This window comes from Peromyscus californicus, unplaced genomic scaffold, assembly GCF_007827085.1.
Source record: "Peromyscus californicus insignis strain IS unplaced genomic scaffold, ASM782708v3 Scaffold_3__1_contigs__length_106647218, whole genome shotgun sequence".
NCBI classification, from domain to species: domain Eukaryota; kingdom Metazoa; phylum Chordata; class Mammalia; order Rodentia; family Cricetidae; genus Peromyscus; species Peromyscus californicus.
In genome coordinates this window covers 5,530,284-5,601,080 of record NW_026294551.1, presented here as the reverse complement: position 1 = coordinate 5,601,080, position 70,797 = coordinate 5,530,284, and the positions used below count along the sequence as shown (strand labels likewise).

The following is a 70,797-nucleotide window of genomic DNA, read 5'->3' as shown; positions in this document are numbered from 1 at the left end:
CAAAATAAAGAAGTAAAATTGCCAAGGGTGATGGCGCACACCTTTAATCCCAACACTTGGGAGGCAGAGGCAGGTAGATCCCTGTGAGTTGCAGGCTAGCCTGGTCTATACAGTGAGTTCCAGGATATATAAGGCTATGTAGAAAAGTCCTGTCTCTAAATAAATAAATAAAAGCCAGATAGCTAGTTCAGCAGTTAAGCGCGTGTGCTGCTCTCACAGAGAGCCTGCACTCAGTCCTTCCAGCGCTCACATGGGAGCCTACAGCCACCTGTAACAGTTCCAGGTATCCGACACCTTCTTCTGGCTTCCACAGGCACCAGGCACGCACATGGTACATCTAGATACATGCAGGCAAAACAGTCATACACATAGAAAATTTTAAATAGCCAGGCGGTGGTGGCACATGCCTTTAATCCCAGCACCCGGGAGGCAGAGGCATGTGGATCTCTGTGAGTTTGAGGCCAGCCTGGGCTACAGAGTGAGTTCCAAGACAGCCAGGGATACACAGAGAAACTATCTATATATATGTAAAAAATAAAATAAATGTAATAAATTAAAATGTAGATTTCACAAGTATTAGTTCCTTCCCTCTCACACGCCTGCTGTTTTATTTGAGACAGGTAGTCAAGCAACCCAGGCTGGCTTCTAGCTCACTATGTAGCAGAGAATTCCCTCAATTCCTCACTCTCCCGCCTCCATCTCTCAAGTGCTGGGATTATAGGCCACACCACTAGGTCCAGCAGGGAAATGGACTTGAACAAAAGCATTTGAATTATGTACAGAAGAGCACTCAATTTGAAAGCATCGATAATTCACTCAAAGTCACCGGTCATGCACTGGTGTCCCGCCAAGGGAAGAAATCAAAACACGGGTTGATGTCATTTAACCAAGACTTGAGTTCTCTATTTCACTGTCCCTGTGTCCATCTGTGCCTGCTTGAAGGCTGTCTTGTGAATCTGTCCCTGGTTCTGAGTCTGTCAGTGAGTGACTGCATGTGTCTGTCCCTGACAAAGGGCTCTGCTCTGTCTATTGAACGGCACAGAAAGCGTCACACAGGAAAGGAATGGGACACTCTATAGGAATCTTCGTCAGAGTTTTACAAGAGATTAAGTCATTGGCTCCAACAGACCCAGCTTCCAGTATCACAGATATCATTGTTTATCAAACGATATCCAAATGTTCTGTCCAACATTTTATAAGATTGCTTCCAACGTCTATTTTTATTGCTTTCAGGAAATGATATGCATGCATTGTTCTCTGGGTCAGGGACACCAAGGAGTACAGAATTTAGGGGTGTAGCTATGCAGTAGCTCCGGTTGTAAAAGTTGGTTATATGGGAAATTCAAGGCAAGGAAGCTTGTTACGCTGTTAATACTTGTTATGTTGTTATATAAAAGGCAGGTTAAACAGGCTGATTACACAGTAGAATAGACAGTCTTAAGTCTTATGTGATCTCAAGGTGTACGATTAACTCTGGCTCCGGGAAAAGTTCCAGTCTCTTAGATCTAAGAGGCGTTTCCATAGTATTGCCACAGAGGACATAAGAACAAAGATGTCACTCAATCGCGGTTTGTTAAATGTCTCTTCTGGGCAGGGTACCTGATGCACATACATATATAGACTGCAGATTTGAGCAAGGTCAGAGGTCGGGACGGGACAGTCGGAGATCATTGCTGTTAGAGGCAGAAGGCAAGGTGGATCCTCCTGCTCTGAAGAAATGCAGCCTGTGAAGTGGGCGACCACCTCTGCTAACCTATCCTCCCAGCCTGCCTTCCTCGGCGAGGGCCGACTTTTGGTTACATTGTATCTCCTGTCTTCCTTGGAGAAAACATACACACACACACACACACACACACACACACACACACACACACACACACACACTGGTCTTATATAGAAAATGCATTTGTGTATGTGTGTGTGTGTGGTTTTTAAGTTTGGTTTTGTTGTTGTTTTTTTTCTATTTTTGAGACAGGGTTTCTTTGTGTAGTGTAGCCTTGGCCATCCTGGAATTCTCTCTGTAGACCAGTCTGGCTTCTACCTCATAGATCCGCCTGCCTCTGCCTCCTGAGTGCTGGAATTAAAGGCGTGCAACATCACCACCAGGCTATTTTTATTTTTAAATGATGTTATGTCTATGTGTGGGTATGTGCATGAGAATTCAGGCACCCACAGAGCTCGATGTGAGTGGTAGAAATCAAACCCAGATCCTTTGCAAGATCAGTACTCATGCTTAACTGATGAGTCTCTCTAGCATGCATATTTATACAGATACAGACATGTGTATTTATACATATATAAATATATATGTATGTATGTATATATATATGTACATTAAAAAATTAAGACAGTTTTCATGCATCCCAGACTGGCCTCAAAATCACTGTGTAGCCAAGGATGACTTTGAACTTCTGATCGACCTGTCTCCACCTCTCAAATGCTGGAGTCACTGGCTTGCACTACACTGCCCAGTTTGAGCAGTGCTAGGGGTCAAACTCATGGCTTCAGGCATGCTAGGCAAGCACCCTACCAACTGAGCTACATCCCCAACCAAAGTGGGTGGGTGTTCCATACTGAACAGCTCACAGCACACAGCATGGACGGCTGTGTGGAGAGATAAAGAACCCCTCTTTGGAATCTGTCTAGAGGCAAGAGTGGTTCTGAGAGATGTTCTGTCTGTAGATACTCTGGTTACTTGGTGACGTGTTTAAATTTTATAGGAAGCCACGGCAAAGAGGGACAAAGTTACGTAATCTAGTTTCACTTATTTCTCTATAATTAAATATACCTATAATGAGTAGGTGTATCTGTGTGAGTATATATATAGGTGTTCCCTTATTCTCCCGCACAGAGTTCAGTGAAGGTTTGAGAAGTCTTTAGATGCTGGTTGCTCTGTATGCTCAGACTCTAAGGGGCCTGACCTTGTACATGGGCCGGGTGGGCTTGAGGAGAGCATTTTTCTATAAAGCCTCTAATTCAGAGAGACAGAGCAAAGTGCTTGTAGACAATCCCCAGGCAAAAAGCAATTTAATTACATAATTCTGATCTATATGAGAGATAAAGATACAAGACATTGCACTCCAAAATACATGAATTAGGAGCAGGGGAGATGGCCCGGTCGGTAACATGCTTGCTGCTTAAGCATGAAGACCTGGGTTCAATCCCCAGCACCTCCACAGAGCTTGTTGTCTTGAGGGGCAGAGACTAGAGGGTTCCTGGTCGTACCAGTGCTCTCATTGCTTAACCAACTGAGCCATCATGTGACAAAAATAATCACAAAGGGCTCGGCATAGCCACACAGGCACTCAGGAGGCAGAGGCAGGCAGATCTGAGTCTGAGGGTAGCCTGGTCTACACAGCAAGTTCCAGGACAGTCAGGGCTACATAGTGAGACTTTGTCTCAAACAAACAGAATCCCCACAGATACAAACACATCTTCATAGCGCAAACAAAAATCAGTATCTTCTAAATGAACTCTTGAAGTGAACAGAAGTATGGAGGCATTTGCAGGAGACTTAGAAGATGTTTTGCGCCGGGCGGTGGTGGCGCACGCCTTTAATCCCAGCACTCGGGAGGCAGAGCCAGGCGGATCTCTGTGAGTTCGAGGCTAGCCTGGACTACCAAGTGAGTCCCAGGAAAGGCGCAAAGCTACACAGAGAAACCCTGTCTCGAAAAACCAAAAAAAAAAAAAGAAGAAGAAGATGTTTTGCATTTTTGGGAGGAGTGTTAAATCAACCTTCCCCCAAGTCACAATCTAATGACCACAAAGGAAAGATGGACAAATCTTATCCAGGTAAAATGGGTTCCTAAACCAACATGGTGGATCACACCTGCAGTCTCAGCACTTGGGAGGTAGAGGCAGGAGGATCGGAAGTTCAAAGTCATCCCCAGCTACATAACCTGCAGGCGTCAAACTCAGGTTACAGGATGGAAATGCCTGGGTTTGAGCCCAGCTCTGTGACTGGCAGAGCGGTGTAATGCTGACTCACCTTAACTGTCTGTCTTCCTCATAATGAGGAGTGAGAAACCGGAGCGTTTAGAGCAGGGCCTGGTACAGATCTACACTGCAGAAGGGCCAGCTTCGATAATGTGAGCGCTGGGCACACCCGAGTATTAGGGAGTAACAGAGTCAGGGAGACCCTCACTTCCTGATTCACTTCTCTGTACTTTTCTTCCTTCCTTCCTTCCTTCCTTCCTTCCTTCCTTCCTTCCTTCCTCTCTCTCCCCGTCTCTGTGAGAGAATGAATGTATGGTTTTAAAATGTTGAGCTGTAAAAACCAAAAAAGCTTTTTCATCGAGTCTGGGAAGAGGGTCTCACTGTGGAAGATGTACTAAATGTTCTAGAAGTTCCTGTGGAGGATTCATTTGGGGATGATTTGACATTTCCCCCTACCCCCACCAATGGGAGATCTTAAATTCTACTGACTCACTTTTCAGGGTGAGAATGCCTCTGAGACACAGGAAATACACAGGCTAAGTCTTTGCTTCGGGTCAAGGAGAGTGGCATGTAAGAGCAAGCCCTTCTTCAGCTGCCCTATTACTCACCAGCCCTTGGGGGCAACTTGCCTTGTGTCTTGTCTGCCCTCTGGAGACTCAGTCCATGAGTCCTCAACTCCTGCACAAGCCTCCTGGAATTCCGGGCACCTGGGTCACCACCACCTCCTCCATCTGCATCTCTTCTGAGTTCTGACACTGGCCTTCCTTCCAGGGGTACTTGATAAGACTCCTGACCTTAACACCCCATGTGGACCCCCAGGTGGCTCAGAGTTCCCCAGGCCTCCCCACTGGGTAGTCTTTCTGGGAATCACAGGATTGGCTCCTTCTTACCTGGAAGGCTTTGTGCGAGGCTCCTTCATGAAGGAGGGCAGGATGAAGGACAGAGCCAACACAGCCAAAAGCAGGACGCCTGAACTCCAGGGAGGCAGTCTCCAAAAACAGGTCTTCATGGTGGTTGACTGGTTGCTAGAAGCATGTGTGATGAGAACAAGTCCCTTGAGGCTATGTACAGGTCACACAGCCTCCTCGTTCAGGTTGTCGGACAGGGACTGCTGGCCTTCGGCCTTATATCTAGCCACTTGGGGGAGCAGGGGAGGGAAAGGAGGGGTGGAGTACTGCTTTAAGTTGGCATGGATCGAAGGAAGAGAAACTCCTTCTGTTCAAACAAGTTCTTTTTTTCTTTTTAGTCTCTGAAGCCAAATTCTGGAGAATTATATGAGACCACATATCTATCATAAACAGCCTTCCATTTATCTGGTCACATCCTCTGCCAGCCTCATCCATAAATGAGAGAAGCAGTGGTCTCCACCACACTCAGGTGCTCATCCACACTCGGGTGCTCACGGTAGGGACCCCACACACAATCACCATTGCGGGCCAACTTTCTGAGCTTCTCTGAAATTGTGACTGGAGATGCACGAGCAAATAGCATGTCTGAGACTTGCTCGCATCCAGGGACCGTGGAAGGCTTCACAGAAAAGGTGCTCGCAGTGGGTCTGGGGAGAAGGCTTGATGGTTCACAGCACAGGCTGCTCTTGCAGAGGATCCAGGTTCAGTTCCCAGAACCCACACGGCAGTTCACAACCATCTGTAACTCCAGCTCCAGGGGATCTGCTGCCTCCTTCTGACCTCCATGGGCTCCTGCACACTTCTGCACAGACATACTCTCAGGTGCAGATTTCCAGAAAACATAGAAGTATTGTGGATTCTTACTTCTAGGATGCTGGACTGTACAAGCACTCAGGATGCCAAAGTTACATGGAAGGTGGGGTTCTGAAGGTCTCAGGGCCTGGGTTCATTGCTCACATTGTCTCACTGCTCCGGTTTCTGCCCAAAAGCCCTTGGCCCTCATCCACATCACGCACCAGCGAGTGCCTCACCCACCCTCTGAGGGACAAGAGAGGAGCTAACTAGCAGGCTCCTAAGAAGCCGGGGCTTGTAAGACAGCTAGTGGGTTTAAATCCCACAGTGCACGCTGCAGCTCCTGGTACCAGAACAGGGGGAGCCCTCCCTTTCAGGGAAGTCTCCTTCTGTCTGGTCTCACTGCCTTTTTCTCTGTCTTTCTGTCTGTCTGTCTGTTGTCTGTGTGAGTCTATAAGCACTTTCTGAATAGGCTCGTGTCAAGTCCTTGCTCTTGGAGCTGAGGTGAGGGCCCAGTTGGTCAAGTGTTGTTTTGCAAGGGTGAAAATCTAATTAATTCAATCCTCAAAAGCCACATGAAAGGGAAAAAAAAAAGTGTGTGGTGGGAGCCAGGTGCTGGGTGCTCAACCCTGGTGGCCTGACTTTGATCTGAAGAATTCACGGAAAGGTGGAACAAGACCCAACTCGGTAAAGCTGTCCTCTGACATGAGTGCCCCACCTCCAATAATAATCATAGAGTAAAATCAAAATAAAGCAGGGTGTGATGGTATGTGCTTACAATTCCAGGAATGGGGAGTCAGAGACAGGCAGATCTCTGGGTTCACAGGCCAGTGTGGGCTTCTCGGTGGCGTGACACCAAAATAATGGGAGACCAGAACAGGAAAAATAGACCTTGCAAGTTAAGGGTTCTGTTTGCAGTGAAGAATACGTTCCTGTTTGTCCTGTGTTAAGCTCTTGCAAGGTAAGGTTTCTATTTGTAATTAAGAAGTTCCCGTTTGTCCTCTGTTAAATCCTAAACAAACAAACAAAAAGCTAGTTCTTGTTTGTCCTGTGTTAAGCTCTTGCAAGGCAAGGTTTCTATTTGTAATTAAGAATAAGTTTGCCGGGCAGTGGTGGCACATGCCTTTCTAGATCTCTGTGTGTTCGAGGCCAGCCTGGTTTACAGAGTGAGTTCTAGGACAGGCTCCAAAGCTACCCAGAGGAAACCCTGTCTCAGAACGCCCCCCCCCCCCCCCCCCCACACACACACAAAAGAATAAGTTCCTGTTTCTTAGATCTAATGTAAACTTGTTGCAACCCCATCCACATGATGTACATCCTTACCCTTGTTCCTCCCCTCTTTCTAACAATGTGTAACAGCCATCTCTCCCGCCCCTGTCAACAGCTTCTCTCTCCTCTAGGAGGAACTTCAAGAAGACACCAGGGGCTGCTCTCTCAAATCCTGACTTAGCCGACTGGCCAGTCCCAGGTGCACCCCAAAATACGGCTTGTTTTAATTTGACAACCGTGATTTGTTCTTGTGGATTTGGTCTTTCCTCCTTGCAATTCTCAGGTTTAGCAGTGGGTACCCAGACAGGGAGAGACCCTGTCTCAAGAAAAGGTGATGGTTCACGGGGAACGACAACCACGGTTGTCTTTGGCCTCCACCTACATATGCTCACATTTGCTGCACACACACAGGAGCATGCAGACACACACGGGAACAAGAAGCCCTTCAAATGCTGGCACCGGGAATCTCATCCTCCTGGCCCGACTGTTTGTCACGGTAGGCAAACGCAGTGCACAGTGGGTAGGCACTCTCTTAACTCCAGCATTGGTCTGACTAAGCAGTCTCTCTCCTCTCCTCTTGTCAGGTCCAAAAGAAGATCAGACCAGAGACTATCTGTGGTTCCTATTAGCATACCAAAGTATGCTGGCCTCCAGGTTCTCTTAGCATCACAAATGCTGCCACAGAGTCCATGCTGGCATCCTGGCTCTTCTCAGCCCATAGCCCCCTACCCTAACCTCCAGTTTTATGGGCTTCCCTTCCCTCAGCTTCTCATGTAACCATGCAATTTTGGAAATGAGCACTCTTTTGTCTTCCTCTCTTGGCCGGCTCTCTGTCTCTCTGTCTCTCTGTCTCTCTGTCTCTCTCTCTGTCTCTCTCTCTCTCTCTCTCTCTCTCTCTCTCTCTCTCTCTCTCTCTCTCTCGGGTTTCTTTTGCCCTCACTCCCTGTCTTCCCTTCTCACTCTCCCCTCTCTCCTCTCACAGCTAAGTCCAGGCCACGTTCCAGTTCCATCTACCTCTTTCTCTCCCGGCTCTGGACTCCTACAGATGCATCTGGCTGTTCTCCTCCTCATATCCACAACACAAACCTTCCCCTCAGCCATACCTAGGAACGGTCATGTTTATCTGTCACCCGACTCTCTGAGAAGGGCCCTGCTGGCAGTGTCCTCTGCCTGGTATGGAGACCCAGCTGAGTGCCTGGTGTCACGGACCTACTATGTACAGTTCAGGCTGTGCCTCACACTGTTTCGAAGTGGGTTAAACTGGAGATCTGGAAGCCAGCGGCCTAGGGTTCAGTTATCCCTAGGCCTTTTCCTGGTTCTTAAATTCTAGCCCAAGGCTGCTCTAGCATGTGCCTGGGCAGAATGGGAGAGGCAGAGGAACACTTACTTTAGGGAAATCCGATTTAAAAATATCATCATAGTCCTGTGTTTGGTCTTAGCTACTTTTCTTTCCTTTTAAAACTAAGATGTTTCTCTTTTTAGCCTTTTTTATACATGGGATGAGTGAGAGCTTACTCATAGAGTAAGAGGCACAACAGGGTAATATGCAGTAAGGGATGAAAGTGTGTCAGTCTTGGGGCTGAATTGATGACGCAGCAGTTAAGAGCACTTGTTTTTCTTACAGAGAGAAAAACCAGTTCCACAATTTGGAGCCAAATTTGAAGCAAGCTTTAATTAAATACTGACCAGAATTAACTCTGGTCAGGTCCACTCCCTGGAATCCTAGTCAGTGGTGATAAGTTACGTGTTATAGGGACTCTTTAAGGACAAACTATACACACCACCATATTTCCCATGGGGCTTTGTTATTTTCCAAGAACTACAACTCCCAGCATTCCAGGAAGTTACCTGGACCTTGGGCAGGTGGGGCTTACAGGTTGATTTGGTTCTTACAGAGGACCCGTGTTTAGATTCCAGCAGCCGTATAGTGGCTCACAGAGTCTATAACTCCACTTGCAAGGGATTCAGGGATTGTATCCCTCTTCTGGCCACTGAGAGTATCAGGCACACATGTAGTGTACATACATGCAGGCAAAACACTCATACACATAAAATATTTAAAAAAGTGTGCCACCCTGGGTGTGGTGTCGCATACTTTTAATCCCAGCACTCAGGTGGTAGAAGCAGGCTGATTGTTAGCATTTAGACATTACCTGCCCAGCCCCTTGGGGACCTAGCTAGTAAGCAGGTAGTATCTTGTCCCCCTCAGCGTCTTGACAACGTCATCCCATACACACATAGCCCATTTGCGTAGCTCATTTGCGCATGCGCCAACCCCCCTTTAAGAGTTGGGTTCTAATACTCAACTTCATATGGAAAAACAAAAGACAGGACAGCTAAAAGAATCCTGTATAATAAAGCAACCTCTGGAGGCATCACCATCCCTGATCTCAAGCTCTACTATAGAGCTACAGTAATAAAAACAGCTTGGTACTGGCATAAAAACTGACATACAGACCAATGGAATTGAATTGAAGACCCTGACATTAATCCACACACATAAGAACACCTGATTTTTGACAAAGAAGCCAAAACTATACAATGGAAAAAAAGAAAGTATCTTCAACAAATGGTGCTGGCATAACTGGATATCAATATGTAAAAGATTACAAATAGATCCATATCTGTCACCATGCACAAAACTCAAATCCAAGTGGATCAAAGACTTCAACATAAATCCAGTTTCACTGAACTTGATAGAAGAGGAAGTAGGAAGTAGTCTTGAATGCACAGGCACCGGAGATCACTTCCTAAATATAACATCAGTAGTACAGATACTGAGAGCAACAATTAATAAAAAGGACCTCTTGAAATTGACAAGCTTTTGTAGGGCAAAAGACACAGTCAATAAGACAAAAAGACAGCCTACAGAATGGGAAAAGATCTTCACCAACCCCACATCTGACAGAGAACTGATCTCCAAAGTATATAAAGAATTCAAGAAACTAGATATCAAAATAATGAACAATCCAATTAAAAAATGGGCTAAAAATAGAGCTAGACAGAGAATTCTCAAAAGAAGAATCTCAAATGGCTGAAAGACATTTAAGGAAATGCTCAACGCCCTTAATCATCAGAGAAATGCAAATCAAAACGACTCTGAGATACCACCTTACACCTGTCAGAATGGCTGTGATCAAAAACACTGATGACAGTCTATGTTGGAGAGGATGCGGAGCAAAGGGAACACTCCTCCACTGTTGGTGGGAGTGCAAACTTGTACAACCACTGTGGAAATCAGTATGGCAGTTTCTCAGAAAATTGGGAATTAATCTACCTCAAGTCCCAGCCATACCACTCTTGGGCATATACCCAAGGAATGCTCAATTATACCACAAAGATACATGCTCAACTATGTTCATAGCAGCACTATTCATAATAGCCAGAACCTGAAAACAACCAAGATGCCCGTCAACTGAAGAATGGATTAAGAAAATGTGGTACACAATGGAGTACTACTCAACAGAGAAAAACAATGACAGCATGAAATTTGCAGGCAAATGGATGGAACTAGAAAATATCATCCTGAGTGAGGTAACCCAGACTCAGAAGGACAAACATGGTATATACTCACTCATAAATGGATACTAGATATAAAGCAAAGAACAATCAGACTGCAACCCACAGATCCAGGGAGGCTACCTAGCAGGGGGACCCTAGGATGACTGTGGCTTATAATAAGTTTCGGTTTTGCCCAATCACTGGGCAAGCTTTAGTGAAACATTTCACTATTAGGATAAGAATTTGTACTGCATCAAGCTGATGAAAGAAAATGCTGGCCGTACTTTCAGGAGGGGAGGCTAAAATCTTTTTAGATTATGGATTAGCCTATAGAAAAATGTCTGATGTAAATCAAACAGTGAAGGGGGAGATAAATAGGAATCTCACTTACAAAACTTAAGTAAAACATAGCTCTCTGAACAGACAAAGATAGGTTTCTTCTGTATCCCAGAATCTAATCAATATATGTATAATTCAGCTACCATTTGGCTTAAAAGGGCTTAATGGGAAATGTTATCATTTATACTATTTTCTACAGAGAAAATATTTTACTGTTTAAAATAAAATAAAAAGAGGTGGGTTCTGCCCACTTCTCTCTCTCCTTCCCTCCCTCTCTCTTCCCACAATTGCATCTGCACCTCCTCTCTTCCCCTTTATCCCATCGCTTCTCTCTTCCTCTCTTACCTCCAGAAGTGCACACAGTGTCCCTGTGTGGGCGCCATATGCATGGTGTGCCTGACTTTCTGCCATGCCCCTCGGCTCCAACTCGCCAAGGCCGCTGCCTCCTGTCCTTAAATACAACACTGATCTCTGAGTTCGAGGCCAGCCTGGTCTACAGCACAAGTTCGAGGACGGCCTGGGCTACACAGAGAGAAACCCTGTTTCAGAATAAACAAAACAAAACAAAAACGTGTGTCACATTTACAGTTGTGAGACATGAAACCGTGGTCATGGTTTATTCTGCTCCTGACAGAACCAGGCACAGAAACCAGTCAGTTCAAGAGAATGAGCAGAAACTCAAATTAATTCAGAGTTGAGAAGGGAAATGATTATAAAAGTTGAGGCAAAACTGGTTTTTCTGAGGGAGAAAGGCAATCAGAGAGAGGAATGTAGGGTAAAAGGGCCAAGGAAAAACACCCTGACCCTGACTTGACCCCAGGACCAGGGCTTGAAATCCCACCAATCCCTGAGCTTGCCCCAGAGTCAGGCTGCAAAATCCCACCAATCCCTGAGCTTGGAAATCCCATCAATTCCTGAGCTTGCCCAGAGTCAGACTACAGAATGCCACCAATCCCTGAGCTTGGAAATCCCACCAATCCCTGAGCTAGGCCCCAGAGTCAGACTACAGAATCCCACCAATCCCTGAGCTTGGAAATCGCACCAATCCCTGAGCTTGCCCCAGAGTCACCAATCCCAAGCCATCCTGGAAAGCCCCAACCTCAAAGAAATCCTATATAAGCTCTGTACTTTGTTCAGTTTGCTGCTGCTTTTCGCCCTAGAAGCAGCCACCCTCCTAGATTCTTCCTTCCCAATAAATCTCTTAAGTGAGGTTGGTTCTGTGGTGTGACAGTTCCCTGGAGCAGATCCCAGCTGTAACAACTTTTGCTGAAGCCAGAGTAGAGCAGAGCTGTAACACTTTGCTGGACCTGAGCAGAGCTGTGACAACTTCACTGGGGAAATCCTCCCCTGCTGGAGCAAAGTTGTTACACTTGCCTTGGGGAAACCTTTTCCTGGAACAGAGCTGTATGCTGATATGCTTACAGTGACATTGTGGTATTCCTTGGCTCACAACAGCCAGAATACCTTTCCATCCAAGCTGCAACACTTACAGGGTAGAATTATTTTTAACTCTATTACTTACTATTTTGATTGTAAGATTCCCCAAAGACAGTTGCAAGGTAAAACCAGCCAGTCTATCTTTCCACACAGCTTTCTAGAGTGAGCAAGCCTGGGACTCATTCTGAAATTGTGATTTGTGTGTGTGTGTGGGGGGGGGTACCTTGAGTGTGGGCAGAGACCAGAGGCCCTCCAATGTCAGATGTCTTTCTTAATTGCTCAGGGTCTTCCACTGAACTTGGAGCTCACAGATCAGGTTACACTGGCTGTCCAGAGAACCCTAGGGATCCCCTCCCCCCCTATGGATTACAAGTGTCTGTAGTTGGAGTTTTCCTGCCTGGCCCACAGTCAGGACAAATCTCTGTCACCCGCCAGTCCCACAGCAGCTCAGACCCGACCAAGTAAACACAGAGACTTATACTGGTTACAAACTGTATGGCCGTGGCAGGCTTCTTGCTAACTGTTCTTACAGCTTAAATTAATCCATTTCCATTAATCTATACCTTGCCACATGGCTCGTGGCTTACCGGTATCTTCACATTCTGTTTCTCATCATGGCGGCTGGCAGCGTCTCTCTGACTCAGCCTTCCACTTCCCAGTTTTATTCTCCTCCTTGTCCCGCCTATACTTCCTGCCTAGCCAATGGCCAATCAGTGTTTTATTTATTAACTAATTAGCAGCACATTTGCCATACAGAACATTCCACAGCACTTCCCCCTTTTTTTTTCCCAAAAGGAAGGTTTTAACCTTAACAAAGTAAAATTACATACAATTTGGGAATTTGGGCGTAGCTTCTCTTACTACTTCCTGCTGGAGGGGGGCGCTGTATCTTATGGGGAAACAAAGAAAATTTTAGGATTATGGAATAGTCCATGAGGGTGTATCGTCTGAGCCAGTTGCCTTCAAACCATTCTGGATGTTGGATCATCTGGGCCATGGTGTCATCGGAGACCTTTCAGGGGGTCTTAGCTGGTCAAACCTGATGTGTCTTAATCTGGAATAAATCCATAGCCTCTGGCTTTCTGTGGAAACAAAAGCAGAGTCTCCTTTCCAAAGTAACATATCCTTATATCCAAATTTTGAAGTCAAGGTACCTTTAAAATATATATTTTGGCATAACTCAACAGCTTTTACAATCAAATGCTTTTCTGCAGTTAAAAGTCCCAAAGACAAGACAATGCAGATTCTCTGTGTAATATCCATTTTTACGTGGCTTATTTTTTATACTACCTTTACTGTCTCTTTAAAGACTTTATTTTTTAAAACTATGTATTTGTTTCTATAACTCTATATATCATCTTTTTTGTCTCTTTCAAGCCTACGTATCTTTTACACACATTGTAAACTATTACATCTGAATCTGTCTTATTGTGAATCTATTGCCTTAAACTGCAGCAGCTGTGGCTGCTGGCTCCACCCACCTCAGCTTCCCAACATGACCATGGTTTACCGCCAGCTCTGGGAGCTATCGGGGGTCTATGCTTTTAGCCAAGCAGCGTGTAGCCCAGAAACCTCCCCTTTTGCTCTGCACCAGCAAAGGCTAAATCCACCATGCAGCTCAAAGTGCCACTTGCAAAGGCCTCATTCCCGCCATAGGCAGGTCGAGCACGCACGCTAGGAACCCACCAGTAGCTCAAACCAGCAGCTGGCGCTCATTTGAGAGAGACAATTAGGAACTGTTTTTAGCTCCGTTTTAGAATCTTTTCTCAGGTTTTAGGTGGAAACTCTTGCCCCACGTTGGGCGCCATTTGTAGTTGGAGTTTTCCTGCCTGGCCCACAGTCAGGACAAATCTCTGTCACCCGCCAGTCCCACAGCCACTCAGACCTGACCAAGTAAACACAGAGACTTATACTGGTTACAAACTGTATGGCCGTGGCAGGCTTCTTGCTAACTGTTCTTACAGCTTAAATTAATCCATTTCCATTAATCTATACCTTGCCACATGGCTCGTGGCTTACCGGTATCTTCACATTCTGTTTCTCATCATGGCGGCTGGCAGCGTCTCTCTGACTCAGCCTTCCACTTCCCAGTTTTATTCTCCTCCTTGTCCCGCCTACACTTCCTGCCTAGCCAATGGCCAATCAGTGTTTTATTTATTAACTAATTAGCAACACATTTGCCATACAGAACATTCCACAGCAAGTGTCTTAGGGTTTCTATTGCTGTGAAGAGACTCCATGACCACTGCAACTCTTATAAAGGACAACATTTAATTGGGTGGCTTACAGTTCAGAGGTTCAGTCCATTATCATCATGGTGGTGTGCAGGCAGACATGGTGCTGGAGAGGTAGCTGAGTGTAGCTAGAGTTTTGCTGCCTGGCCCACAGTCAGGACAAATCTCTCTCACCTGCCAGTCTCACAGCAGCTCAGACCCAACCAAGTAAACACAGAGACTTACATTGGTTACAAACTGTATGGCCATGGCAGGCTTCTTGCTAACTGTTCTTACAGCTTAAATTAATCCATTTCCATAAATCTATACCTTGCCACGTGGCTCATGGCTTACCAGCATCTTCACATGCTGTTTTTCATCGTGGCGGCTGGCAGTGTCTCTCTGACTCAGCCTTCCACTTCCCAGCTTTATTCTCCTCTTTGTCCCGCCTATACTTCCTGCCTAGCCAATGGCCAATCAGTGATTTATTTATTGACCAATCAGCAACACACTTGACATACAGACCATCCCACAGCACTTCCCCTTTTCTTTTTTTCTTTTCCCCCCCCTTTTCTATTTTAATAAAAAGAAAAAAAGAAAAAGGTTATAACTAACAAAAGAAAAACTATATACAAAAGTACAATAACTATATACAATATATACAAGTAATAAATGTCTAAACAATGTCTAGTCCATTTTTTTTTTTTTTTGGTTTTTCAAGACAGGGTTTCTCTGTGTAGCTTTGCGCCTTTCCTGGAACTCACTTGGCAGTCCAGGCTGGCCTCGAACTCACAGAGATCCACCTGCCTCTGCCTCCCGAGTGCTGGGATTAAAGGCGTGAGCCACCACCGCCCGGCCCATTTTTATTTGACAAATTCAGAGAAAATAATTCCATTATCTATCCAATTTGGTAAGTCCAAAATGTACCTAATTCACTTTCTATCCTAACTAGTCTTCAACTATAACTAACTAACCTTCAACTATAACTAACTAATCTTCAACTATAACTAACTAATCTTCAACTCCCTCAGAGACTCAAGAAGGAAATAATATTAACTAACAAAAATAAAAACAGGAAGTGCATGCAAGCAACTTCCAAAAAATTTGTGAGTTGACAGAAACAGCCAGCTGCCTGGACAGTCACCTGAGGTTTCTCCGCAGTGCTGGGGCATCATCTTCAGCCTATAGGCTTAGCATATCTGACAGACTCATTTGTGAAGTAGAATGTACACAAGGTCAACAGTTCAACCTCACATTGGGTGAGAGCAGTCCATGTACCAGAAACACCTGAATTCCACTAGTGTCATATCATGATTCAGGATTTTAAATTCTGGAAATTGTTGATGGTTTTTTAATTCAACTGTCCATTCTTCTTGGCTGGGTATATATGGCTTCATCTCAGCATCCCATTCTTCTCCACATCCCTCAATCAAATGCCAGTCTACTATTGAGAGGCGTGAACTTAGTTACTCTTCAAGAACAACTGTTTCAGCTGCTGTTCCATTGCACATCAGAAGCCATCGGCCCACTGCCTGTTCAGCTGCCTTCGAAGAAAAGGGCACTGTACCTTTTCCGAATTGCGAAGGCCACTTCAGGGATGGTGCCATATTGTCCTGGCCTCAGAAGATGCCTTTTGATAAAGCCATAACCACACTTGTTTTGGCAAGAATCAGTAGTCCTTTGTTTCATGTCCTGTCTGTCCATTTTGTCAGCAGTTGATTCGAGGATACTTTGTTGTCCAGTGGCTAACTTTTGCCACAGTGAAAGTTAACTCCATATGCAGTTTCTTCAATGCCCATATTTTCTCTGAAGTAGATTGGTACTGCCAGGAGCCAACATGTCTCAAAAAAGAAAAATTTTCTAAGTTATTAAAACATTTTAAATGCCATATTCTGTAGATCTCTGAAGGGTTTGAAGATGACCTGTCTAAAATATATCTGCTCAATTTTTTTTTTTTTTTTGGTTTTTCAAGACAGTGTTTCTCTGTGTAGCTTTGCGCCTCTCCTGGAACTCACTTGGTAGCCCAGGCTGGCCTCGAACTCACAGAGATCCGCCTGGCTCTGCCTCCCGAGTGCTGGGATTAAAGTCGTGCGCCACCACCGCCTGGCAATTTTTTAAAACATATCTAATATGACTACAAGTTCTATTGTAATGTCTAACTACTAACTTTCATTTCTTTATATCCTAATAGTTGGTAATAATAACATTCAAGGATCAGAAAATTGCATTGTTAAATGAACGGTATAAGTACAATTAGAAATATACATATAGCATTTTCTAACAATATCAATTTCAATATATATATAATTTGTATACAATATAAAACAATCCAATTCAATGTAAAGTATTTAAAACTAGTAATTGTCTTTTTCTTCTTTTCTTTTCTTTCTTTCTCTCTTTTTTTAAACAAGAACCTTAAATCTAATCTCCTTTGCTTAGCCTTTTTCCTAACCCTTGACAACAACTTGTAACCAACCCCCCTAAACAATGAAAATTATCCCAGACCCAAAATCCATTAAAAAGACAAAAAAACCACCCGCCCCACACCACCTCTTTGGGAATGTGGGCGTCGTATGTTTAAAATTGCTTCCTGCTGCGTGTGGGCGAAGTGACTGGGCAATAGCTGAGAGTCCTACGTCTTGCACAGGCAACAGGAAGTGCTCTGTCTCACTGGCTGTGGCTTGAGCATACATGAGACTTCAAAGCCCACCTCCACAGTGACACACTTCCCCCAACAAGACCACACCTACTCCAGCAAGGCCACACCTCCTAATAGTGCCACTCCCTTTGGAGGCCATTTTCTTTTAAACCACCACAACAAGCATGCACTGTTAATCCCACTGGATAAGAATAAGACCACTACCAGAGTTTTTTAGTCAAATTTGAAGCAAGTTTTATTAAATACTGGCCAAGACGATGGACACTGGCCAGGTCCATACCTTGGATTCCCAGAGAATGGCTCTACATTATATTAGTCAGGGACTTATAAAGGCAAAACCCACAAGGCTGTGTACTTTGTGCCCTTGTCCAATCAGGGGCAAGCATACATTCTGTCGTACTTCCTGCCTACATACCTCCCGCCCATGTGTAATCAAGTACATCCTGTTCAGTTGGGGCAGCCAAGCTTGTTTACAAAAGTGAAAACACAGTTTGTTATCTTACATGAATAATAGCTCCCGCATTCCTGGAGGTTATCTGTCCTTGGGCAAGTGGGGTTTACAGGTTAAAGGCTGCAAAAAAAAGATTGTCAGCTTGTGGTGGTATTGTGTTCCCCAAAATATTGTGTATCCTAATAAATTTATCTGGGGTTAGAGAACAGAAAAGCCACAGTATTAAACATAGAGGTTAGGCAGTGGTAGCACACACCCTTAATCCTAGCATTCCAGAGACAGAAATCCCTCTGGATCTCTGCGAGTTCAAGGCCGCACTGGAAACAGCCAGGCATGGTGACTCACGGCCTTTAATCCCAGAAAGCAGCCTTTAATCCCAGGGAGTGGTGGTAGAAAGCAGAAAGGTTTATAAGGCGTTGAAGACCAGAAACTAGAAGCATTAGGCTGGTTAAGCATTTGACTGGTTAAGCTTTCAGGCTTTGGAGCAACACAGTTCAGTGAGATTCTTTCTGGATGAGGACTCAGAGGCTTCCAATCTGAGGAAACAGGACCAGCTGAGGAACTGGCAAGGTGAGATAGCTGTGGCTTGTTCTGTCTCTCTGATCTACCAGCATTGACCCCAATAACTGGCCTCAGGTTTGATTTTATTAATAAGAACTTTTAAGACTCATGCTACATCAGCTTCCCCAGTTGCCATAACAACCAACCCCAGTTTCTCTATCTGGTGTTTAAAGTCCTGCCCCAGTGTGCCGCAACTTGCTAACCACACAACATGGCCACCGTAGCTTAGCAAATATAGGAATTGACTCAAGTGTTATATAGTGAACAGACAAAAAAAATGTAAGGGGGCAACAGAGACCACAATACCACAACGTACCAGTACGGTGCACACAAAAGAAACCAGGAATGGGCTTGTCTCCCTGATGAGTTCCATTTTGCAACAGGAGTGACTTTTGTTCCCGTTCAACCAGGGGGACCCTCTGCCCCAATTCAACCAGGGGGACCCTCTGCCCCAATTCAACCAGGGGGACCCTCTGCCCCAATTCAACCAAGGGGACCCTCTGTCTCAATTCAACCAGGGAGACCCTCTGCCCCAATTCAACCAGGGGGACCCTCTGTCCCAATTCAACCAGGGGGACCCTCTGCCCCAATTCAACCAAGGGGACCCTCTGTTGCTGTGGGATGTTCTGTATGGCAAATGTGTTGCTGATTAGTCAATAAATAAAACACTGATTGGCCATTGGCTAGGCAGGAAGTGTAGGCGGGACAAGGAGGAGAATAAAGCTGGGAAGTGGAAGGCTGAGTCAGAGAGACACTGCCAGCCACCACGATGACAAACAGCATGTGAAGATGCCGGTAAGCCACGAGCCACGTGGCAAGGTATAGATTAATGGAAATGGATTAATTTAAGCTGTAAGAACAGTTAGCAAGAAGCCTGCCACGGCCACACAGTTTGTAACCAATATAAGTCTCTGTGTTTACTTGGTCGGGTCTGAGCTGCTGTGGGACTGGCGGGTGACAGAGATTTGTCCTGACTGTGGGCCAGGCAGGAAAACTCTAGCTACACTCTGTCCCAATTCAACCAGGGGGATCCTTTGCACCAATTCAACCAGGGGGACCCTCTGTCCCAATTCAACCGAAGGGACCCAGTTGTCCCTCTCAAGTGAGTCCAGGACATTCTCAGCCCATGAAGCGGAGGTGCCTCTAGCATGTCTGCCAGGCAAACCTTGGCCTCCAGATTGAGTTAGCTGGAGCTTCCTAGAGGAAGAAACACAGAACATGGACAGAACAGTGTCAGACAGAACAATGACAGACCAGACAAAGAGCACTCACACTTACACTTACTGGCCAGCTAGGCTTCCAATGCTCAACATGTCAGGGGTCTTGGGGGGGGGGGCTTCCTGGCCAATGCACTAATTGTTAGGGTCCGTGAGGAGCCCCCAAGAAAGACCAACAGTCACATATGCAATTTAGCAAGAGCGTTTATTTCCACCAGGTTGGGGTAGCACATAGCGACCAAGAAGGGAGGTCACAAGCTCCTTTTAAGTGGAGTTAGAGGAATTCCAGGGAGGAGGAGTTAATGGGTGCTGATTGGTTGCAGGCTGTAGTGGTTAGGGGCTTATTGACGGGAGGGTAGGAAAGCTCTCTTTAGCCAGCAGAAGGCTGGGGGGCTCCTACTGAGCCAGCAGAAGGCTGGGGGGCACCTGCTGATTGGCTGCCCCTGAGTTGTGGTCTTCCTGAGAACTGCTTGCTCAGCTCCAGCCAGTTCCAGTAAACCAAAACTAAGGCCTGGTCCCTGGCAGGACTACCAGAAACCTGTCACGGCTCTGGTCAGCTCTGGTCAGCTCTGGTCTGGCTCCCCAGCCCTCTCAGAGGCATTTTTATTTTATAGATCTCTTAAGCACAGGAATTAAAACTTCAAACATAACTTTGGCCATCACAGCATCACTATACCTGTGCTTTTGAGTTCTGAAATTGAATTCAGGTCTCATTCTTACAAGGTGAGCACTTTACTGACTGAGCTACTCCCAGCCCCAGATTGGAATGCCTTTAAAAAAATATTTGTTTCCTTTCATGTTATGTGTAGGAGTGTTTTGTCTGCATCTCTCTGTGTGAAATGTTACAGAGTTTGAGACCTGTGAGAAAAGACCACAGACTCAATCTAGATTGTAATTAGTTGAATTTATTTAAGGGGCCAACAGGGTAACAGACTTAAAGGTATGCTGCCCAGAGAGAGTTTAGAGAAAGGTTTTTGAATGTGAAAACTGCATAAAGGACCTTTGATATTTGCACAAGCAAGCAAAGAGCTGGTCTGTTTTGCTAAGATCAAGCAGTTTGAGTGACCTAAAACAGTCCGTGAATGTCTGTGTAAGAAAGTTACAGAAGTCATAGCATATCAAGGCAGGTGGTCACAGATGCACATTTCTGGGTGGGGGTCCCTGAGTCAGCTTTGCTGGGAACTTATTTTCCAGGAATTTGAGTCTTGGGACAAATAGTTACTGGTATTAAGATGGAGGCCTGCCGAAAAATGGAGTTTCTTTAGGCATCGTGGTACCACATGCATGCCTGGTGTTTGTAAGTTCAGAGGATAGTGTCAGATCTCCTAGAACTGGACTTAAAGACAGTCATGAGCCGCCGCATGGATGCTGGGAATCAAACGTGGGTCCTCTGCAAGAGCAGCCAGTGCTCTAAACTGCTGAGCCATCTCTCCTGGCTCCAGATTGGATTCCTGAAGGCTCACAGCCTTTGGGTTTTGGATCCTTTATGTTATAAATGTTAAGTTTCAAAACAGGACAAACAGCTGAGGGACCTATTTAACATACCAAAGTAGACCTGACTGTCAGGTTCTCCCAGCATCCCTCAGTCCCTACCTGTTACAGGGTATGGCTGGTGTACCTAGGGGCTCCCCTACCCTGAGCTCTCCAGCCCCGAGGACTAGGCTACTCCTCCCTACATACTGCAACCATTTTGATTCTCCACCTCCTTCATACCTTTGGCTTCCTGGCTGCACTCCTGGTTCCTCTCTTCCTCTTCTCCCTTCCCCTCCCCTCTCCCCACATGGGCACAGCTCAGTCTGGTCATGTCCACTGCGGACTCTCTCAGGTGATCTGCCTCTGGCTGTGCCCTTCCTTTTATCTACAATCAATTTTCTCCTCCTCCACACCGGGGAGCAGTCATGCGCTTTCCTTTTCTTTCTTTTTTTTTTCTTCATTCAATAAGATCTTTTTTTTTTCCTTTTGAGACACCCTCTCCTGCATCCAAGTCTAGCTTCCACTTTAGTAAGTAGCTGAGGCTCGTCTCTCCCTCCCTCCCTCTACTCCCCAAGTGCTAGCCCTTCTAATCATGTGTCACCAGGTCTGGCCACCTGAAGGTCCGGATGCTGCCTGAGAGGAATGAGGAGAAAATGGGCAACTTTCTGAAAGGTGGCTCTCTGGAGTCAGGGAGTGACAGTCACCCTCCTTCTGTGTCTTTGTGTTCTCAGCTGGGGCTGCTGGAACAGAAGACTGGTCCACAGGAGGAAAGGAAGACATCTAGACTGCATACAGGTCATGAGTGAGGGAGGTAACCAGAGAAACTGTCCGTGTCCGACTCACAAGGCCTCTCTTGTAGCATGTCTACTGAGAACATGGGAAGTGGTGTAGAGACAAGTTATGAGAAGTCACCAGGAAAGGCCCAGGCAAACAGGTTTGCTGTGCAAACTCAAGTTGGACTGCCCTCTCCTCTGTGAGGCTCTCTTGAGACTTAATGACCCTTCTCTTCCTGGTACAAAAGATACCTCCATCCTCTTTCCCAAAATAAACAGCTTAAAATGAGCTTCATGCCAAGGAGTTCTTGGAGAGTGGAATCTTCGGTCCTAAGAGGGAGGTGTGTTCAGTGGCATGGTTATTAATTCTTGCTTCTCCTCCCCTCCTTTCCCTTCCCTTTTCTTCCACCTCCTCCTCCTGTTTGTTTGTTTTTTGAGACAGGGTTTCTCTGTGTATCTTTGGCGCCCTTCCTGGAACTCACTCTGTAGCCCAGGCTGGTCCTCGCCTCCCAAGTGCTGGGATTAAAGGCGTGCGCCACCATGCCCACCCTCCCTCCTCTTCTTTTCTGTAGTGCTTGATATCAAGTCCAGGGCCTGGAGCATGCTTGGCAAGTACTCTGCCACAGAGCACCCCCCACCCCAGCCATCCCTGTTCTCGTTGATTCTGTTCTGCAGGAGATCCACTCCAGACTGCTGTACACACCTTAAGATAACTTTCTCTCTCTCTCTCCCTCCCTCCCTCCCTCCTTCCCTCCCTCCCTTCCTTCCTTCTTGAACTCAGGACCTCTGGAAGAACAGCCAGTGCGCTTAACCTCTGAGCCATCTCTCCAGCCCTGAGATACACTTTCTGAACCCTATGGCTTGCTCACTTGAGGTTCAACCAGTGACTTTTTAGTGTGCTCAGAGGGTGTATAGCCATCATCACAATCTGCACTTAAAACCCTTTCCTTATCTTCAGAAGGAACTTTGTATAGTGATGCTTGACTTGAGATGAGGCTATAGCCCAACAAACTGATTGCAAATTGAAAGTACCAGGTCCAAACACATTGAAGGGGCTGGGGCTCGGGCTCAGTTGGCAAAGTGTTTAGTGAGCCCACACAAAGCCCTCCAGCCTCAGCACCAAATAAACTGAGTGTGAGGGGCCACGCCTGTAACCCAACACTGGCAAGGTGGAAGCGGAAGGATAAGTTCACAGTTCACAAGTTCACTACAGAGTGAGCTTGAGGTGCCTAGCCTGGGCTACTTGAGACCCATGAGACCCTGTCTCAAACAACATTTAACCTACCATTTCTGTCTGATGCATATTACATTTCCATTAGGATAAAAGAAAAGTTCTAAGCCCAACCATTTTAAGTCAGAGACTGTCTGAGCTCATTTGTAGATACCTTTTCATAACTAGTAAGTAGCTCCAGCTCCAAGGGATCTAAGGTCTTGTTGGGTAAGGCACCCTGGGAAAGTGAAAGGTTTTCAGACCCCGATATTGGGTTTCTCTGCCAATGCAATAAATCAGATCAGGCCGAGTTAAAAGTCCAGGTTTTATGAGCAAAGCACCCCCAGGTGATTCTCAGGGGAAGAGAGCAGGAGAGAAATCATGTGGCAGACCGTGTCTTAAATACCCTCTGGGCGTGGCCTTGAGCGTCTCTGGGGGAGGAGCCCACCCTTGGCGGGCTTTCTGAGGGGCGGGGTCTGGAATAGGAGTAGGGCTAGAGCGGAGACCAGCAATAGAGAGGCTCTCCTCCACGTCTCAAGGGGACACTGTCTACTGTGCTTTTGAGTCTGTCTTAGTTTCTTTTCCTGTTTCTGTAACAGAACACCCCAACCAAAGCCACTTAGGTGAGAAAGGGTTTCATTACAGCAGGGTCAAGATGGCAGGGCCTTGAAGCAACTGGCCACAGGTTACTGCCCCATCAGGAGCAGAGATAGATGAATGAATGAATGAATGAACGCATGCCAGTGCTCAGCTCACAGAAATAGATGAATGAATGAACACATGCCAGTGCTCAGCTTACTCTTCTTTTCATTCAGTCCTGACCCCAACCCACAAAATAGTGGCACCCACATTCAGGATGTATCTTCTACTCAGTTACTTCAAGGACGTAAATTTTCTATAATCACAAAAAGAAAAAAATGTAAAAAGAAAAAGAAACACAACATCAAGGGAAAAGACAAAAAAGTTTCACTTATTTTATGTGTGTGAATGTTTTGTTGCATATCTGTCTGGGCACCATGTGCATGCACCCTTGAAGGTCAGAAAAGGGTGTCCCCTGGAACGGGAGTTATGGCCAGTTGTGAACAGCCACAACAGTGCTGGGAGTTAAACTCTGGTCTTCTTTGAGAACAAGTGCTCTTAATTATTAAGCCATCTCACCAGCCCCACAAATAAAATCTTAAAAACAAACAAACGAAAACAAGGTATATTGGTGCACACCTTTAATCATAGGACTTGGGAGGCAGAGGCCAGCCTGGTCTACAGAGTGAGTTCCCAGCCAGCCAGGAAAAACACAGAGTCTGCCTCAAAAAACATTAAGTAAACAAACAATAAAACAACAAAACTACAAAAGCTCAGCTTTGGGAGTGAGTTGATTCCATGTTTATTGAGAGAAGCATACAATGCTATAAATTGGTGTGTAAATATGTAACAGGAAGTAGTATACAGGGCTGTAGAGAGCCTCAAAGATGGTGCTGGCGTCCGGCTTCCGCCACGTGGCACTATGGGGTTGGTTGCCCAGTGGCTACAAAGGGCATGGGCTGGCTTTCCCCGGGGTCAGAAGATTGTTCAAGGTTCCTGAATAAATGGCAGAAAGAAGAGCTCAGTGTTGTGTCTTCCTTGCTGGTCGAGGTGGTCGCAACAAGTGGTGGCCCGTACGGGGAACCTCAGCCTCTTCGTGGAGCTCAGAACTTTTTGCTGTCAGGGTGGTATACCGGTAAGTCCTCAGGTAATTTGGGGAACCGTGATAAAAGAGGATTTTGCTCTCATCTGTAGATAAAGAGAGAGCGGGAAAACGTAGAGCCACGACAAAAGCAGACGGGAAAATTAATGAAAGTGAAAGCAAGTGAAGGCAAAAGTGCTGCTAGTATCATGGGCGCAACTTCTTCGCACCCAATTTTTCTGGCTCTTAACGAGCTGCTCCTTTCAAAGAAATTAAAGATTAAGAAGAGTACTTTAGAAAGATTTCTAGAGGAATGTGATGTCGTGGCACCCTGGTTCGCAGTTTCCAGAAGCCTCACGGTAGCTTCCTGGGAAAAGTTGGGCCGTGATCTAGACTTCGCTGCAGAACAAGGGACGCTTAAACATGGGGTTAGACCAGTTTGGAAATTAATGAGAGGGTGTCTCGAAGACCAGAGCTGCAGCGATGCGGTAGAGAATGGGCAGGCAGTCTTAGAAATGTTGTAGGAGGAAAGATCAGAAAAGGCCATGTCTGAGCCGGGCGGTGGTGGCACACGCCTTTAATCCCAGCACTCGGGGGGGCAGAGCCAGGCGGATCTCTGTGAGTTCGAGGCCAGCCTGGGCTACCAAGTGAGTCCCAGGAAAGGCGCAAAGCTACACAGAGAAACCCTGTCTAGAAAAACCCCCCACAAAAAAAAGAAAAGGCCATGTCTGCTAAAGCAGCATCTACCAGAAGTAAAACAAAGAAGGGGGGGGGCTGGAGAGATGGCTCAGAGGTTAAGAGCACTGACTGTTCTTCCAGAGGTCCTGAGTTCAATTCCCAGCAACCACATGGTGGCTCACAACCATCTAGAATGAGATCTGGTGCCCTCTTCTGGCCTGCAGGCTGAACACTCACTGCATACATAATAAATAAATAAATCTTTAAAAAAATTTAAAAAAAAAAAAAAAAAAAAAAAAAAAAAAAAAAACAAAGAAGGGGGAAGAAAAAACAAGGTTATATTCTGACCTTTCGGACCTAGAGCGTTCCGAGTCCCCTATCTCCCTGATTCTGATGATGTAGAGTCATTATGTGAAACCTTGCAGAGCATGAGAATAAGAAAGAAAAGGGGGAGAAATAAAGGAGAAGGAGAAAGAATTAAAGGATGTGAGTCTGAGTGTGGAGCCGCTCCCTCAGCTCCTCCACCGTATCTGGAATCTGCCTCCATGTCTAGAGTTGTCTCTTTGGGGAATTCTTTTAACCCGGAGGTTTGGAGACAGGTTAGAACTGAAATGCAGGTAGCTTGCCCAGTGTTTCTCAATGCCCAGACTCAACAGAGATACCATGAACCTTTGGATTTTAAGGTCATCAAGTCTCTAGCGGAATCTGTCCAGACTTATGGCATCACAGCCTCATATACTGTTGCTCAAGTGGAGGCTCTGCACAGATTTTGCATGACTCCATCCGATTGGATGAATCTTGCTCGAGCATGTCTCAGAGCAGGGCAGTATTTAGACTGGAAGGCATTTTTGATAGAATTTGCCAGTGAACAAGCTGCGATTAACAGGGCTGCAGGTGGAGGTCAAGCAGCTTGGGATGTAGACATGCTGCTGGGACAAGGCCGATTTGCCAATCAACAAAATGGATATCCACAGCATGATTCTGTGGTGATATTGTGGATTCCGACCTTTTTACCTATGCCAGTACAAGTCAGGGAAGATAGTTTGCCTATTTTATTGAGTAGACAAAAAAGGGATTTTGGCATTACTGCAGCCATTGTGACAGCCATTGCCCTATCCGCAATCGCTGCAGGTGTGGCTGCTGCCTCTCTTGCTACTGCTGTCCCCACCGCCAAGGCATTGAATGACCTGTCGGGGGCTACAGCTCAGGCTCTTAGCGCTCAAGCAGCCATTAATGGCCACTTACATCGGGGCATAATTTTGGTCAACCAACGAGTTGACTTGCTGCAGGAGCAGATGGATATTCTACAACAAGTGGTTACCGCAGCTTGCGTGGTACCCATGAGTGGCATTTGCCTGACAGCTATTCAATATGAAAATTTTAGTAGGGCTGCTAACTATTCTAAAGCTTCGAGTGCTATGTTGACAGGAACCTGGTCGGCGGAGTTTGACAACCTGACCCAGATCCTGCGCAATGAGATCATTGCGGTCAACTCCACCCGTGTGCACCTGGCCTCCACTGTGGAAATGATGTCTTGGCTGCGAAATTCTATTACCTTTTTAAAGGAGTGGGTGGGATTAGGTGCCCTGGCAGGCCTACTGGTACTTGTCTCCCTGATGTGCCTGTGGTGCATTGTTCGTTTAAGGGTTTCTCAGCAGCGCAATGCAGCCATGATTATCCAAGCCTTTACAGTCATAGAGGCTGGACAGTCTTCCCAGGCCTGGCTGGCCGCATTAAAAGCTTGATCGCGCAGGATGCGAGGCTAGTGCACTGCACTTGGGTCTAGCTGTATTGCAAAACCCAAGAAGAGCAAGTCTAATTGCATGTGGGTTGATACCCTAATTCCCACCTCTGTAAAAAAGGGTATCGGACGGGTCAAGTGTTCTCTGGGTGGATGACACCTGGACTAACACCAGTACAATGTCCAAGTTGTATTTTGGCAAAGATTAGACCTCTGCTCTTGCCTGCTGCTTAAAACAAAAAAGGGGGAACTGTAGAGAGCCGTGCACAGCCGCGCCTCAAAGATGGCGCCGGCGTCTGGCTTCCACCTTCCCAATGGCGGGTGTTCTCTGGGATAAACAACTCCTTATTTGGCTTGGACATAGAATCTGGCTTGCTTGCATATGTCTGACCCTATCGGCATTGTCCACGTGGCACTACGGGGTTGGTTGCCCAGTGGCTATAAAGGGCGTGGGCTGGCTTTCCCTGGGGTCAGAAGATTGTTCAAGGTTCCTGAATAAACAGCAGAAAGAAGAGCTCGGTGTTGTGTCTTCCTTGCTGGTTGAGGTGGTCGCAACACAGGGCCTCTAGAGCCACACAGGAGGGGCATCTAATGAGTTCAGCCCAAGTACAAAAAGATACTCCATCCTGTGTTCCCATCATGGCAGCAAGGCTCGAGCAATAACATGGATCCCACAATAGGCAGAGAATGAGATTCAGTGAGGACTCAGTCCTGGCAACATCTGGCCCAGATCTCCACCGTCCCAGAGGGATAGAAGAGCTGAGTTGCAGTAGTGACCACTGCTTTGCCCGAAGCACCTTGTGCCGAGAGCTGGCTGGAGAGTTAATTGAATTCCCCATCATTGGGTCCCGTGGGTGCTGTAGACACACAACCTGGTCCTTCCTTATCAAGATTACTTCTAGACCCGAGAAAGAGTCAATCAGCTACACAGTGTAGCAGAAAATTAGTAAAGCCATCCTATCTTGCATGAACATTGTGCTGGGATTGTTTTTAGGCATATCTAAACCCTGAGGAAATCTTTTGTATCTGATCAGTGATTGTTTTCTGTTATCTGCTGGGGGATGTCTTTCTGTTCATTGTGAATACATGTTGTTCCCGTTGGTTAATAAATATGATGATTTGGCCTATGGCAAGGCAGCTTAGAGGCAGGTGAGAAATCTGAGAGAGACAGGAAAGGGAAAGGCGGAGTCAGGGAGAAGCTGGGATCGGCTGCCAGGAGAACAAGATGTAAAAGTATTGGTAAGCCACGAAGCCATGTGGCAATGCATAGATTAATAGCAATGGGTTAATTTAAGATAGAGCTAGCTAGCAAGAAGCCCGGCCCATATGCCATATGGTTTGTAAATAATATAAGCCTCTGTGTGTTTACTTGGAACCAAGCTGCTGCAGGACGAGGGAGGGAAAGATTCGTTCCAACTGCAGGGCCGGGCAGGACTGGAGAAACCTTCCAACTACAGTTATCTATAGAGCTGTTTTTCTGAAGGAGCTTTACAGCCTTTGCACGACTTTGGTCACAAGCTGGCCCTGGCACACCTGGAATGTCTTGCATTATTGAGTACTGCAAACAGTGCACAGTAAGGACTGATGTTGCAGATGTGTGATGTTTTCCTTCACAAAACACATGGATTAGGTCAGGGACTTTGGTATGAGGAACTTGTTTTGCTTTAAAAACAACTTTTTTGTAACAATCAATAGATATGTGTTTGCTTGGCTGTCCTCGGTTCATCGGGGGCTGTTCCACCCTGCTACTGAAAGGCCTCAATACATCCTGCAGTGTCCCATGTGACTCAGAACACCAACCATTAACACAATGCTTAGAAGCCAGGTGCAGAGCCAGGTGAGAGCTGTGGTTGAGGGAGGCCTGTGCCGATGAGACCAGGTGGAGGAGGAGGAGGAAGAGACATTGGGTCAAAGCTAGTTGAAGTAAAAGGAATCAGGTCTAAGCCAACTTTTCCTGTCCTGCAGCCACTCTCAAACACACAGAGGCTTACATCAATTGTAAATGCTCAGTCAATAGCTTGGGCTTATTACTAACTAGCTCTTACATTTTAAGTTAACCCATATTCCTTATTTACTCTCTGCCACGTGGCGGTACCTTTACTAGCATGGCATGTTCATCTCCTGCTCCCTCTGAACCTGTTGGCAACTCCTGACTCCACCCTTCTCCTTCCCATCATCCTTAGTTTGGTCACCCACCTATACTTCCTGCCTGGCTACTGGCCAATCAGCATTTTATTAAACCAATTCAAGTGACAAATCTTTACAGTGCACAAGAGGGTTATTCCACAGCATTGCAGAACCAGGTGAGAGCTGTGGTTGAGGAAGGCCTGTACAGATGAGACCAGGTGGAGGAGGAAGCGACATTGGGTTGAAGCTGTAAGGAATCAGGAATGCCAGTTCCTGCTGTGGGATGTTCTGTATGGCAAATGTGTTGCTAATTAGTCAATAAATAAATCACTGATTGGCCATTGGCTAGGCAGGAAGTATAGGCGGGACAAGGAGGAGAATAAAGCTGGGAAGTGGAAGGCTGAGTCAGAGAGACACTGCCAGCCGCCATGATGACAAGCCGCATGTGAAGATGCCGGTAAGCTACGAGCCATGTGGCAAGGTATAGATTAATGGAAATGGATTAATTTAAGCTGTAAGAACAGTTAGCAAGAAGCCTGCCACGGCCATACAGTTTGTAACCAATATAAGTCTCTGTGTTTACTTGGTTGGGTCTGAGAGGCTGTGGGACTGGCAGGTGCGAGAGATTTGTCCTGACTGTGGGCCAGGCAGGAAAACTCTAGCTACAAGTTCCTGAGTCAGGAGCATGCTTCCTGCTTTAGGGATTAACATGAAGCCAGTGTGTCTAATGCAGACAAGGATGGGGTGGGTGGGTGGGATTGTGACTCAAGATCTCCTCCTGACCCAGAAAACCTCTCCACAAAGGAGGAGGAGGAAGAGAACAATTTGCTTAGAGAACTAGCATGTGTCTTCTGAGAGATGGCAAAGACAGAAGGAAATCTTGCCCTTCCAGACAGCCAGGAAGGCACAGCTTATCACAGATGTGCTCTCAATGTGGGCAGTCAGGCCTTTTCCCCAGCAGGATGGTCTCTGGAACAGAGAAGATGAGGTCTGGTGTGGTGGCTTTTGCCTATAATCCTGGCACTCGTGAGACAGCATGACAGACCAGCCTGACTTAAGACCAGTCTTAAGATGAAAGGCCATCTTGTTACAAGGTCAAAATAAGTTCATTTCTGTTTTCTGTAAAGCTTGCACTTGACTCTGTCTTGACGCATTTTCTGGAATTTGACATGTCCCACACCCTGTACCCTAAACTCCACCCTGATAAGATGCTCTGCCAAATAATTTTGAAATGTTCTGTCAAGTTCCTACAGAACCAACCCCCCTGAAACCCCCTAGCCTTGTGATTTTTTGGGCTATATAAGCCCTACTTTTCCTGTGTTCAATGTCATTTTCTCAAACTCCGCTTTAGGGAGATAGCCTTGTCTGACAGAAGATAAAGCCTACTTAATTTGACCAAAGAATTTGGGTAATGGTCTTTACTCTGGTTAGGTAGGATTAACAAGAGACAGGAGGATTGTCAAAAGGCCAGGGGGTCTGGAGAAAACACTAGTTGCTCTCAGAGAGGACCTGGGATCCGTTCCCTGAGCCGACAGCCATCTTGTAACTCCAGTGTCAGGGGATCTGACACCTTCTTCTAAACTCTGTGGCACCGGCATGCACAGTACACAAATATGCAGACAGAAGAAACAACACAAAATGAGTCTAAATTTTTTATTTTTTAATTCAAAGGCCGACTGGTCTACATAGTAGTAGAAGCTAGCCAGGGCTACATAGCAAGACTGTCTCAAAAGAAGAAAACAGTGAAGGAAGATACTCTGGAAATGACAGAGTAGCCAAGCCAAGGAGTGTGGGTGTCTCCCACACTCTTGCCATGCATGGGGCAAGGCAAGCAAAGGGCAGAAGGCAGTCCCTATGGCTCAGTGGTAGTTCCTGGTGCCCCTTCATCCTCTCTGTGTTAACCCAAAGTTCTACTCTGTGAAATTTTTTCGCTTTGAGATAGGATCTCCTATAATTCAGGCTAACCTTGAATTTGCTATGTAGCCAAGGCTGGCCTTGAACTCCTGAACACACACATACACATACTCACAAAAAAGGATTACAGATAACTGGGTCTTTGTAGTCCTGGATGTCCTAGAACTCACTATATAAACTACTCTGGCCTCAAACTCAGAGATCCTCCACTATTACCCACTCAGGAGGCAGAGGCAGGCAGGTCTCTGTAAGAAATCCTGTCTTGAGAAACTGAAAAAATGAGAGAGAGAGAGAGAGAGAGAGAGAGAGAGAGAGAGAGAGAGAGAGAGAGGAGAATACAGGCTTACAACACCATGGCTGGCTCACTCTGAACGTCTGACATGCTTTGCATATGTTCAGTCTTCTCACCAGAACGTCAGGTGAGATTCTGAGCCATAGCAGTACAAATTCTATGGCTCTGTGTGCCCCACCACTGACTGCCCTGGGAGCAACAGGATAATATTTACCCAAATCAGAACAACAACAACAAAAAGGTTTTGTTGGGCTGGAGAGATGGCTCAGAGGCTGAGCACTGGCTGCTCTTCCAGATGTCCTGAGTTCAATTCCCAGCACCCACAGGGTGGTTCACAACCATCTGTAATGAGATCTGGCGCCCTCTTCTGGCCTGCAGGCATATGTGTAGGTAGAACACTAAACAGCAAATAAATCTTTTTAAAAAATAGGCTTTGCTCTGCTTTGTTTTGTTTGTTTTTCTTCCAGGTTTCTCAGCAGGGTCCTTCCTGTGTATCCCTCTTTCCTATTTCCATTTCTGTTCCTGTTATAAAGCACCCTGACAAAAAGCTCCTTAGAGGAGGCCCGAGAGGTGGCTCAGTGGTTCAGAAGAACACTTGTTGCTCTTGCAGAGGACCCAGGTTTGGTTCCCAGCACCCATATGGTGGTTCATAACCACCCAAAACTGCAGTTCCAGAGGATCCGATGCCCTCTTTTGACTGCCAATGGCACCAGGCAAGCATGTGGTGCACAGACATACATCCATTCAGGCAAAACACTCATACACATAAAATAAGATAAATAGATCTAAAACAAAAAAAAATAATGAAACAAAATAAAATCAACCTATAGATAAAAATGTTTATTTTAGTTCAAAGTTCCAGATCACAGTCCATCATAGCCAGGAAGTCAAGGCAGCAGCTTGAGGTAGGATAGTGTAGGTGACCTTTTCTGTCCTGCCAGCCAGTTCCCAAATAACCACACAGAGACTTATTAATTATAAATGCTTGGCTGATAGCTTCGTTTGTTACTAACTAGCTCTTATAACTTAAATTAACCCATATTTCTTATCTACCTTTCTGCCACGTGGCTCGGAACCTTTTCTCAGTATGGCAAGTTCATCTCCTGCTTCCTCTGCATCTCCTCGAGACTCCCAAGACTCTTCTTCTTCGTGCCCTCTTTTTGTCTGCCAGTCCTGCCTAGCCTCTACCTGTACAGCTATTAGTCAGTCAGATTCTTTATTAACCCAAACACAGTGACGTATAGTCACACAGTGTAAAAGAATATTCCACAGAGCAGAGAGGAAACAAATGCCTGCTTTCTTGTGATAAGCCTTGTCTTGTCCCTACAACCCAGGATCCCCTGCCTAGGGATTGCGCTGCCCACAGTGGGTGGGTACTCCCCATTTCAATTAAGGCAATCCAGACCACCCATCAAAGACACACCCACAGGCCAACTGTTGTAGACAACCCCTCACTGTGTCTTTCTTCCCAGGTGATTCTAAGTTGTGTCAAGTTGACAGTTAACACCACTCTTTCTTTTTGGCCACTGCAGAAAACTCCATCTGGGCAAACTGCTCTAGAAAAGAAAAAAGTGACCGCACAGCTCTTTTTAGGCTTATTATTTGGAACCACAAACGGTTTTGACAAGGACAGCGGTTGTAAGAGCTGGAGCAGTGCAGACTAACGGGGTTTGAAAACAGTGGGAATCCAGCAGGAAGTGGGCACTGTTCTCTGCCAGTCTTCTATAATCCCTGGGAGGTAGTGGGTGGGGGGATAAGCCTGGAGATTTTCTGAGGTTGCATAGGAAGAAGCACAGGAAGGACAGGACCCTCAGGCTAGCCAGGTGGCTCTGGACCCTAGCAGCAGGGTCTTTCCTCTGGTGACTGGGAGATGGACTGTCGATGGGATTGGGGAAGACAAGACTGACCTGTCTGAGGAGATTTCCCAACCAAGGGGAACACCATCTATCTTGGGCAACGGTCACCCTACAATCAGGAAAGTTAAAAGATTGATAGGCCCTTCCTGACTTTACAGAAGCAGAGAGCAATTGCTGGGAGGCTGAGAGTATGGTAGAGATGCCTGAGTCACGCATGTTCTGGTGAGTAACCTTCACCTATGCCCCATGACTAACCACTCAGCCATGCCCCTGGAGTAACAACTCAGCCATGCCCCTGGAGTAACAACTCACCCATGCTCCTATAAGTAACTCCAATAAACTCATTGTTTTGCCAAACTGTTCTTAGGTGTGATCATTTCTTAGGTCTGTCATCCGTGAACATGTTTGTGACATCTCTCTGCTGCAGAACTGGGACCAAAAACAGTAGATAGAACTTAACCAGTCAGATCTGTGCTCTCCATCTTAGATTTGGACAGATCTTAGCCTGTGCTGATCATTTCCATTTCCCAGTGTCCAGCTCTGGGAGCTAGGCCTTCCCAAGAGACAGAACAAAGTACCTTTGACCTAGACCATGCCACCCCAGTCATCCCCTTTACTTAGCAGCCAGGGTAAATGACAGCTTGAGCTCTGGGAAGGAGGTAAAGATGGTTCTGATATGGGTTTGAAGCAGAGTGGATCTGACATTTCCCAGCCTAACGTAAGGAGTTTGCCTAAGACATTGTGAGGGGACTGAGGGAATTGCTCTTGAGTGCTGTGAAGCCCAGACTAGAGAATAGGAGATTGCTCCTTTAATCTCCCAGCTGCGGGCCTTGGAGCTAGGAGAGCTAGGAGTCGGTACAGAACACACCTAGACACCAAGATGTAGAGGAAACATTAACAGAATCATGGTATCTAGGGTAAATATTAGAATGAAATAGTTGTTTTTCATTATATCTAAGGTGAACTTCAGCATGAATAGTTGTTTTCTAGAAGCACCTTGACCTTTAAGAATTCATTGTGGGAACAGTGATTGTTCTGTTTTCTATGGAGCTGCTGTTCTGAAGCCACTTTACAGCCTTTGGGGGACTTGGTCAGAAGACTGTCCTGGCACACCTGGATGTCTTGGATTACTGGGTACTGCAAACAGTGTGCGTAACAAAGACTAAAGTGGCAGGGCATGATGCTCTCTTCAGAAGGACATATAGGTTAAATCGGGGACTTTAGTATGAGGAACTTATTTTACCCGATAAAACAACTTTTGAGTAACAATAAGTACACCGTAGCACGCTGTTCAGGGTTCAGTTCATAGAAACTTCCTACCTGCTTCCAGAGAGCCTAAAACTCATCTTGGAGTGACCCTCTTTCTTCGACCCCCCCCCCCACGAATCACAGACCATCCAACACCAAGTTCTCAGCACAAAGGAGATTTATTACCCTGGAGGGACAGCATTGGGGGTCTGCCTTGGGTAGGACAAAGGCACCTAGCAGCTCTTTTTTGCAGGAGTGGGTTTTCAAAGGACAGGAAAGGGGAAGTCTATGTTAGGATGAGTTGGAAAGTCCTGATTGGTAGCTGAAAGACCCTAACCCTTCAGGCTTACACCCCCAAGCCCCAGGAAATAAGGAACTAAAAAGAAAACTAGTTCCAAGGGCCACCTGACTCAGCCATTACTCAATCACCCCTGTAACAATGTAACAATGTAAAAAGATCTCTGTTAAGAGATGTGCTCAACTGTGACTGGGATAGTTGCAAGTGTTCCAGGAAGGACCACTGTGACCTTTGTGTAAGCTCCACTCCCGCCCTGATACCCCCCTTGAGGTTTCAGGAAGAATGTGCATGCGGACGTGACTGTACCCACTCTGTGATCACCCTGTGATCAGGCCATGAAATTGTATGGGAATTGTAATCTTATGGCTTTTGTGGGTTTTTCCTTTAAAAACACCCATGTGGCTACAGTAAGATGTGACTCTTGCTCTTGGGAGCAGAGGAGCCCTTCTATATAGAAGCTTAATAAATCCTTGTGCTGTTGCATCAACTGGACTGGAGTCTGGGTTCTTGGGGCGCCCACTTGAGACCCTAACCTTTGGGGTCTAGCAGTAGCCAGTATAGTCAAAATAAGAATTTTGATTTCTGAACCTTGGAGTTTTAGTCAGGTATAACAAAGTGACCAAATATGGGAATAGACCCCAGGGGCTAGCTTTAGGAATGTAATCTAATGGTTTAGCAGGGCATGTGGGGGCGGGGGGGGGTGGGGTGGGGAGTGCCAAGCCTGCTGACCCATGTTAGCCGCACTGGGGCTTGTTAGAGAGCCCTTCACCAGTGAGCTGAGCCATCTCAAAACAAAACACTGCAGGACTGGGGAGACGGCTCATTAAAGACACCTGCCAAGCTTGACGACTTGAATTTCATCCCTAGAGCCTTCCTTCATGGTAGAAGGAGAGAACTAACTCCCACAAGTTCTTTTCTGACTTAGACACACACACACACAAATAAATAAATAGTAAAATTAAAACAACAGTAGCAACACCAAAAAACTCACAATAAATAACACAAGGGGCTGGAGAGGTGGCTCAGTGGCTGAGAGCACTGGCTGCTCTTCCAGAGGACCCAGGTTCAATTCCCAGCACCCACATGATGGCTGACAACTCTCTGTAACCCCAGTTTCAGGGAGTCCGACAGCCTCACACAGACATTCATGTAGGCAAAACACCAATGCACATAAAATAAAAATAAATAATTAAAAAATAAATAAATGAATAAACCAAAACAATTAGAAACTGAAGCAGGAATCTTAAAAGGTCTTATTAATAAAAAAAAAACCCAGAGCCAGGTATTGGGGTGAATGCTGAATGATCAGGGAGTCAGAACAGGCCACAGCTAACCTCACCTTGCCAACTTCTCAGCTGATCCTGTTTCCTCAGACTGGTAAGCCTCTGAGTCCAAATAGATCTCAGCTGAACTGCTGCTAAAAGCCTAAAAGTTTCACCAGCCAAAAGCTTCTAGTGCCTGGTCTTCAAGCCTTATATACCTTTCTGCTCCCTGCCATCACTTCCTGAGATTAAAGGTATGAGTCACCATGCCTGGCTGTTTCCAGTGTGGCCTTGAACTGAGCGAGATCCAGGCGGATCTCTGCCTCTGGAATGCTAGGATTAAAGGCATGTGTGCCACCATTTTCTGGCCTCTATGTCTAGTGGCTGTTTTGTTCTCTGACCCCAGATAAGTTTATTAGGGTGCACAATATTTTGGGGAACATAATATCACCACAAGAAACAACAAAATCAATGCTTAGATTCTTTTCTTTCTTTTGTTTTTTGTTTGTTTGTTTGTTTTTTGAGACAGAGTTTCTCTGTGTAGCTTTGGAGCCTGTCCTGGAACTCACTCTGTAGACCAGGCTGGCCTCGAACTCACAGAGATCCGCCTAGCTCTGCCTCCCGAGTGCTGACAACAAAGGTGTGTGCCACCGCCGCCGCCCGGCTAACACGTAGATTCTTGTTGGACTCCATTCTATTGCTTTTCTTCATTGTCCTAGTCCCCTTCCTCTCTGACACTGACTTTATTTGGTCACCTTCTCTCAGGCAGCCCTGCAGTGTACCTTACTATCACTGTCTAGGACACTGAGAAGCTGAGCTGAGGATGCAGCTCAGTCAGCAGGGTGCTTGCCTAGCAAGCATTTGAGGTCTGTTCCCTTGCACCAGGAAAATCAAGCATGGTGGTGCTTGGTACCCTAGCACTGGGGAGGCGGAGCAGGAGGACCAGTAGTTCAAGGTCATCATCAGCTGCAGAGTGAGTCCAAGGTCATCCTGGACTTGATGAAACCCTGTTTTTCTTTTTTCCAGACTAAAAAATAGCTGGGCGGTGGTAGTGCACACCTTTGATCCCAACACTCGAGAAGCAGAAGTAGGTGGATCTCTGTGAGTTCAAGGCCAGCCTGGCCTACAGAGCCAGTTCCGGGACAGCCAGGACTGCACAGAGGAACCCTGTTTTGAAAAACAAACAAACAAACAAACAAAGTTTATCCCAGTACCTGGGAGGGAGAAGCAGGTGGACCTCTGTGAGTTTGAGGATAATGTGGTCTACATAGTGAGTTCCAGGCTAGCCAGGCCACATAGCAAGACGGTTTCAAAACAAACAAAGAATTGTGGCCAAAAGCACTTTTGGGTAAATCCAGTCTTTAGCCCAAAGTGTAAAGAAAATATAGAGCAGCAGGCTGGAAAGATGGCTCAGTGGATAAGAGCACTGGCTGCTCTTCCAGAGGACCTGGGTTCAAGTCCCAGCACCCATATGGCAGCTCACAACTGTCTGTAACCTCAGTTCCAGGGGATCTGACACCTTCACACTAATGTACATAAAATAAATAATAAAAAAAGAAATACAGAGCAAAGAAGAGGAAGGAAAAAAAAGGATGTTATTGGCCATAACTAGTTTCTTGGGGCTGGAGAGATGGCTCAGCAGTTAACCTCGCTGGCTGCTCTTACCTAGGACCAGGCTCGATTCCCAGCACCCACAGATTAACTCACAACTACCTGAAACTTCAGTTTCAGGAAATCCAACACCCTCTTCTGCCCTCTGAGGACACTAACCTGGGCTCTGAGTTTAGCACAGACTCCAAACTTTCCGACCCTTGATAAACCTTGCCCGGAAGGTGCAAACCCAGTCTAGTGGTTCTGCATTATAGCACCTGGCGTGGTGTGTAGGCAGACACTGTCAATTAACGTCTGAATTCCAAGTTGAATCCCTGTGCCCAGCCGGCTTTCATTTTTCTCATCACATCTTTTCTTCACAGAACAATTTTCTTAATTCTGCCCCTTTGCCAGCTGCTTCCTCTCCTGAAGAGGAGCTGAGAGCCAGCCAGCCGCCGTCTTGCAGGTGAATACGATCAATTATTAAAGAGGCTAGATGCCTGACTGCCTGTCGTACACAAGTATGGTTTTGGAGCGCTCCGCACAAAGGCATGAAAGAACTTAAAAGGAGTGAAAAAATGCTTTTCAAATCCTTGATTGCAGACAGAGTTCAACACAATTCAGTGAACTTGGCCTGAAGGATATGGCTTGGAAAGTACCCAAGCTGCCACCTGGTTCCAGATTCCAGTCTGCCCTGGGTGAGTGGCGCTGCCCACCAGGGCTCCCATGGGTGTTGGTGAGTAGCGGGATGGAAACTCTGGCCCCTGAGGCTCACTGAGTGATTTGATTTCACATTTAGTGTTGCTTTGATAGGCCAGGGTTGCAGAGGCCAGAGCAAAGCTCCAAAGGGCAGGCACAGGGGCTGATGCAGTGGAGGGGCACGCATCTGGACTGCCGCCTCGTGAGGACATGGCTTTGCACAGGACTAGCTGGATTTCACAGACTGGGGGTGATGGGACTGTATGTTGGATTCAGCTGAGGTCTGTGCCCCGAGCTCTAGAGTCTGCTTAGGGGAAGGCAGGCTGGCGGGGAATGGCTCCAATACCCCTGGCGTTAGGGTTCATTAAGGCAGTATAGTTGGATGAGTTTAGGAAAGGTCAGAGGACAACTTCCAGGGGTCGCCTCTCTCTCTTTACTACGTGGGTGGTGGGGACTGGACTCCAGTCAACAGGCTTGGTAACTAATGCTGTTACCCATCGAGCCTCGTCAGTGGCCCGGGTTAAGATAATCTTAAATGTGTGCTCTTTGATAAACTAACGCTCCATCAAATACACGGTAGTTAACAGAAAGCAGGAGGTGAGCAGTTTGGAAGGATAAAATGTACCGAACGAGCTGAGCTGGGCACCTGTTGAAGGGGTCAGGTTCTGGCAAGGAACTGGATAGGGTGGGGGTGGTTGAAAATAGACAGTTTAATAAAAAAGAGAAAGGACTTAGAGATTGGGGTGGCTAGTGAGCCTAGGGAAAAGTGGGTGCTGAAAAGCACTATGCTGGGGCTGGAGAGACGGCTTAGCAGGTAAGAGCATTGGCTGCTCTTGCAGAGGACCTGAGTTTGGTTTCCAGCACCTACACGGAGGCTCACAACTATCTGTAACTCCAGTTCCAGGGATCTGATGCCCTTGTCCGGCCTTTGTGGGCCCCAGGCAAACACATGGCACACAGACATACATGCAGGCAAAACACTCATACACAGGAAAATAAATCTTTTAAAATTATATATGTATATAATTATATATACATATATAATTTTAAAAGATCACACTGAGGGGCTAGAGAGGCGGCTTAGATGAGATCTCTGCTTGCTCTTTCAAAGGACCCAAGTGTCCTTCTCAGTACCACACTGGCTGTCTCACGGTTGCCCGTAACTCCAACTCCAGGAAATCTGAAGCCTTCTGGTCTCCATGGCCACCTGCACTCATGTGCACATACATAATTAAAAACAATAAATAGCCGGGCGGTGGTGGCGCACGCCTTTAATCCCAGCACTCGGGAGGCAGAGCCAGGCGGATCTCTGTGAGTTCGAGGCCAGCCTGGGCTACCAAGTGAGTTCCAGGAAAAAAGGCGCAAAGCTACACAGAGAAACCCTGTCTCGGGAAAAAAAAAAAAAAAAAAAAAAAAAAACCAAAAAAAAAACAATAAATAATATTATGTATTATCACATTTGGGGGAAAAAAACCAAAGTAATCAATCCTTAATAAAAAAAAAATTATGAGGCCATAGCTGGGTGGTGGTGGTTCATGGCTTTAATTCCAGCATGGGAGGCAGAGGCAGGCGGATCTCTGTGAGTTGGAGACCAGCCTGGTCTACAAAGTGAGTTCCAGGACAGCCAGGTGTAGATGTAACCAACCATGTTATTAAATAAGAAACACAGAGCCGATTCAGAGAAGAAAGCCAAGAGGTCAGAGCTAAGAGCCTCACCCTTCCTGCTTCAGCCAAGAGAGCTCTCCGAAAGGGACCTACTTCCTGTGTGTATGTCTTTATATAGTCTAGCTGTTCTGCCTTCTCATTGGTTGTAAACCCAAACACGTGACTGCCTCGTCACTGCCTGTATGTACCGCCCTCCAGGTCCTTAAAGGCGTGCGCCACCGCCGCCACGCACTTGCTATGGCTCTAATAGCTCTGACCCCCCAGGCAACTTTATTTATTAACATACAATTAAAATCACATTTCAGTACAAGTAAAATACCACCACAGCCAGGGCTACATAATAGAGAGATCCTGTTTCTTCAGTATGACCCCCTGAAAACAGCAATTACTTTCAGTACAGGAAGCCTGGCACTAGCTAATCCTGTCCAGATGTGGAGGTCCATGCAACTTTAAGGAAAGAAGAGCCTGAAATTGTTCTAACAAATGAGGACTTGCTAAATAGACGTGAGTTTGAACCTGTACAAGTGTGTCATGAGTGACAAGTCACTGCTGTTTGTGTTACATGGGCAGTCTAGCCAAGGGCCAGTGTGTTGGGCCAGTACAGTGGGAAAGGCCAAAGGCTTGGAGGCTGGTTCACATGGCTGGCCAGAAGCTCAGAGTCCCAGAAGGTTCTTTCTTCAACTACTGTGGCTCAGGAGCTCGAATTCCTGATGAATGTTCTGCTGTGGCCTGCCACATGCATGTCCTCTCTGTTTCTCTTTCCTGTCCTGAGTTTCTTTTTCTTTCTTATTTTTTTAAAAAAATATTTATTTATTTATTTATTTATTTGTGTGTGTGTGTGTGTGTGTGTGTGAATGTCCCATGTGCAGGTGCCGGAATTCTTAACCACTGAGTTGCCCTTCCTGTGCCATTTTTTTTTTTTTTTTTTTTGGTTTTTTTTCGAGACAGGGTTTCTCTGTGTAGCTTTGCGCCTTTTCCTGGAACTCACTTGGTAGCCCAGGCTGGCCTCGAACTCACAGAGATCCTCCTGGCTCTGCCTCCCAAGTGCTGGGATTAAAGGCGTGCGCCACCACCGCCCGGCTCCTGTGCCATTTTTTTAAAATTGCCTTTACATTTCTTTTTAGGGGTGTGTGTGTGTGTATACACGTGTGTGTGTGTGTGTGTGTGTGTGTGTGTGAGGTGCATGCGTGTGTGTGTGTGTGTATACACGTGTGTGTGTATACACGTGTGTGTGTGTATACACGTGTGTGTGTGTGTATACACACGTGTGTGTGTGTGTGTGTGTGTGTGTGTGCGTGCGTGTGGGGAGGGCACATTCAGCAGTTATGTGGTGGGGAGTCAGAGGACAACTAATAGGAATCAGTTCTCTCCTTCCACCATGTGGATCACAGGGCCTGAACTCAGGCTTGGTGGCGGGCATCTTTACTTGGTTGAACCACCCTCTTGCCCCTTTTTCTTATTATTACCGACACAGGGTCTTTCTATTTAGCTCTGGCTAACTGGAACTCACTATGTAGACCGCTCTGGCCTCAAACTCAGCGATCCTCCACTATTGCCTCCTACATGCTGGTATTAAAGGTCTGTGCCACCATAATCAGCCTCCTTTTTTTTTTTTTAAAGATTATTTTAGCGGGGTGATGGTGATCCATGCCTTTAATCCCAGCACTTGGGAGGCAGAGACAGGCAAATCTTTGTGAGTTTGAGGCCAGCCTGGTCTACAGAGCTAGTTTTAGGACAGACAAGGCTACACAGAGAAACTGTCTTGAAAAACCAAAAACCAAAACACAAAAACAAGAACCCCAAATATTACTTTACCTATTTTTCTGTGTGCACACATGCGCGCACGCACTCAAGTCCACGCATGAGCACGTATACTCACACCTTCATGTGCACATGGAGGCCAGAAGAGAGCATCGAGTGTCCGCTATCATTTTCCCTTTTCCTTTGAGGCAGGGTCTCTTTCTGAACCAAGAGCTAAGGGGAAGACAGCAAGCCCCAGAAACCCTCCTGTCTCCACCCCCATCAGAACTGAGGTGACAGGTATTTGTGGGGGCACCCAGCTTGTGACCCAGACAGACAATGGGATCCAAACTTCCATCCTCATGATTGTGGAGCAAGTTGCTCTGTGTCTCACTCAGACCTAACAAGATGAAAGTAAAGGGAGGAAGGGTCTACTCTGCCCAGTCTGGGGATACAGTCCGTTATGGTGAGGTCACAGCAGCAGGATACTGCTGTGGGATGGTCTGTATGTCAAGTGTGTTGCTGATTGGTCAATAAATAAATCACTGATTGGCCAGTGGCCAGGCAGGAAGTATAGGTGGGACAAGGAGGAGAATAAAGCTGGGAAGTGGAAGGCTGAGTCAGAGACACTGCCAGCCGCCACAATGACAAACAGCATGTGAAGATGCCGGTAAGCCACGAGCCATGCAAGGTATAGATTAATGGAAATGGATTAATTTAAGCTATAAGAACAGTTAGCAAGAAGCCTGCCACGGCCATACAGTTTATAACCAATATAAGTCTCTGTGTTTACTTGGTTGGGTCTGAGTGGCCGTGGGACTGGCAGGTGAGAGAGATTTGTCCTGACTGTGGGCCAGGCAGGAAAACTCTAGCTACAGGATATGGTGCAGCTGGCCACACTGTGTCCACAAGGGACGCAGGTCCATTATGGTGAGGAGGTCACAGCAGTGGGGGTGTGGTGCACAGTGTATCCATGGTCAGGAAGCAGAGGATAAACGCCTGTGTTCAAGCCACTTTCCCTTTGTTACCCAGTCAGGAGCCCAGCCCAGGGAACCATGCTGCCCACATTCAGCATGGCCTCCTCCTTCAGTTAAACCTCTCTGCAAACGCCCTCCCAGACATGACTAGGTGTGTCCCCTAGGGGATTCTACATCTTGCCAATGTGACAACCAGTGGTGTCACACCTGCCTTATGCTTCTCAGTGGCCCCAATGGTATTGATTTTTCTTCTTCTTGACATTTGTGAGTTAATAGGATTTTCTTCTTGGTTTCAGATCACAGGGTGGAGTGAATCTTCTGTGTTAAGTCTTACCAACGGCACCAGGAATGTTTAAGAATGGCTTCTGAGTCTGCAGATGCTTTTAGTGTGTGTGTGTGTGTGTGTGTATACATGCACCACGTGAGTGTGATGCCCATGGAGACAAGAAGAGAAGGTTCCTATCCCCTGGAGCTGGAGTTACAGGAGGTTGTGAGCGGCCTAACGTGGGCTGTGGGAACTGAAGTCCTCTTTAGGAGCAGCAAGCACTCCTAACTGCTGAGCCATCTCTCCAGGCATCTGACTTACATGCGCGTGCATAGACACACACACACACACACACACACACACACACACACACACACACTAAAAATAAAATCTTGGCTGGGTGTGGTAGCACACCCTTTAATCCCAGCACTCAGGAAGCAAGCAGAGGCAGGTGGATCTCTGTGAGTTCTAGGACAGCTAGGGCTACACAGTGAGGCCATCTCAAAAAAAAAAAAAAAAAAAAAAGATGCACCAAACTTGCTGGGTGGTGGCGCATGCCTTTGATCCCAGCACTGGGGGGGTAGAGGCAGGCGGATCTCTGTAAGTTGGAGGCCAGCCTGGTCTACAAAGTGAGTTCCAGGACAGCCAGGACTGTTTCACAGAGAAACCCTGCCTTGAAAAAACAAAACAAAAAAAACCCAAATAATAATAATTTTAAAAAAAATTTTGGTTTTTCGAGACAGGGTTTCTCTGTGTAGCCCTGGCTGTCCTGGAACTCACTCTGTAGACCAGGCTGGCCTTGAACTCATAGAGGTCTGCTTGCTTCTACCTCCTGAATGCTGGGATTAAAGGCTCGTGGCACCATGCCTGGCTAAAATAAATCTTTAAAAAGTCAATTCTGCTCTCCATAGTTTGAGTTATGTCTTTATGGTGATTTCGTTTTATTTTAGCAAATAAAAGTTGGTTTTAAGAGCGTTCCCACTTCCTGTCCTCAGCATACCTTCGATTCAGTTTGCTCTGGCAAAGTGGGGTGACAAACAGTAGGACTGGTGGGCACGAAGGAGCTGCTGTGGTCCATCCCCATCATCACTGAGTGGTCCTACCCTGGCACTCAGGCATTATTTTAGGGGACACTGGAACATTTTCCTGAAGTTTTCTGGTAGCTTCTCATTTTCTAAAGGCCTTTGAGTCTCACCAAAGGTACAGATCACACTGTCGTTTGGGGGGTGGGTTGGAGGAGAAGGGTTTCTGGTGCTGGGGATGAAACTCAGGGGCCTTGAACTTGCTAAGCACACGCTCCGCCCCAGGTCCTGTTGTGTGTGTTATTTCTCCTGTCTACAGTGTCCAGCATCGTTCTCTGTGTGCCACACTTGCGCACGGCGTGACTGTGCTGAAGGTGAGCTTCGGCAGTGGTAACTACTCTATCAGCTGACCCCACTCTTCTGCCCCAGGGTAACAGCTGAGCCTTTCAATCAGACTTGTGGCTGCCACCCCAGTGACTTCCAGAAATGCCCCTGGGGCAGAATAAAGAGTATAGTGTTGCTAGATAACACCCATCTCCCCTGTGGTACCCTGTATTCCATCTACACAGTATGCTTAGGGTCCCAGCATCAAGCCCTCGTCAGCAATCCTGGACTACCTGCCCTGGGTCTACAGAACACGACACAGGTGGCCCCTCACCAGTGAGCTGAAGCCAGAGGGGTCAGGGGTTTCCTCCTCCGAAGAAAACAATGTCGATTCCTCGAACATGATATAAAAATTGCAGAGGCCAAGCGAATCCTTATATAACACACATCTCTATCTGCTTTTACAAGATAGTCCTTCAAAAGTCTGGGAATCACAACTGCCTGGACCAAGTCCCTCAGGGTCATCAGGATGTCCTGGGTCACGTCTTGCTGGGCGACAGGCCTACATGTCATAGAGTCGGAGCTGCTCCTGCATGTCACCATCAGACATCTCACCAAACGTCTCCTTGTTGTCCTTCATGAGCTTGAAGATGGCGGCCAGCTGTTCTTTCTGAACTCTGTTGAAAAGAGAGGATGAGAGGAAAAGGATGCTCCCGACCGAGGGGGGTGAGGGTGGGGGTGGTACCTGTGCCATCGGCCAGGTGGGGACTCTCCACTTTTCTAACGACGTTTGCTTTCCAGTGTAAGACCCACTTAAAATGCAGGAGGTGGTTTGCACTACCACTCAGCCCTGAAATCCTGGGTCTCAGGTTCACTATGACTCAGTTTCCTCATGGGCCTGTAGTGATTTGCATCTCACAGTGAGGCAAGGAGGAAGAGAGGCCTGCTTTATTAAGTGGCTTGGTGTACTGAGAATAGGGGATCAGGAGCAGCCTCAGTTTAGACGGTGAACCAGAAGCAAGGGAAATGGGGCATATAGATGTGTAGGCCAAAGTGCTGGGCAATGGGGAGAGGAGGTTGAAATCTAGCCCCTGGAGTTCTGCTGCCAAGAGAAAGAGGCACCTTTTCCTTATGTACACAAAGTGGGTGTGGATGCAGATGGACCTCGGTGTTGACCACATGGTTCTGTGGCTGTCTCGTGGTTTTTACAAGACTCCGCCACACCATCTGACCAGCGCAGAATGACTCCCATGGCAAATACGAAGGGTGGCCCGTGTGTGGTTCTGTTTGCTCCACTGCACTGCCCTGTGCGTGACAGCTGGCCCCTGCATCCTGCCTCCACCTTGCTATCCTGAGTTCCTGATTCTGTTGTTTCCTGTACCATTTCCTCCACGGCACACTACTGCTTTGGGGTCCGGAGAGAAGGTGAACCACACCTGCAGGCTCAGATCTCGGCCTTCCCCAGGACCATGTCTGCTGTAGCCATGCTGTAGGTCTGAGCAGGCTTCAGCAAAGCTGTCGGCCACTGGACCGCCTGGAGAGGTGGTCCCGATGTGTTAGGTCTTAGGCTTTTTCTTTTTCCTTCCTTTTGTCTTTGATACAGTCCTCACTTTGTGGTTCTGGCTGGCCAGGAACTCAATCTGTAGCCCAGGCTGGCCTCGAACTCACAGAGATCCTCCTGCCTCAGCCTCCTGAGTGCTGGGATTAAAGATGTGCACTAGCATGCCAGGCTAGGACTTGTACTTTTTTTTTGTTGTTGTTTTCAAGACAGGGTTTCTCTGTGTAGTTTTGGTGCCTTTCCTGGAACTTGCTTTGTAGCCCAGGCTAGCCTCGAACTCACAGAGATCCGCCTGACTCTGCCTCCCGAGTGCTGGGATCAAAGGCGTGCGCCACCACTGCCCGGCGGACTTGTGCTTTTAATGACATTCCTTCTACTGTAAGTTCTACCCCCCCACCCCCACATCTTCCACTCGACGAAGGGTTTTCTGTCTCCTGTAGCATCTAGATGTTGGAGTACTGCTGCCCCAATTCCTACCCTCCTCGGTCTAGACAAGCTAGGTCTATACTCAGTTCTGTGTAAGAGGAAGAGGGACATGCAGGGTGTATTTTGTACCCCACTATGTGAAGAAAAGAGGTATGGTAAACAGAGGGGGGTTACTGAAAGCATGGATGAAATCACTGTCAGATATGTTTAGCACTGTCTCTTAATGAACTCTCCATGTTTTGGTGGCCATGATGATTGTACATTTATTATAATTATTATTACTATTATTTTTAGGATTCGGGGGGGGGGGGTGCCGTGTTGAGATGGTCTCACTATATAGACTTTGCTAGCCTAGAATTCACTTTGTAAACTCTGCCTCTGGGTACTGGGATCACAGCTGTACACCACCACCACCACCACCACCCCATACCCGCAGTGCTGTAGTATATACTTATTTATTTTTATATGTTCGGGAGTTTCATCTACATATATGTATGTGTACCATATGTTTGTCTCATGCCCTTAGGGGTCAGAATAGAGAACTGGATCCCCTGGAACTAGATTTATGGATGGTTGTGAACTACCATCTGGGTGCTGGGAACAGAACCCATATCTTCTGCAACAGCAAGTGTTCTTAGGCAAACACCCATCTCTCCAGCCCTGGGCTGTGAATTTGTAACTGGGTATGCATATGGCTTTGTGTTCTGCTGGAGCATCAAAATGAGAGGAAGTTTAAAGTTTGTTTCTAAAGAGATTTTTGTTGTTTTTAAATAAAGCAAACTGAAGAAACACACAGTAACCAAGGTCCTCTACTTAACTTTTTATTGGCCAGAACACAGGCTGTACACATCGAGCCAAGCCGCCAGGAGTGTGAGGGGCTTGTTGCTCACAAGCCACGCTCAGGTTTCCACATAAGCCTAACTAACAATATCCAGCAGTCACTCCTCTGTGTGGAGGAAGCCCCAGCCTGGACAGAGACTTCACTATTGCTGTTTAGGAACAAGTGAGCGTGACTGTGGTCACGTGGCTCTGTGTCAAAGGCATTGAGTCGCGTTTGCTGCTCTGTTGCCGGCTCAGTCCTAAGCCTCGAACCCAAGTCATTAGACACGGGAGAAGGCCGCCAGGGGTGTGCGCGGCTTAGGAGTCGATGCTGGACATTTTTCTAGTTTTCTATTAAATGGAAAATCTTCTAAAAACTTAGTGCTTTAGGAAAAAAAAGTCTTCACCAACAAGTCTAAGACTTCAGAAATACTGTCAAATATAAAATTCTGAAAAAACTAACCTGGGACTGTTGGGTGATTATGAGGTTCAAAGTCATCTAGGAAAAACCTAGAAAATACACAATCCAGAAATCTGCTGGAAGCTAACACTGCTGTTGTAAGCCAGAGTGGAGACTAAGTTGAGCTGGTGAGGACACTAGTGGAGAGGCCTCTCAGTACTAAGAGGGGTGGCCCGAGACTCCTGGGGTGGGGTGGGGGGCAAAAAGGAGGCCATGTTAAAGCCAGTACCTGGCATGAATCATTCCTGCCAGAGAGAAGGAGGAAAGCCCCGCCCCCGGGGTGTGTGTGTGTGACCACCTCTGACAGCAGGTGAGCCCTAGTGGGCTTTACTTCATTCGTCTCAAATCTGGTGGTTTGGCTTCTGTGAGAACAAAAGCACAGGGCAGTTGTGTGGACCGGGTGTGGGGGCATAAGTGGGGGTGGGTAGGAGCAAGTATGGCTGCTAAGAAAAGCCCAGGGCCTGAGCCCATATTCTTGGCAAGTCCCCCCTTCTCCCAATAAACACCTCTGAGCAGGACAGAGACAAAACCAGTCCTGAAGATCTTGCTAGTCCAGGAGAGCCCAGCGTGAGTTGGGGTGGGCCAACATGTCAGCAGACTTGCCGGCAAACTCCCCCGCCCCAAGCCTGCATGGGTTCCTCCCCCTTTTTTTTTAAATCAAGCTTTTAAGATGTCAAAAGGAAAGAAAGCCTTCAGGAGGCGGCTAAGAAGGACACCTTCTTTATTCTTCAGTTCTGTAAAGAGAAATGGGGAGAAAGAGATCATGTATCTTGCTCAGTTTACTTCAGAAGCAGCACAGGACAGAGTGGGCACAGAAGGCAGATGGTTGGAATCACAGAGGCCATGCTAGACTGCTGCTTTCTCAGACCAGCGGTTTGCTCCTCACACTCTGCAGTGATACAGGCTCCGTGGGTCTGTCTGTCCCCCACCCCCCTCCCCCAGCCAGGTGACGACCGCCACCTGCCACGTCCAGCTTCTGAGAAAGAGTGGCCGGGCAGTGAGCTTGCTGATCCTTGGCTGTGTGGTTGGTTACACTAATGACATAGATATTGCCCTGGGTAATTTTTGCTTCCTGCTGCCTGGTCTTTGTCTCCTGTGAGGGGACTCTCTGTACCTTCCCCGGCAGGTTTCCAGAAGGGCCAAAAAAAAAAAAAGAGTCTTGATTGCTCTCTGAAGGTGAGTGATCTTATTTTTTTTTTTGCCTTTGGCGCCCTCTCCTGGAAGCTGGAGTTAATGCATACTTCTAGCCATTAAATTTCACTCAGGAAGAGCCAGAACTATAGGAAGGTCTGGGTCCTCCCTTACTGCCCTAATTGCCCTATGTAACCCTCTTCTCGGGCCCTGTCTATTTCCATGAGTCAAAAGCTGGCACTCCTTCAGACTGCCAGCCACAGCAGTGCGGGCCCCGGCCTGACCTGTCCACACAGCCTAGTGTACAAGCTGGGCTCCACTTTCCCTCTGGAACCAGTAGATGGGATATCCTGCCAAGCTGCAAAGCCCGGTTCACTAGCTTGTGGAGTGAAAGGGCCTCTTGCTTAGGGGGAGCTGTCAAAAGCCTGCTAGCCAATGATTCCCACTCACACAGAGGGAGGCAGCACCCCCAAGAGAGGCTTAGGAGGAAGGAAGGGACAGAGCCGATGTGGGGAGCAGGGGAGGGAGTGCGTGTCTGCTCAGAGGGAACTCAGAAAGGTTAGCGTGCACAGCAGCCAGACTAGAGCAGTTGCTGCCTAGCCACCTCCCAGGAGCTGGACAGCTTTGTCTGGAGCAGATCCAAGGGCAGGCATTCCCAATGGAGGTCAGAGGAGAACGCACTGGGACCTCTCGATCCCGTACTGACACTCCCAGGACCTTGAGCGAGCCTGGGGAGAGCAGAGCAGGAAGCGCTGCAGAGCTGGGTTCCAGGTGCAGCTATGGTGGCCCAGCTGGTCATTCAAGATGAGAGGCAACATTTACCTGTTAACCAGGTGCTCCCTGTGTGCCAGCCTCGGATCGGGCAAAGGCCGTCTGGGAGGGACGGAGCTGACGGGTACTTTGCCAGCTTGAGGATGGTTTCATTAGTTTCATGGTAACATTATGGGTTTTATTATTATTATTATTATTATTATTATTATTACATTCTTATTTGTTTTGCGTGGACCTGTGTGTACATTGTGGATGTGCACATTGGAGGTCAGGGGACAAGGAGTTGGTTCTCACTTTTCACCACTCAGGCCGTTAGGTTTGGCAGCAGGCATCTCCCCGGTCCTACATTTGTGGTATTTTTCAGGGAACAGTTCTAGGGCAGTTCCCCAAACTCAGTTGGGTCCCGATCTGTGTTGCAACTATCACCTCTCCAAAACCCAGAGACAGAAAGGCGAAGCCAAACTGAACAGCCTCTGCAACCCCAAGCATCACACGAGACGCAGTGGTGTGGTCAGGGGCGCCCCCAGCAGCTTCAGCTGCGGCCACATGCAGGGGTAGGAGGGGAAGCAGGCAGATGTCAGATGGGGAGGGCGTGTGAGAGCCGCAGGAAGCATGCTGGGTAGGGTCATGGAATGAACATAAACTCAGGCCCTGCTGGGACCTCCCTGTGCAGAGGAGGAGTCAGGGACTCCCCCCTCACCCAAGAGCAGCTCCTCTGCACAATCTCTAGCCCACAGAACAGCAAGCATCCGGGTGCTCTGGGGTCCCCTGGAGGCAAAGGCCCTCAGGCAGTGGGGGATCTGCTGTCTTTGAAAATGACACAGAAGTGACTTCGCCTTTTCATTTCCTGGCCTCAGCTCTGAACACAGGGGCAGTGGCAGACCCCAAACTGAGGCCTGGCTGTCACCCACTAACTGTGAACACAAGGGACAGTGGCAGATCTCAAACTTGAGCCCTAACTGCTCTCCTACTCTGACCACCCCTCAAGGCCCACAGTGCATCGACCTGAGTGGATAGAATGAGGCTATGGGCAGCCAAAGCCCCACCCCCAGGAATGCCTGGGATGGCTGGGGTGGTGGTGGTGGGGTGGCGGTCAGGCCCTCACGCCTCTCCAGCCAGGGCTGAACCCTCGAAGGATCTGTGGCAACACCTCAGTTCCGCCACAGGAGTTCCAAAATAGCCTCGGAAAAATGAGTGAATGTGACCATGTCTGTCCTCTGCATTGACATCAGCAGGGAGTGGGCCACAAGCGGCCAAGGCCTCAGCCTGCAGGCCCAGCTCTGAAGATCAACAGTCCTGCCTGCCCTGCAGCATGGAGGGATTACAGGCCCTCTCAGGGTTCTGTCATGTACTGTGCAACCAGCTGTCTCTCCTCTGGGTGAGACAAAGCCACAATGGCCACCTCACAAGATGTATGCATATTCCCATAGCACCCCAGGTCTCAGAGATGATGGTCCCCCCTTAAGTATACTAGCACCCAAACCAGCTGGACCCTTTAGGTCCACCAGGGACTTGAATTGGCCCCTGGGAAAGGTTCTTTTGGTGTCTAGGATTCCTCGTGCATGGGAAGAACAAGACAGATTCAGATGGGACGAAATGCATTAATTGGTTATGAAGAAGGTGGAGGAAGAGGATTGAGACCACGTCAGTGGCATTGGGGACACATTAGCAGACGACGTGAGGAAGCCCCGCTAGTCTACGAAACCAACCTCCTTACCACAAGGGTTTGCAAGAACATTTGTGGCCCAGGACTAAAGGACTCGCTACAGGGAGGTGAGGTCAGAGGTCAGCTCAATCCTGAAATATAAAGGTGGCAAATGGGGTCACAACAAGAGGCAGCATCATCCAAGGACTCAGGGACTCTCATGGAAAGGGCTTTCTCTTGCCTGCACCCACACCAACACCCCTCTGCACCCAGGGTGAGGAGGCTTCCTGTAAAGCAGCATCTTGGCGGGGAGACAGGATCCTGAAAGCAGGGTGGTTGTGGTACTGGAGGGAAGCTAGTGGTCCTGAAGCAGCCTAGAGAGGGTGGCTCAGCTGTGCATCCTGCTCCAGCCTTCTCTACTCCTTGCTTCCGCTCATGAATCAGGGCTCGTCCCCCCTCCCCACCCGCCTCCCCAGCTCCTCTGGGTGCCAGGTCTGGAAAATGGTGCTGTTCTCAGTGAGACTTCACTAGAATGCAAGGGCTCTGCTTCTACACAGCCGGGGGCGGGGGGCGGGGGCAGACAGCAGGGGCACATGGAGGGGCGCAGCTGGGCTGCTGCGAACCCTGCTCCTCCTGTGGCCGCCCTGGCCATCCCACTGCTTCAGAGCCTCCCTCAGCCACCCATGCAGTCCAGATAAGATGTGGACACATAGGGGGCGGGGGGTAGGGGGGTCTGGTGGGGGAGGGGAGAGTGGCCTGATTCAGGAAACCAGAAGCCATACAGCTGCCTTGAGCTGTGCAGAGCGGAACAGATAGAGAGTGACGCGGCGGGTGGGGGACGGGAGGAGGGAGGCTGCCAGATGGATGAGCACCAAGAATCTCTCTCTGTCCTCAAGTGACAAATTGGTTTTGTCAGGGACTCTATGCCTAAGTGAACAGTGAGGCTGCTCTGGTCCTTTCCTGGCATCTCATTCTTGTCTCTTTTTTCTCCAGGTTGGGGAGGCTTCAGGCAGAGAGAATCAAGAAATAGTCTCCACTTTATTCTCACGCCCTCCCCTGTGCTGCCTGCCCCGGAGGAACGTCTTCCCTTGATTGAGGCTGGCTGAACATTACCAGGACAAGAAAGGATGCACATCCCCACCCCTACCCAAGAGGGAAGAGGACATGGGGGGCTGGCTCACCCCTGCTTGGCCCTCATACTAGTGTTCCAGAAGCCGCCTACCTCTGTTCCTCCTCCAATTCTTCTTTGGTCATCATCTGCTTGTATTGGCTTCCCCTCAGCTGCCCAGGGCTGTACTTGAAGGAGAAGGCCGCTCCTGTGGGGACAGTAGGTAAGTTTATCACCAACTTGGGAGGCTAGGCTGTCCCCATTGATGCCCAGCAGCACCCCCTTTCCATGGTTAGTTTAGTGTGTGTGTGTGTGTGTGTAACTGGGGACTAAACTGAGGGCCTCGCACATGCCAGGCTAGGCAAGCATCCTTCCCTGAACTACACCCTCAGCTCTCCCTCTGATTGTTTTCAAAGAAGAAGTCTAGCAACATAGTTCAGTGGGTAGACAGAAAACAAAACAACAACAGCCACCCCTGGGTGGGGGGCTCATGCTCTTAATCCCAGTACTCAGGAGCAGGAGCCAGAGACAGGCAGATCTCTGAGCTCGAGGTCAGCCTGGTCTTCAGGACAGCCGGGGCTACACAGAGAAAACTTGTCAGAGAGGCCAACAAGCCACACGCACAGTCCTTGTGCCGCCAGCCTGAATGCAGCCCCAGCTTCAGAGGGGGCCGCACACTCAGTGACATCATCTTCTCACCCCTGCACCTGACCCCAGGCTCATCCTGTCCTTTCTATGAACTCCTCTGGTTTCCTACGCCTTGGTCTTTAATGGGGGTCAGATGGAAGCGAGACCCAGACAGAAACTATCCCCTGGGCTGCTCCATCTTCCAAATGTCATCCCCTCCCCAGGCCAGTTTAAGCCAGCCCAGAGCTGTCTGCCTGTCTCTGAGCCAACAGTTCTTCAGTTGTTTGCCTGCAAGGATCATCCCCCAACCCCCGATCCAACTCCTGCCATGTGGCCTCCCTCAACCCGCTTATGCTGATCACACCTACAGCCCACGCCACTCACATCTCAGGGAGCACATGGGTCCCCACACTGGGCCCCAGGGACTCAGCCTTCCTTCTCTTCTCCTAGGCTTGGGACAGCCAGGCCCAGTCGCTCTGGCCCCCCACCCCCATCCCCCAGGTTATCAGCAATTGAAGGCATACATCAGGCCTAAGATGGGATGTACGAATGAACAGGCTTGGCGGACTGCCAGGGCCTGAGAGCGGCCTACAGTGCCTGCAGGGCTGTTAGAAAAGGGAAACCTGCAGGTCTGGGGGTGGGGGGGGGGTGGGGGGGGTGTCGGCAGACAAGGGCCAGGGCATGTGACACAGCGACAACACAGATGCTGGGGTACCCCAGCAGAGGGAGGCAGGAGAGGTAGGGCAGCAGGGAAAAGAGGGGTGTCCTAATGAGAAAATCTGCTTGGAAGCAATCCCTCAGTGTCTGGGGAGACTGAGAATGTCGGGCTGGCTGGCTTCTCTCTAATGCCTGTGAAGACAGAGAAAGGCTGGGGATGGTGACAACCAGGGACACTGTTGACTCCTCTTCCAGCTGCTATTCTAGAACTTCTCCTGCCTGAGGAGTGTGAGACACCTCCACATCCTTTCACAGCAGGTCAGACTCACGTCATCAGATAGATGGACGCTGACCCGGAAGAAAAGGGCGCTGGGATTAGCATTCTCTCCCGGCTCAGAGGAAGAAGGTTCTGGAGATGATCTCAGAACCCAAACACTCTGCAGGGGCCATGCTGTCCCCTCATCAATCCTCATGCAGGAGGATTGGGGTCCTCACTAGGCAGCTGCCCGAGGCCTTCCTCAGGAAGCTATCTCGGCCTTTTACAAAGACGATTCGCTCCTCGAATCATCTCACAAGCACTGAGAGAGCACAATTCCAGGTGCTGGTGATCCTGCAGTGAGCAGAAGACAAAGGTACACAGACAAGCCTCAAATCAGCAGCTGGTCCTAAAAGAGGGCGGCTGAGATGGGAGGGGCTGCTGAGATGGGAGGGGCGGCTGAGATGGGAGGGGCCGCTGAGATGGGAGGGGCCGCTGAGATGGGAGGGGCTGCTGAGATGGGAGGGGCTGCTGAGATGGGCGGGGCCGCAGGCGAGTTGATGGAGCCAGGCGTGGTGGCATACACCTTTTGTTTTGTTTTGTTTTGTTTTTTGGTTTTTTGAGACAGGGTTTCTATGTGTAGCTTTGGACCCTGTCCTGGAACTCGCTCTGCAGACCAGGCTGGCCTTGAACTCACAGAGATCCGCCTGGCTCTGCCTCCCGAGTGCTGGGATTAAACGCGTGCGCCACCACCGCCCGGCTGGTGGCATACATCTTTAGTCCCAGCACCTGGGAGGCAGATCTCTGGGAGTTCCAGGCCAGCTTGGTCCACACCAAGCTTCAGGCCAACTAATACAGAGGGTACAGGACAGCAAGGTGACTGTGGGTGAGTGGACAGAGGCATATGAGTCAACTGGGGTTGGCTTGGCTGCCAGGGCTCTTGCTGGGGTGAGATGGTGGCCCTGGGGGTCTGAGGCAGAGCTGGGCTGCCCTTCCCTTCTCAGAAAACTTCTCTGAAACCGCCCCCCTCCCCCGCAGCCCTCCAACCCCCCCACCTCCCAGCCAGGCTAAGCTCTGCCCAGCTAGGCTAATAAAGTAGGAATCTCCACTCCATCTGGGTCATCGGAACCAAGAGCTTTCAAGTCCAGGGTGTAGACAGGTCAGGGAGCTTCCCTGAGCAACTGCATCTGCTGCAAGGCGATGCAGCGTTGCTACTGCAGAGCAAAGAGGTCTTTGTCTCAAAGCCCGGGATATCCTGCATGCCACGGCTGCAGCCTGGGCTTGCGAACAGCCCTCAGGATGGACCCAGAACTGACAAAACCAGTGAACCTCAGCACCTGGGTGTTGCTGTTTTAGAAAAATAAACATTAAAAAGTCCTGCCAGCTTAGTGCAGGTCTGGGTTCTGGTTTATGGGGCAAGTCTTATTAGCTTGATGCTCTTCCAGGCCGCCAGGACAGTCCACTGACGCAGGCTTTAACGCAGGCTTTAACTTAATCACAGGCGGTGGGCCGAATCCAATTTTGTTAGAGCGAGGAGGCTGGTTGTGAGAGCCCCTGGGGAGTGCGTATAGGGTGGGGGCTTGCTCTTCCAGGCATCATGAATCTGAGTCGCTAGGGGAAGTCATTTTAGCGACCCTAATCAATTAGCCTGGGAGGCTGAGCTGCTTCTTGCAGAGGGGATGGTGGGGGCGGGGGGTGGGGCGGGGATGGGGAAGGAATCCTTGCTTCCTTTGGACAGCTGAGAACACTGGCCTTTCTCCCTCTGCCTGGGTAGAGGGGCAAGCCATGGGTATTGGGGGCTGTTCAGGGACAGTGGCTCAGATGAGAAGGAGAACTCAGGGGTAAGCATGGGGCTGGGTACAGGGCTTATGGATGTCAGCCGAGTTAGGAACGGTAGGCTGTAGGTCTCACTTTGTTTGAACCCAGGGGTCTCCAGACTTCCCTTCTGCATGCTCAAGTCACTCACGGGACCTTGGTGCCCATGCCAACAGGGATAGACTCTTGGGCCACAGTTGCTGTTAGCTCCTAACTTGATCTAGGAGTGGAGAGCAGGGGCCTGGCTGGCCAGGGGTTGACACCCCACCTACCACTGCCTATGCCTGGGTCCCCTCAGAGGCTGTACCAATAGACACCCACGGCTCTGCTCACTCTCTGGAGGGCCTGGGGACTTCACAGAGCCTCATTGCTGCTGACACCCACAGGAGCCTCAGTTTCCCCATTCCTAACCCCCCTGCTTCCCATTGTTCCTGACAGCAGCTGGCTTAAAGCTGCAGCTGGTCTTGCTTCTTCTAAAAAATGAAATATCCGCCAGGCAGTGGTGGTGCACACCTTTAATCCCAGCACTTGGGAGGCAGAGCCAGGTGGATCTCTGTGAGTCCGAGGCCAGCCTGGTCTACAGAGAGAGTTCTAGGACAGGCTCCAAAGCTACACAGAGAAACCTTGTCTCAAAAAAAAACAAAAAAACAAAAAACAAAAACAAAAACAAAAAACAAAAAAAACAAAAAAAACTCCCCCCAAAAACAAACAAAAACCCAAAACTCTGTATACTCGCTGTACTGATCCAATAAATATTAACATTTTGTTTGTTTTTGGTTTTCTCCAGTTTCTTTTTGATGGAAATAAAACGTGACAGATCAGACAGTCTGTCTGTCTGTCTGTCTAAGCCACACAGGGGCCTCTTGGTTTCATGTTCCTGTGGTTCCCTCTCTCCCATCTGAGCCACCCAGAGCTCAGAAGCAGCAGCCCCATCTCCTGAAGGACCTCCCAACAAAATGCACCCGAGAGAGCGCCAACAGAAAGACAGACATGGTTGGGAGGGGAGACCTGGCAGCCAGGGAGCTGTCACCCCTAAGGGGAGGCCTCCTGCACCCGACAATGCTTGATTTACAGACCAAAAAGCAAGGACCAAAAGTCAAAGGAGGTATTCGGGGCTGGCGGGGCCTTGATCTGATCATCCCATAGCCCCTCTCACTCCATCCACCCTCAAGCCCCCGTGGCCCCCCAATTCTCGGATCCCACTGCCCCCCGAGTGGCCCAGGGAGAGCCAGACTGCAGCCTCATGGGAGTGGGTCCCGCTCACCATCCTCTTCCTCAGGCTCTTCAGTGGGAGGTCCCGTCTCACTGTCTGAGTCTTGCTCTTCATCCTGCAAGACAATGGCAGGGGTCAGTGCCGCTTAGCCAGATGAACCCTGTCCTCTCTCAGCAGAGGGTGAGATGTGGGCTGAGGGATGGGGCCCTAGAGTGACCACCCCCTAAGCTGGGGAAGCGGTGGGTGGGTGGGTGGGGGAGGGGGGAAGACATCTCCAAGGTCCAGTGTGAGCATGTCCACATGTCCAGCATGTCAGGGCAAACTCAAGGGTGAGGAGGAGGAGGAGGTGATAGAGGACCCTGCCTACCACAAGCCCTCAACTTAGGCCATTCCCAGGTAGTGCCTGTGCAGACATTTTGGCAAGTGGCCTAGAACCCCCACCCTCACCTTAGTGAGTAAAGAGAGACGGGGAAAGCTGGCTGCGCTACCTCGGGCCGAGGCCAGCTCCACAGCCCAGCTATTCCAAGATAATGGCCTTCCTGGCTTCTTCTAACCAACGTTACTTTCTGTCTCCAGTCATCTCAGTGACCATTTACCCAAAATTGGAACTCCACCCCCTTAGCCTGGTCTCTCCCACACATGGATTCAATAAACAGATGGCTGGGAGAGGCACCCCATCCCGTCCTGGGATGGCCTTGGTGGAAGGAAGGAGTGACTTCAACTTCAGGAATGTTTGAGGATGAGAGAGGCATGTGATTGGCCGACTATGTGGGACCGGAGGGTGTGAGGAGGGGATGAGAGGCCCAAGGAACTGTGGCTTGGAAGCCTAGCAGGCCAGTGTGGAAACTTGAGGTTTGAGGGGGAGGGCAGGGGTAGAGGTGAGCAGCCTGCACTGGAGACAAACACGGACATAGGTCTGGGGTACCCCAGACACCCCGAGAAGCAGCCAGCCTCAGGAGGAGGAGGCTTCCCAAGTGAACAGTAGGCTGAGCCTGGAAATAAAGCTTTCACAAGCCCCATGGTGACGGGTCACAAGAGGCAGACTCTGGGGCTTGAGCTCCTCAGGCTATCGGGCCAGTGCTCTCACTTAGCAGATCTTGTAGACTCAGTGCTAGCTAGGCAGGAGCCATACTGCCCCAGCATCGGCAAGGCTGTGTCCTGGCAGACCAGACATCTCCCCAGTTTTGCAAAGCAAAGTATCTTTGTAGCTAAGGGAGGTGAACAGGTCAAAAAAGGAGACGCCCGTGTTGATGCAGGGGACTCACTCTAAAGGATCTGTTGTCTAGACTACAAACATCTATCCAGGACTTTCATACAACAGTGCTAGAATTAAGTACCTCCTGGCTAAATACACTTGGCTAACATGATCTCCAAATTGTCGACCAGTCTAAAGTCACCAGGCATGTATATCACACAGTGCATGCAGAGGAGGTGTCTGCACGCACTGACTATGAGAAAGAGTCAAAAGAATTTATGAGGGGGCGCTGGGGAGGTGGGCAGAGTGCACAAGCCTGAGAACTGAGTCTGGATCCCCGGCAGCCATGGAAAAGAAGGGCAGGGTTGTGCATGTCAGTAACTCCAGTGCTGGGGTGTGTGTGGGAGACAGGCAGATCCTCAGGGCTTACCAGCTAGCCAGCCTACACAACTGGTGAACTCTGGAGTCAGGGAGAGATCCTTTCCTTAAAGACAGGGTGGAGCTGGACACAGTGTCACAAACCTTTAATCCCCAGCACTGGAGAGGCAGAAGCAGGAGGATCTCTGTACGTTCTTGGTCAGCCTGATCTCCAGGGTGAGTTCCAGATCAGCCAGAGCTACATAGCAAGACTCTATCTCTAAAATAAAATAAAGTAAGGCCTTGAGGATGGGGTTGTGTGTGTGTGTGTGTGTGTGTGTGTGTGTGTGTGTGTGTGTGTAGACGCGCGCATGCGTGCCTGCTAGTCTACCACCCTCCGCCTTGTTCCCTTTAGACAGGGTCTCTCACTGAACCCGGAGCTAGGCTGGCAGTCATCAAACCCCAATGATCCTTTTGCCACTGACCCCTCAGTGCTGGCGTTATAGGCGTATGAGCACGTGGATGCTGGAGATTCAAACTCAGGTCCTCATGCATGTGTGGCAAGCGCCACTTCCCCAATCCCTGGGATGGGTCTTAATCCAAGATCCTCTATCCTTATCAGAGAATCCAGACATAAACAGAGACACTGGCACACACAGATCACATGCACACCCACTGAGACGCTGCAGAAGAAATGCACTCTGCCAACCACTTGGATTTGGACTTTCGACCTCAGAGAAAATAAATTGCTGTTGTTTAAGCCCCCAGCCCATGGCATTTTCCTGCAGTGGCCCTGGCAAGCCCACAGAGCAGGCTTCCGGGGACGGTAAACCAACCTCATGAAAACTGAATGCTATAACACAGGCTGATGTCATCCCGGCTGGTCCCCCAGCAGGCCTGGCTGAGGCTCAAAGCCAATCACCTCACAAGCAGTTCTGCTGCTGCTGCCCTGCCTGCTGCTCTCTTCAGTACACTAAATAAACCTGCCTGCTTTCTCAACAAAACAAAGCAAAAGCCAATCACCCCACTGAGTCTCAGTTCAGTGCAACTGAATGGATACTGTTTCAACTGCCCGTGTTCTGAGTTAATTTTCCAGTTTAGCTTCTTCCAGAGGTGGGGAAGTCTCCAACCAGCATCCCCAAGGACCCAGGCAGATAGTACTGCAGAGGAAAACCACCAGACAGGAAGACAGGATAAGGGTGTGAGTGCGTGCGTGGTGTGTGTGTGTGTGTGTGTGTGTGTGTGTGTATGTACCCATCTGCTGCGTGTGTGTATATGTACCCTTACACTGCGTGTGTGTGTGTGTGTGTGTGTGTATGTACCCATTTGCTGCATGTGTGTGTGTATGTGTGTGTATGTACCCATCTGCTGCGTGTGTGTGTATGTACCCTTACACTGCATGTGTGTGTGTATGTACCCATCTGCTGCATGTGTGTGTGTGTGTATGTGTGTGTATGTACCCATCTGCTGTGTGTATGTCTGTGTGTATGTATGTATGTATGTATGTATGTATGTACCCATCTACTGTGTGTGTGTGTATGTATGTACCCATCTGCTGTGTGTGTGTGTGTGTGTGTATGTACCCATCTGCTGCGTGTGTGTGTGTGTGTGTGTGTGTGTATGTACCCATCTGCTGCGTGTGTGTGTGTGTGTGTGTGTGTGTGTGTGTATGTGTATGTACCCATCTGCTGCATGTGTATGTGTATGTACCCATCTGCTGCGTGTGTGTGTGTGTGTGTGTGTGTGTGTGTGTGTGTGTGTGTGTGCTGTCCCAGGAGATGTGACTGTCTTGGATCCTACCAACAATAGCAGCAGAAACCCTGTGGCTAGCCACCAAAGCTAACCCAGGATGTAATGACCTGGACTAAATCTGACGGTCATCTGGACCATCTTTAGACCATGGCAGCTCTGCCAGGCAGGTAGAACTCAGCTTGATCCCAACTCCTCAGGGAGGATCTCCTGGAGAAAGGGTAAAGCAGGCGGGAATGGAGGGGACAGCCTACAGGTCTCGCCCCCTAGTGGAAGGCTCAGTTTTCATCTTTGCCTGGGGGGCAAGGAGGGGTTGGCAGTCTGCCTGGAGAGCAGAGCTGGCTAGTGCCAGCCAGTTGGAACCCAGAGCCCTTCTCCCTAGAGGTCCTAGCAGATCAGTTCGGCCACCTCCCCACCTCCAAACAATGCTTCCAGGAGGACACTGGGCCCCCTCTCACTACGTCTCTACCGATGAGAAGACATGCTCCTTAGGGCAAGGAACTTCTCTTCAGAACCGAACCACTCACCCTGTCCCAAGTTGGTCCTCTCAATCCATCCAGGTATTCAGGGCAACAGCCTAACACTCATTCCGTCACAGCCTCTGACAAAACTCCAGCACGACTCCTGCTCTCCCACCCCCACAAGTCACCTCCACCTTCTGCGGCCCGCTCTCCTCTAATTTTCCCTACTTTTAGAACATCGTATTCTTTGAACCACAGTCCCTATTCTTTGCTTTATACGCAGGGATGTCTTGCCTGTATGTATGTCGGGTCTGCTTCCATGTGCATGCCTGGGCCACAGAGGTCGGAAGAGAACCTTGGATCCCCTGGAACTGGAGTTACAGACAGTTGTGAGCTGCCATGTAGATGCTGTGAATCAAACCCAGGTCCTCTGGAAGACAGCCAGTGCCCTTACCCATCTCTCCAGACCCCACAATCTCCATTTTCTTTCTTTATTTTTGAGACAGTCTCGTGCAGCCCAGGCTGGCCTTGAACTTGCTGCGTTGCTGAGAATGACACTAACTTGCAATTCTCCCACCCTTACCTCCCAAGTGCTTAGATTACAGGCATGTGGCACCAGCTAGGTGTATCGGTCTTTAGGGCCTGTGATCTGCCCTTTGTCATTCACTCCTGGGTCCCTTGACTCCCTCTGTCTGGCCAGAGGTCTCCTAGATTACAGGGCCTGACAGCTCAGAGCTGTTTTGGTGCCTGGATCTGCAGGACGGTAAGAGGGGCCAAGGTTTCCATAATACGGGCAGCTCTCTCTGTGTCTGTGTACTGAGCTCCACATCAGGCCCAAGAGGGAGAAAAATACTTAGCACTCCAGCAGACACGAGAACCCAATGTAAAACACGTGCCAGTTTCTGCTTGAACACATCTTGCACTAGGAGTTCACTCCCTTACAGAGTAGTCTACCTCTCTCATGCTACCTCTCTGGAGCATAAGACAAGGCCTGGGAGTAAGTTCTGCAGCAGGGGGATGCTAGCTAGGCCATAAGCAAGGAGAGAAGAGACAAAGAGACTGGACCTGCCTTTAGCAAAGAGCCAGCAGCAAGTTTTTGTTTTGATTTTTGCTGGTTTGGCAAGTTCTTTATTAAAAAAGACCTTATGGTGCCTGCTGTATGGTGGACCCATGGTAGGGGTGAGGAAGGGGTGGTGAACGTGGTGGGTAAGGGCCTGTTCTCATTCTTGTGTGCAGACATTCCTCTGCACAGACAATGTGCTCAAAAATAAAAGATGACCTCATGCTGGTTAAGTGCTCTGAGGAGAGCCAAATAGGATGATGCATGGGCGAGTGAGCTGAGGGAGAGCAGAGAGGAGGGTGATTTACATCTGCTAACGTGGTCAAGGGCACGGAGACAGGATGTGCACAGGGCTTGTATACAGATGCAGCCCGGGCATACTAGGCAGTCAGTCAACATGAGTGTCTAGACACCGGCCTGAGTATGAGGAAGACACCAGTGGCCTCAGTGGGGACAGTAATCACTGTGATCAAGAGGCTGGAGTCTGCCCTGTGCAGCAGAAGTTGCAGAGGGCTTCAAGCAAGGAGGCTGGGACGGGGCTTCTGGGTTAATAGAAGGCAAGCTGGGAGCTGGAGGAGCTGGGCAGCCTCGGGCACACGAGCAGCAGGAGCCTGGGAAAAGGTTACCGGACAGGCTGCAAGGACACGGCATGGAACAGCAGCCAGCAGGACTACAGGGGAGCTGCTCCTTTGGGAGGAGGCTCTGGGAGACAGGCAAGAACTTGCAGGGCAGAGAAAAGAGGAGGGAGAGACAGGCCTGGACTTCAGGAAAAATTTGGGGAAGAAGGCAGAAAATGACAGACACCTGAGGAGAAGGGGTGTCTGCAGGAGATGGGAGAGGACTTCGGGAGGTGTCCTTCACTATCATCAGAACGATGGTGGCAGCAACGGTGGAGCAGGCCCAGAGGCCCTTCAGTTGATACTATACACCAGAACCTTTCCCATAGGGGGAGGGGGAGGGGAAGGGGAAATCCCAAACACGAGAGCACACTTACACATAAGGATGCACTGGCTAAGGGGCTGGCTTACAGCACAGGGAAAGTGGGGAATGGAGATGGAGTGTGTGTATGCTGGGGGGCAGGCAGACTGAGACAGAGATGGACTGACTCACTGCTCTTTTGGCTAGCACTCATGCCCCGACCTTACCCTGTTCAGACATCCAGTCCAAAAACACCATCCCGGGCTCTGAGCACAGCCCAGTCAAGGGCACACTGGCCAGCCTTAAGCAAACTCACTCAAATGAGCGGGCATGGCAGACTCAATCCATCAGATTAACAGTTTTGGGCAGTGCTCCCATGAGAGGGTTTAAAGGACACCAGGAGCTTCATAAAACCAGAATGAAACAAAACACACTAAAGTCCCGTGGGGGGCAATCTGCACTGTACCCAACCCCAGGGCAAATGCTGGGCTGACGTCCATCCACCACATTTCAAAATAGAAAGAGGAAAATCAAGAAGGGATTGATGCAGTCGGAATTGAGAGGGTTGGGGAATGCAGTCATTCATTCAGGAAGCCAGGATGGAGGACTTTGGGAAACTGAATATAACTGAAAGTTGGGCTGGGCTGTCCTCAGGAGCTTAGAGCACTTGCAGATAATGTTCCGGGTCCATCACCAGCAGGTGCGTGCGTGTGTGTGTGTGTGTGTGTGTGTGTGTGTGTGTGTGTGTGCACATATAGAGTAGGTGGACAGCTTTTAAAATCTCTTTAAGGTTTTGGCCAGAGGAGAAGCCAGTTTCGGATTCCCTGGGAGTGGGAGTTGTGGGTGGTTTGGCCCAGAGTGAGACTTGCTGCAGACCAGCAGCCCAAGTTCCTGGTGGAGGAGGTACTTTCAAGTCCTGAGATTTATCTCCAGACTGTAAGTCCTCAAAAAATAAGAATCTACCCAAGAGAAAAACTACTCCAGGAACTCCCCTTACCCATTGCTTGGGGTTATGCAATCTCTGCTCTGTGTGTGTGTGTGTGTGTGTGTGTGTGTGTGTGTGTGTGTGTGTGTGTGTAATTAAGAAAATTTTAGTGGTTGGAGAGATGGCTCAGAGGTTAAGAGCACTGGCTGCTTTTCCAGAGGACCTGAGTTCAGTTTTCTGCATCTGCATGGTGGCTCATAACCCATCCTTAACTCCAGTTCCAGGGATCCAGTGCCCTCTTCTGACCTCAGAGGGCACTAGGGACACACATGGTGCACAAACATACATTCAGGCAAAACATCTAAAATAAAATTACATCCAAGATAAAATTTAAAATGTAAAAAACATATTATTATTATTATTATTATTATTATTATTATTATTATTATTATTGGGAGGTGATTTCCAGATGGGGTTTCTCTGAGTAACCTTGGCTCTGTAGACCAGGCTGGCCTCGAACTCACCTGCCTCTGCCTCCCGAGTGCTGGGATTAAAGGCATGCACCACCACCACCTGGCAAATTGTTATTTTTTTCTTTTAGTGTGTATGTCCATGCATGTGTGTGTACACCACGTCACACAAGTGGAGGTCAGAAGACGACTTGTGGGAGCTGGTTCTCTCCTTCCACCACGTGCGCCCTGGGGATCCAACTTAGGTTGTCAGGCTTGGGTGCACACACCTTCACCCACTGAGCCATGTGCTGGCCCACTTCTGCAGTCTCTGCTACCCACTGTCAGCCAAAGGGTGAAATGCTTGGGAGAGGTATGGTGACGCATGCCTGTAATTTCTATGGGGGCTGGAAAGATGGGTTAGCAGTTAAAAGCACTATTCTTCCAGAGGCCCTGGATTCCATTCTCTCTCTCTCCTTTTTTTTTTTTTTTTTTTTTGTTTTTCGAGACAGGGTTTCTCTGTGTAGCTTCCTTTCCTGGAACTCACTCTGTAGCCCATGGGTTCCATTCTCAGGACACACATGGTAGCTCACAACCATCTGTAACTAGTTCCAGGGCATCTGACCCCTCTGTTGACCTCTGTAGGTCCCTTGCATGCACATGGCCCATGGACATATATTCAGGTTCACACACATACACTTAACATTAAATTTAAGAAAGTAATCTCTAGGGTTGAAGAGACAGCTCAGTGGTTAAGAGCACTTGATGCCCTTGTAGTGAACCCAGGTTCTGTTCCCACATGGTGGCTCAAAACACTCTGGAACTCCAGTTCCAGGGGGATCTGACATCCTCTTCTGGCTTCTGTGATATACATGCATACAGGCAAAACACTCACACCTATAAACTTAATTTTTAAAAATACACTATTTGCTATAGTGTATGTGGTGGTGTGTGTGTCTGAAATCCCAACATTCAGGAGGCAGAAGCAGGAGGACCAAGAGTTCAAGGCCTCCAGTGGTGGTGGTGGTGGCGGCGGCGGCAGCAGCAGCGCACACCTTTAACCCCAGCGCTGGAGAGGCAGAGGTTGGTTGATCTCTGTGAGTTCCAGGCCAGCCTGGTCTACAAAGCGAGTTCCAAGACAGCCAGGCTACACAGAGAAACTCTGTTTCCCAAAAATAAATAAATAAGTAAATAAGTAAATAAATAAATAATAAATAGAGAGTTCAAGGCCATCTTTGGCTACTCAGTGAGTTCAAGACGCCCTGAAGCTATATGGAACCCTGTCTCAACACAACAGCGGACCTGGCAGCTGACTGGGTGGGGGCAGAGCCTTCATAAGGATGCTACAAGACACCACAACATCCCCCTTCTCTGCCATGCAAGGACACAGCTGGAGACAAGCCAAGACAGGCAGGAGAGCTCCCCAAAGTCCAACCTGCCGCCTCTGAGACCTGAGGATCCCCGCTTCTAGAAATGCAGGAGACAAATGTGTCACCGAAGCCACCTGTCAGCAGTTTTTGTCCTATCAGCTAAGGTGACTAAGACAAGACCCCACATGGCATGAACTGCTGGGCGCCTCTCTGGCCTTCTGCTACCTGTTTGGGAAAGAGAACAAAGTGGGACCATGTTGGGACTGCTAAGTCAGAAGAGCTGGCAGGGAAGGGCTCGACAGTTCCTCGGTCATCATGAGAGGGCTGGGTCTATCAGCTTCTGGTGTCAACAAGGCTGGGGACGACAGGGTCAAAGGGTCACTAGGTGGACTTGCTAGCAAGATGAGTTAAAAGTTGAAAGAGCAATACAATGAAACCCGCACACTTCTCACCTAGACACACCAATTTTGCCATCTGTCCATTCTCTCTCTCTCTCTCTCTCTCTCTCTCTCTCTCTCTCTCTCTCTCTCTCTCTCTCGCTGTCTCTGTCTCTCTCTCTCTCTGTCATTCTCTGTGTAACTACTGAAATCTTGACAGACAATTCCAGCATGCAGGCCTGACAACCTGAGTCTGACCCCCACAGGTTGCCCTCTGACCTCCATATGGGCACCATGCCACTGGCATGAGCACACACGCGAAATAAATAAGTATATTCATAATAAAGAATTTTAGCCTGTATCTCTAACAATAGATCTCTCTCCTTTCTAAGTGCTACGACTCTAACCCACGACGACCTCATCTAAACCAGGCAAGTGCTTTACCACGGGGCAACATCTCTAGCCTTCAAGGACATTTTTCCATAGAAACTTAGTGTCAGTACTGCACACAAAAAGTCCAGTACTGCACACAAAAAGTCCAGTACTGCACACAAAAAGTCCAGTACTGCACACAAAAAGTCCAGCACTGAGACCACATTTACAAATGTCTTAGTGTTGGAGATTTAGCTAGATAGTACCTTGCTTAGCATGCCCCACGCTTCAGTTCCACTCCAAGTACCACACACACAAAAGTCCCTACTCTGGGCCTGGAGAGGTGGCTCAGCACTTGATGCTCTTGAAGAGGACTTGGATTGTGTTCTTAGAACCTACATGGCGGCTCACAACCATCTGTAATTCCAGTTCCAGGGGACCAGACGCCCTCTGGCCTTTGCATGTAGTGCATATACATGCATGCAGGCAAATATTCACACACATAAAATAAAAATAAATGAATCTTTTTAACAAAGCCCTTACTGTGTGTTTATTTTTGCTGTTTTGAGAGGGTCTTGCTGTGCTGCCCCAGCTGGCCCTTGGACTCGAATGAGACTCCTATCTCAGTCTCCAAGTATACAGTATACCACATAAATACAGTCGCACTCAGCTCTTATTTTGTTCTTGAGTAGAACTAGAACCCACATGCCAGGAGATCTGACTGTGGCACAGACTAAGCGTCTAACCCCAGAGTCACTGGAATGACCCTGTGCCATGGTCTCTCAGGGACTCTTCCCATATAGACATGACCTTGCTGGGATGCTGATATCTCACAGGGGACCTGACTACCCTAAAACCCCAGCATACACATCAGCATCAAGAAAGTTCTGCTCCCTGGCTTTGAGAAGGACCGACTTTTGTCCAGACACTGTTGCCTCATCGTTCTCTGCAGGAACTAGGTACGCCCACCATGTTTCCTACACTGACCACCCCAAGTAATCCCCACGAGAGAGGTAAAAACACATTCTAATAATATGATTCTACCTTTCGGAGTCCCTGCCTGGGCTGTCAACTGATGGGGAGTGGGGAGGAAGGCCGGCCCCTCCCGACCTCAGGTTGGCCGCCCCCACCCCCCTTGAGTCTGCACTCAGGCCTCAGTCTATAACTGCTTCCTCCCACCACCTGGTCCCTGGCCTTAGGGCACCCAGCCTTCGAGAGGGGATGCTGCCCAAGTGATCTACAGCAGCAGCTGAAGGCTGCCTCCCTGGGCTCCAGATCCTTTTCAATAATCAGCTTTGTGAGGCAGAGGCTGCAGCTGCCACAGACTGCCCAGGCCTTGCTGGGAAAGGAGAAGACTGGATTAGGAGGGAAGTAGTTAATGGAAAATGAAGAGGGGATGAGGTGGGGAGAGTGAGTTAAGCCTCTCAGGGGCAGTGGCTCCCGGCCAACAGCAGGTGGGGTGGTTCCTGATCCCTGGCTGCTGCCTTTCACTTAGGGACCATGAACGGGGCCTCCACTGAGGGCACCATCCAGCCAGAGCTTCTCATCCCAACCCAAGTTATCTTCCCTGGGGGCATACCTCGTCCCCCCTCCCCTCTAGGGTGATCATCAGAAGAAAGTGCTGGGAACACTTGGAAATGCCTGAGTCCATTTCAAGACAACTTCTAAGCAGCAACTTCTAGCACTACAGCACACTACTGGGAAGTGTGGAAGGCACACACACACACACCTGTCTCCCAGGCCTGCCCTCACCTAGGATTCTGCCCACTTGACATTTCGGGCAGGAGTCCAGGGAGCTGGTCAGCATCCGTGCTCACAGGTGATGGGCCTGATTTCCAAATGAGGAAACTGCCTTACTGTTTAGTGGATTCCCTCGGGATAGCTCGCTGCCATCTTGAATTCCCTACATTGTACCTGGTCCTCCAAAGCATCCACTAACCTGGGTGTGGTGGTGAGTGCCTATGATCCTAGGATTTTGTTTTGTTTTTTCTTTTGGAGTGGGGGTGGGGGTCTCATCATGTAGACCAAGATGGATTTGAACTTACAGAGTTCTGTCCTCTTCTGTCTCCTGAGTGCTTGGAATAAAGGTGTGAGTCACCAGGCTTTGGGAAGTTGAGACAGGAGGATTTTCAGTTTGAGGTCAGCCTTGAATATATAGTAGGCTCCAGGTCAGGCCGGCCAGGCTACATGTCAAGAATTTACCTCAACCAACCAAAACCAGAAAAAAATCCAAAATGCCCGCTCGGGTTAATTATATGAAGGCCCCTGTTTCAATACTATACTGACCCCATTGCAGGACGAGTGTCTCAAAAAGCCTTGTAGGATGTTCCTGAGGAAATTGCCCTGCTCCAAAGGATCAAGATAGGACTGTGCCCCCCCCCCCCCCCAAAGACACCTTGGTCTAGATAAAATCTGCTGCTGGGCGAAAGAGGAACAATTTGAAACAGGGCTGGTGGAGAGGGCCAGAGATGGCCTGAGAGGAGTCCCAAGCCCCACCTGCCATTCACCCCAGGTCTGTGAGCCTCCAGCAGCTTTCCACTCTCCCTGGGTTGAACACAATAGCTCTCCTCACAGCCTGGCTCGGGGCAAGTTAGAAGCCACTCTAATGACACAATTAGTCACCCACTTGTCAAGCAAAGAGCCTGCTAGTCGGGGGGTCTGGCAGACTCAGCAAAGAGAGAGGCCTGGGCCCAGGCTCGCTGCCGCCTCTTCTGTCCCAAGAGCTTTACTCTGGTGCAAACTATTGTATCCAGCAAGGGAAGAAGAGGCGCCCATAGACCACACACCAACGCAGCAAGCCCACGGCTGCCACTGTCCTAGCCATCCTGCCTTCAGGATGAAGGCTCAGAAGAACAAAGTGTTTAAATCTGACCAAATACCAGAGTGGGTGGCCCGGCCTGGAGCTGTGAAATCCCAGGAACCTGAGACTAACCAGGATCCAATCCACAGAGCATCAGAGAACGAGTGTATGAGGGATACCCTGTAGAAGGCCTGGCCAGCTGATGACTGGCTCCCAGGAGGTGGGGACAGGGGTGGTGGGGTAGGTGGTGGGGTAGCGCCTCTTCTTGCACCTTTTGTTCCACACAAGCCTGACTCGTCTGCAACCCAGGGGGTGGGGATTGAGTGTGTCAAACCTACAGGCAGTTTTAAAACGACAATAACATGCATCCCAGCAAGTGCTCCTCCTTCGACTCCAGTCCTCCCAGCCTCATACAACGCCCACATTGACTCTGGAATCTGGATTTCAAGTTGACCTAAAAGACAGGCAACTTCCCTTCTCGCACACCCCATCCCAAAGTACTGTGATGTCAAGAGTAAGCTAACTCCAATTCAGACCTTGAGGTAGGGCTCGTGTCCGTGGATTTGGGCACCGGTGGGCAAAAGCGGGGAGAGAGGAGGGTGCAGAGCAGAGTGTCAACGGCCGTGGGAAGCCCAGGAACGCCAGAGCGGGGAGGGAGGGAGGTCAGCTTCACTTTGGGGGAGGATGGAGCGTCCGGCCGTAGGAACCCTCCTTTCCTGCCGGCCGCTAGCTCGGCCCTTCCTGGCAGGCTCGTGGGTGTCTTACCGGGGACCCCACGGCGACCCCGGTGCGTACCTGCCTCCCCTCGTCCGCCGGCTCCTCCGCCGCGGGCTCCCCCAGTTCCGCCATGCGCTCGGGCTGGCGCGGCCCCGCGGGCGCGGGCTCCGGGGAGCAGGGCTCGGGAGGCGCAGGCGGCGCGGGAGCCCCGGGGGCCTCCGCTGGGGACGCGCGTTCCGGGGCCGGGACCGGGGCCGCCCCACGCCGCAGCAGCAGCCAGGCGAGCAGCAGTGCCAGCGCCGTGGCCAGCGCGGGCAGCGCGGCCAGCAGTTCGGCCGGCGCCTCCATCGCGCCGCGGCCGCCGAGTGCCTGCCCGCCCGGACCCCGAGGGAGCCCGCCGCGCCCCGCCAGGAGGCCACGCCCCGAGGCGGAGTCCCGCCCCAAACCACGCCCCCTCGCGCTCTCAGGGTGACTTGGAGCGCGGACCTGGGGAGGCGCTGGAAAGCCCACACCTCGCTGGCTGATGCTCTGGGGCACCAGCTCAGCTCAGGCTTGCTAGATTAGGTGAAAGGCTCATTGTTCATTGTCTTTAGATTGGCTTCATTTCAGCCCTGTGCAGAAGTTTGATCTGAAGACCTGTGATCCCAGCAATCGAAAAGTGGATGGGTGCAAGAGGATCAGGAGTTCAAGGTCTTCCTCGGATACAGTAAATTCTGGGCCATAGAAGATCCTGTCTCAAAACAACACACACCGCACACAGAAATGCTCATCTTTGAGTATTGGTGGTCTGGGTGCTACGGGGGAACGTGTGGAGGCGAGTCCAAGGAGGTTCATGGAAACTGAACACTAATTCCCCCAAAAGGAAAATAATTCAAAGTGAGACATGGTGGCTCTCACCCTTGATCCCAGATCCCAGCACTCCAGAGGCAGAGGCAGATGGTTCTCTGTGAGTTCAAACATAGTTTGATCTACATAGCAAGTTCCAAGTCAGCCAGGGTTGCATATGAGACCCTGTCCAGGAAATCTCTCATGAAGTGGGTTACTGGCAGCCATGGCCTACAGCTGTGGCATTCATGAGTTTTTGCTGAAGGCTTCTCATCGCAGCTTCAGCAAGGGGCTGGAATGAGGTGAAAAGGGTGTTTTTGTTTTTCCATGTCTTTTCTAGGGTTCTATTGATTAAAGTGTAGAACACACTGGGTCCAACTGTGCATTTATTTCCCTAACACTCCCCACCCACCTTCTAATTACTCTGAATAAATACAGGACAAAGTCTGTCAGAAAACGGTACTAACGGAAAACAAACACGCAAACAAACTCTACTGGGCTTGTTTATGCATGCCTGTAATCCCAGTTTTCGGTTGAGGTAGGAGGATCAGTTCAAAGCCAGCCTGGGTTACACGAGTCTGGGTCCAACTTAAGCTACATGAGACCCTGTCTCAAAATAAGAGAAAGAAGTTGGGCTCC

General features: G+C 48.8%; 2 protein-coding genes and 1 long non-coding RNA gene across 3 annotated transcripts in view; 1 reads left to right on the top strand and 2 right to left on the bottom strand.

The window, feature by feature from the left end:
* The window catches only part of LOC128122241 (alpha-N-acetylgalactosaminide alpha-2,6-sialyltransferase 1-like), a 10,907-nt gene extending 5,892 nt beyond the window's left edge, over positions 1-5,015 (bottom strand). The window contains exon 1 of the mRNA XM_052757621.1: positions 4,827-5,015. Within this exon, the coding sequence (XP_052613581.1) occupies positions 4,827-4,945 (119 nt within the window). The 5' untranslated portion in view covers positions 4,946-5,015. The remainder of the gene's footprint in view (positions 1-4,826) is intronic.
* A 34,764-nt stretch (positions 5,016-39,779) lies between these two features.
* On the bottom strand, positions 39,780-69,720 carry Mxra7 (matrix remodeling associated 7). Its single transcript, XM_052757732.1, has 4 exons — positions 69,412-69,720; positions 56,635-56,698; positions 52,130-52,223; positions 39,780-44,774 (listed from the first exon to the last, which is right to left on the bottom strand). The coding sequence occupies exons 1-4, from the start codon at positions 69,679-69,681 to the stop codon at positions 44,660-44,662; spliced, it is 543 nt and encodes a 180-aa protein (XP_052613692.1). The 5' UTR covers positions 69,682-69,720; the 3' UTR covers positions 39,780-44,659.
* On the top strand, positions 64,240-70,526 carry LOC128122295 (uncharacterized). Its single transcript, XR_008222391.1, has 2 exons — positions 64,240-69,158; positions 69,927-70,526. It is a non-coding gene; the product is annotated as an uncharacterized LOC128122295 (long non-coding RNA).
* The last annotated feature ends 271 nt before the right edge of the window (positions 70,527-70,797 follow it).

What these genes read in the sequence shown, in the direction of transcription:
- Mxra7 (XM_052757732.1), bottom strand. Translation starts at nt 69,681, where the DNA reads ATGGAGGCGCCGGCCGAACTGCTGGCCGCGCTGCCCGCGCTGGCCACG. An exon ending in CGGCGGACGAGGGGAGGCAG is followed by an intron (nt 56,699 to 69,411) that starts GTACGCACCGGG and finishes ATTGTCTTGCAG; the next exon opens with GATGAAGAGCAAGACTCAGA. An exon ending in AGAGCCTGAGGAAGAGGATG is followed by an intron (nt 52,224 to 56,634) that starts GTGAGCGGGACC and finishes CTGTCCCCACAG; the next exon opens with GAGCGGCCTTCTCCTTCAAG.